At 37.5% G+C, this 72089-nt stretch overlaps 3 protein-coding genes across 4 annotated transcripts; 1 reads left to right on the top strand and 2 right to left on the bottom strand.

Moving 5' to 3' along the window:
- Nucleotides 1-17353: 17353 nt before the first annotated feature.
- LOC145764412 (uncharacterized) lies at nucleotides 17354-20633 on the top strand. Its single transcript, XM_082576027.1, has one exon. It carries the CDS (start codon nucleotides 17354-17356, stop codon nucleotides 18647-18649), a length of 1296 nt encoding a protein of 431 aa, XP_082432153.1. The 3' UTR covers nucleotides 18650-20633.
- Nucleotides 20634-27929: 7296 nt separating this feature from the next.
- On the bottom strand, nucleotides 27930-36151 carry LOC145764410 (cytochrome P450 10-like). The gene is made up of 11 exons (XM_082576026.1): nucleotides 36058-36151; nucleotides 35558-35737; nucleotides 34776-34945; nucleotides 34227-34352; nucleotides 33736-33811; nucleotides 32571-32701; nucleotides 31961-32100; nucleotides 31431-31593; nucleotides 30991-31117; nucleotides 30034-30160; nucleotides 27930-29344 (listed from the first exon to the last, which is right to left on the bottom strand). Exons 1-11 carry the CDS (start codon nucleotides 36149-36151, stop codon nucleotides 29146-29148), a joined length of 1533 nt encoding a protein of 510 aa, XP_082432152.1. The 3' UTR covers nucleotides 27930-29145.
- Nucleotides 36152-50481: 14330 nt separating this feature from the next.
- On the bottom strand, nucleotides 50482-71845 carry LOC145765469 (nuclear receptor subfamily 1 group D member 2-like). 2 transcript variants are annotated; one of them, XM_082577296.1, is made up of 11 exons: nucleotides 71762-71845; nucleotides 69678-69772; nucleotides 66566-66710; nucleotides 66379-66448; nucleotides 64944-66243; nucleotides 61779-61862; nucleotides 55611-55757; nucleotides 54935-55034; nucleotides 53881-53991; nucleotides 53352-53666; nucleotides 50482-51413 (listed from the first exon to the last, which is right to left on the bottom strand). In XM_082577296.1, exons 1-10 carry the CDS (start codon nucleotides 71829-71831, stop codon nucleotides 53365-53367), a joined length of 2424 nt encoding a protein of 807 aa, XP_082433422.1. In that variant the 5' UTR covers nucleotides 71832-71845; the 3' UTR covers nucleotides 50482-51413; nucleotides 53352-53364. The 2 variants fall into 2 exon arrangements, with proteins under 2 accessions (XP_082433422.1, XP_082433421.1); XM_082577295.1 differs by having other exon boundaries at nucleotides 50482-53666.
- Between the last annotated feature and the right edge of the window lie 244 nt (nucleotides 71846-72089).

Here is a 72089-nt window from a genome sequence, read left to right as displayed (position 1 = left end):
CAAGGCAAAGACAGTGTCGGCGGCCTTCCACCTAAACAACAAGGAAGCAAAACGTGAGATCAACATTACCACCGATGACGAACACCTCCCCTACTGCGCCGAACCCACCTACCTCGGCGTAACCCTGGACAGGTCACTCACGTACCGACGACACCTGGAGTCACTGCGCAAAAAAACTATCTGCGCGCGTTGCACTTTTGAGGCGGCTGGCGGGTTCCGGCTGGGGAGCTGATGCGAAAACCCTTCGCACAGCTACCTTGGCCCTTGTCCATTCTACCGCTGAGTACTGCGCACCAGTGTGGTGCCGCAGCTCTCACACCCGCCACATTGACACCGCCATCAATGACGCACTACGCACTGTGACTGGATGCCTGCGTCCCACTCCAACGGACTGCCTTCCCATCCTTGCAGGCATCCAACCTGCTGAGCTTCGCCGTAAAGGAGCCATGATTTCCCTTGCTCGTCGCGCACTGGACCCCGACCACCTCCTCCACAGTACATTCCAGCGCCTACCTGGAGGACAGCAGCGACTGAAATCAAGACACCCATTTGTGCCCGCCGCACGACAGCTTCTGAACAACGTTGAAGATCTTGGAATAAGTGCGGCACACTGGACGAACTACACATGGAACATGGAGTGGCAAAACAACACCTCCCGACTCCGTGATTTCCTACCCGACGTCGATCCCCACCCTCCGGGAATGTCCCTCGCAAGACTTGCGTGGGTCCGGCTTAACCGCCTACGAACCGGCGTCGGTCGCTTTCGTTCAGACATGTGCAAATGGGGCCTGGCTCCCTCACCGGGATGCGAGTGTGGCGCCACAGACCAGACAGTAGATCATGTCGTCCATGACTGCCCAATCCATCAACCACCACATGGAGCGCTTGGACTGAAGGCCCTGGATGACGAAACTGTCGAGTGGCTGATGACATCATGCCCAAACATATAGTCCAGAAGAACAGCTCATACGACGAAGAATCACTGGCTGTCTCCGCCCCACACCTACTGCTTATCTACCAACTTTGGCTGGCATTGCTCCTGCTCATGTCCGTAGGGAAGAAGCCTCTCACAAACTGGCTTTGCGTGCAAGACTCGATCCTCAACACCTTCTCCACAGTCACTCCCAAAGATATGGACCAGTCAGGCTTCAACGCCTGTCATCAACCATTTCATCGATATGCTACACCGCTTGTGGATAAGAACTTCAGCTGCATGGAGACATGGGCCCAGGAATGGAACGAGCTGCCACATATCCCTCTCCAGTTTTCAGTTATACCAGCACTCTCCATCCCTCCTGGAGCAGACCTCTCAAGAAAGGCATGGGTCACATTGAACAGGATCAGATGTGACGTTGGCTGCACTGGAGCTAATCTGTTTAGGTGGGGGTTGCACAATACGCCGATATGTGTCTGCGGAGCGGTAGAACAAACAATGCTACACATACAGTATTCCACGAATGTCCCATCTTACGGCCTCCAAGTGGAAACATCGGTACCGTATTTGACAACCGGACCCAACTACCGTATCACGGCTACACGATGAGGCATTGCCAATCTAAGCTACTACAAGTCAAACGAGAGAAGAAGAAGAAGCAGGCAAACATTGCAAAAACAGTATAGACTGCTGAAATTGTTTATACAGATTTTTTGCGTCTTGGGTCGCGAGATGTTCACCAAACTCATATTTGGGTCGCGCTCAAAAAAGTTTGGGAAGCACTGCGTGGTTCTAATACACAATTGCGAAAAGCAAAAATTTGCAATGTGTGGTAAACTGACAACCACAAACACTGGCGATTCACGTAAAACTACGGTAGTTTGACGTTGGATATAGCAATTGTGGTAGGCGAATTGACTTTTTGTTTGTGACCCTTATAAAACTAGGCTCATCTGAGTGGAAGCAAATTTATGGATTGATTTCTGGGCAAAAGATTTTAGCACCACTTATTAAATACAACACAATCAACAGAGTCCAAAAAGATAATCTTGTTTTCGTTTCAAAATCGTATTTAATTTTGTTAGCTTTTTACTAGATAAATGTTACGAAGAATGTTGAAAATTTGCGATGTAAGCTATTTCAACAATCACAATAGCTGTAGAGTTTTGGTGGTTAACGTTGAATATGACTAATGAATGTTGCAAATTTTCAACAATTAGTTTGGGTATGAAACACGAAAAACTTAAGTAAGCTAAACCGACGGTAAAAAGAATTTTGCTACATGTAGTAGCAGTTATGAAACCATATGCACCCGTTTTACTAAATCCAGATTTACGAATCAAGTTCAAAGACTTAGCAACGTACACACATGCATCAAAGTCCCAAGAAATGTTCTTACTTTCGCTCCGACAGCTTACTTTTGTTGTTGGTTTCTTTTGTAGGTTAATGTACTCCAATCCGAGTTTGAAACGTGCTGGCTCGAAGTTGAGTTCTCATAGACTTTCCATGACTGCGTCTTTCGATGTTAAAGTACAATATATCTTTCTTTTAGCACTACTGCATATATTAACATTCAGCTAAAGAAACTCCAATCTGTCGATTTCAAATTCAATTCAATCAATGAAAATCTTTACGATCGGCCTTTCACTGCAGGCACTGGCGACAGCGAAAAAACACGTGCGTCGCAACCCGCAATGTAGGCTACAGTTTTGCCTTCATCAAATTGTAGCCTACTGTGCCAATATCGGATTGCCCTTACACAGACTGTACAGTTTTGCCTTTACCAAACTATAGGCCTACTGTGCCAATACCGGATTGCCCTTACACAAACTGAACAGTTTTGCCTTTACCACACAGTAGCCTACTGTGCCAATACCGGAATGCCCATACACAAACTGTAGCTACAGTGTACAGTGTTGCCTTTACTAAACTGGACTGTGCCAATATCGGCTGTACTGTGCCAACACCTTACCAAACTGTAGCCTACTGTGCCAACACCGGATTGCCATTATAAACTGTACAGGTTTGCCTTTACCACACAGTAGCCTACTGTGCCAATACCGGATTACCCTTACACAAACTGTACACTTTTGCTGTTACACAAACTGTGCTGTGCCAGTACCGGATTGCCATTACACAAACTGTAGGGGAGACCGGGGCTAAAAGTAACAGGGGTAAGTTGTAACACTATCATTTTCTCCCCAACTAAACAGAAAAATGTATTTCTCTATTGCGCCCTCTATCAAGTGTATTGTAGCTAAGTTACAGAGAAACCCTCGTTTCAATATCTCTCCGTACAGTTGAGTTATAACGAAAAGCATTTTTTGCCTACTGAAAGTAAAATTTTAGAAAAATAAAGTTGTAGTTACTACGACAAGAAAAAGTAAGCTGGAGGGCTGGTCTTTTTTTTTGATATAACCATTTACTTAGGTATTTAAAAAGTTAAAGGCAGGGATATCTAGAACAACGGGATTGCTGACTTTGCAAATTTCGATAAAGTGATGGACACTAGAAGGGTCAGCGCTGTTAACGCCCAAAAATAAAAAAGGCGAAAGCGTGTGTCAATTACGCTGTTTAGAAGTCGCCTTTTCTAGATATCCCTGCTGTGAAGTTAAAATAAGGTCTTGAAAGTGGGCACTCCTAGGCATCTTCCCTAGCAACGCCCATAGCAACAACTAATGGCTGGCCTTGTTTATAACTTAAGATCATCATTTTAAAGCAAACTTTTGCTGTTAGTCATCCAAGACTATTGAGTATTAAACACAGCTTTAGTTTTCATATTTAATTGATTATTGCATCACTTTTGGGCAAGTTTTAGTCATCAAAAATAGGAAATAAAAAAAACATGAAAAGAAGTAAGAAAATTCAATTTCGTGGTATTGTTAAACAAAAAAAGTTGGATAAGGTTGGTTGTAAGTCTAACAATGGTGGTAGACTTGATAAACTGTTACTGTAACACAAGTGTAACCTTTCCTATAGCACCAGAAAGCCATCCAACAACAGAAGATCAAAGCCCTTTTTGCCAACCTTCTACTTCAGCAAAAAAAATTAGGAAAACAAGACAGTGGCAAAATCTCTGCATATTCAGAACTCTGGCAAATACTCGACAAGTTTTGATTTGACAAATCAAAAAAAAGAAGCTTTGACACATCCAAGGCCAGGAGAAAAACATTAAAAGCACTTAAGAAAAAATTGCAAACCCAAGCAGAGTCAAAAAAAGGGTCTACTTATGATAAAGGAGGCTTTAAGGTATTGAAAATGTTTATTGTTGTTTTTCGTAAAATGTGATTTTTGACCAAGTAGCCTACCAAATTTTAATCCCAAATATCTCTTTCATTTATTTGCATCCCTGGCCAATCGCTTTCAAATTTTTAACACTATCAGACAGAGTAAAGCAAAGCCTCTGGTCAAAGAATTTTGGAAATTTTGTCCATGATGCTGTCGGCACCCATTTGTTTCATGTCCGAGGATCAAAAATTTTTGAAAAAATGCAATAATTCGAATAACTTTTTATTTTTTCAAAACATCTTCATTTCCTTCCGTAGAGCTTCAGTCTTGATACTTATAAACATTCTGTTCAAATTTGATTCAAATCCAGTAAGTGGTATTAAAAATATTTGTGTTTAAAATTTGTGTATTTTTCACCACTTGGTGGCGGTTTGGGGAAAAACGGCCACATTTTCAAAATTTTTTTTGCTTTTTTTAAATTATTTCATCTTCAAGCATCATTTTAAAAACAAGAAATGGGTTGTATGTTGAGAAATCCATATTTTAGTCTGTGCAGTAATGATGCAGTAACCCTCCTATTGTCCACTTCAAAACAGAGTCAGCAATCCCGTTGTTCTAGATATCCCTGGTTAAAGGTGACCAAAAATATGTGGCATTTTATTGATGAAATATCGAACAGTTTATGGCTTACTGCTATTGGGGAAAGATGTAACAAGAGCTGTGTTATGTTCTTTGGCAGTAAATGAGCTAGATTACTTGGTAACTTTTACAATTATGCGTAATTATAAAAGAAAAAGTGAACGTGGGAAGATTTCACCTGCATCACTGGAAATGAGTCTTATTATCGAAAAATTGCCAAAGATTACAACATATGCCATGTGACTTTGTACAGACTGGTTAAGAAAGTTAAAGGTAATTTTAACTAGCCTACCTAAGATAGCTTACTGATTGTAAGAAAAAACATTGAACATCTGTAGGCATATGTCTTTCGAGCGTATTCGAACAGTTGTAGACCGGGAGAAAACTGGGTCAGGTGTGAAAAGTGCCATGGTTGGTCGCATTCTCAATGTACCGAGGGATTGCCAAAGTATTATTGTCACCTTTGTGAGGAGTAAAGGAAAAATGTGAATTTTTGAAATGCCTATTATATTGAGTGCAGTTTTGCTTCAGTGTGTAGGCCTACCTTCTGGTGAACATTTTCTGACCTTGAGGAGTGAATAAACCTTTCTTGAGCAAAAGTGAATGTTCAGTAAAGTGTTTGCTATTTATTAGCAGCAAAAATATTCTGTTACAACTTGCCTCTGCCTGTATTACAACTTGCCCCAGATCCGGGGCAAGTTGTAACGCTCGATTGAAGTTTTTTTAGGCCAATTTTCTCAAAATCCTTAATACATACCACAGGGCTTTAGGTGGAATATTATGCGTAAATAGTCTACCTATACAACTAATCTCCAAAAAATTCGCTCAGACTTGTTTTTACAGACATATAATTAATAATTCACAAAATGTTACAACTAGCCCCGGTCTCCCCTACACTTTTACCGTTACACAAACTGTACTGTGCTAGTAGGCTACCAGATTGCCATTATACACAAACTGTACAGTTTTGCCTTTACACAAACTGTACTGTGCCAATACCGGATTGCCCTTACACAAACTGTACAGTTTTGCCTTTACCACACAGTAGCCTACTGTGCCAATACCGGATTGCCCTTACACAAACTGTACAGTTTTGCCTTTATCACACAGTAGCCTACTGTGCCAATACCGGATTGCCCATACACAAACTGTACAGTTTTGCCTTTACCAAACTGTAGGCTACTGTGCCAATACCGGATTGCCTTTACACAAACTGTACAGTTTTGCTTTTACCAAACTGTACTGTGCCGGATTGCCCTTACACAAACTGTACAGTTTTGCCATTACCAAACTGTGCTGTGCCAATACCGGATTGCCTTTACACAAACTGTACAGTTTTGCCATTACCGAACTGTAGCCTACTGTGCCAATACCGGATTGCCCTTACATAAACTGTACAGTTTTGCCATTACCAAACTGTACTGTGCCGGTACCGGATTGCCCTTGCACAAACTGTACAGTTTTGCCATTACCAAACTATACTGTGCCAATACCGAATTGCCCTTACACAAACTGTACAGTTTTGCAATTAACAAACTGTAGCCTATACTGTGTCAGTAGGCTACCGGATTGCCCTTACACAAACTGTACAGTTTTGCCATTACCAAACTGTACTGTGCCAATACCGGATTGCCCTTACACAAACTGTACAGTTTTGCCATTACCAAACTGTACTGTGCCAATACCGGTTTTCTCTTACACAAGCTGTACAGTTTGTCAAAGCCTGTATCGGCCCGATACAGGCTTTGTATCTGACAAACTGTACCATTTTGCCGATACAATACTGTACGTTGCCGGTATTGGCCCGATACAGTGCAAACGTTACCGATACACCCGATACACGCCGATACAAATACAGTATTGACCCAATACTGTGATGTTTGCTGGGTTTCAGCAGTAGCCTATGTATTTATGTGAAGCAAGGTTTTCCACTTTGGTGCAGATGAAATGCTAAATTGAAAGGCTCGGAACCATCTTGAATTGGAGAATGGTTCGCGTTGTGCGCTATCTTCAACTCCTCCATAAATTCATATGTTGGTAAACAATGTTCAGGAGCAAGCCTCTCACTAATGATCAGTTAAATAAATAATCTGCTTTGAAATATGTTCTGCTATTTTTTGTTTATAAACCTATTTTGTAGTTTTTTTCTCATATAGAATTTTTACGCAATGAAAAATGGGCCACGAAAGAAAAAAAGGTTGAGAACCACTGGCTAAGCCAATACGAAATACATGGCCCAATCCACCTACCCCACCCCAGGTATGCCAATGTAGCAATTGTAGCATAGTGTTCTGTAAGCTTATTATAGTGAGAAAGAAATGAATAAAGTCTAAACTAAAACCATAGGCTACGGGGATATCAAAAGACATCTGGGATATCAATGGCTAGTGGCGTTGCCAGTGGGGTTTGGGGGTTACAACCCCCCTTTGGCACGCGTGTGACGTCACGATATTGAGAATGATGCTTTCAGTCTCTTTATGCTTGGAAATGATGGTTTCAGTCTAAAAAAAAACTTGCCTAATTTTAAACAAAACTGCAAAGAGCGAGTTTTGCCAATAGCCTACCAAATATTCAAACATCTCAGCCAGGAATTAGCAACAAGAAAACATAGTGTTACCGCCGCTGCTCGCCTACTTAATTTTAGTGGATAGTCTGGTAGATCAGTCGTCAACCTATACCTAATTATTCCTGACTTGACACCCACACTGTCTAAAATACCACACTCAGTTAAATCACCAAAGGAGATGGGTAACACAGTATAATTGTGGCTCAAGCCTATGATGTAAACACTTAAAGGAATAACAATGACCAACTTAATTCGAGTGATGAGGTTGATGAAAGGATTACCAATTATTGAAACAACCACTGTCTAGTAATTAAGAGACAGCAAAAATACGTCCTAACTCTAGCGATGTCAGTATCTAAAAGACAGTTCCAAAGCGACCGCGAGATGACGTCACGAGATTAATTGATCGACAATCGATAAAGAATTTAACAGTTGCAAGAACGCTCAGATATGAAGGGGATCCGTAACACATAGAGACTTAGCTTTAGTTCCGAAAAATGCTGAAGAAAACATGATCTTATCCTTTTGCTATGCCACCTGACAGTACCATTTTACAGGAATATTTATACCCACATTTTTGTTGAAAATGCTCTCAGAATGCACCAAATTCAAAGTAATTTTTCAATATTTTCTGGGGGAGGCCCCCCAGACGCCCCGCCGCTGGGTGTCGTCTTAGGCGAAAACGCTGTCGGGCTTCGCCCGCCGGTCGTCAAAACCCCCCCTCTTTCAAAATTCCTGGCTACGCTAAGCTACTGTCAATACCGGTACCCTCCCCCCCCCCTTGAGAAAATCCTGCGTACGCCACTGTATGCATTCGTTGATAATAACAACTTTTCAAGCTCTCATTCGTATAACAGTTTGGAACCCGATGTAACTTTTCTTTCGATCCCCGCTTTCGATCAATAGATTTATGCAATAATGCGAACAGACTGTTACTATCAGTCTTTGTATTTGGTACATTACGACTCAGCTCTTCGGAGTTGAGTATCTGCTTTGTTTCTAGTATCTGTTTGATTGTAATATGTATCTTGAGTCTGATGTAAATAAACAAATAAAAATAAAATAATTGTAATTGATCCAACTCTGGTGTGAACCCCGGTTACCCCGATCTGAATTACGATCATGTAAACCACAACCAATCGTTGTGGTTGTGGCTGATGGTAAGTCCATTTATATTATTTTAATTGAAAACACTGGTGGCGCGGGAAAAAGGAAGTAAAACAAAAAAATAACAAAGAATGACTATCACTAAACCAACAAGTTTGAAAGAAATTAAGAATAGAGGGTAAGGATATTCTGTTCTGTGTGCCAGTGTTGTCAGATTGGGCGATTTATCTGCAATTGGGCTACTTTTAGTTGGGCTTGGCGCCAAAAAATGTTGGTTTGCGACTTGCGCTTTTTTGGGCTACTTTCAGTCTCTTATTTGGCGCGAGACGGCACTTAAATTTGGCAGAATTTTAAGTTGTTTGGCAGTGAATTTTGAGTTGGTAGAATCCGACAAGCCTTTGAAAATGTTGGTAAAGTGTCGGTTTATTACGGAAAAAATAACGTTATTTTTTTTTGATTTGGCATGAGAATTGATTTTACCTCTGACCATTAGCAGGTTTGACTGTTGTTACAGCAATGCTGTATTCATTTTCATCCGGGAAAATGGAAGGACTGAGTGGCGAAATTGAACTTGTATCGAATATCGGAAATTATAGTTATGATCTTGGTTTTGTACCATAATTTTTAAAGCTTGTATTAGTGTCTAAGCTATAAATTAAAGTGGGAAAAATTGAATGTCAGTGGAGAAATTTACTGAATGTAAACTGGTCTTCCTTGTATGATGAAAAAACAATGTTAGATTGTGCTCTTCAATGGCAAGGCAGGCAAGTGCTCTTCAATGCTTGTGATTTCTACTTACTGGCACATTGTCTTGCAGAAACAGATTTTCGTTTTATTTGATACTTGTCATAAGTCATTGTTACAATTGTTAGGTTTACAATGGGATTTATTAATCAATAAAATACGATCTTTCCATTGCCTCCCTCAAAAATCTTTTTTGAAAAATTTTAAACTGCTCATAATATCGCTATAAATTATGCCAGCTATAAAATACTTGGAAATAAAATTATCTTGATGATTTATAGCTCCACCTCCTAAATGAATATCTATTTTCAAATTTTATTAAAAAAATGCAATTTTCGAAACTTTTTGAGTTTTATTGAAAAAGTGCACCTAGTAAAGTAGCAGTTTTAACGTTCTGCAAATTTACACGTTTACATGATTCTATTCGAGGAAAGCTACACCCCCTGCTAATTCCCAATAATGAAAGCAACCTTTTTTAATTAGTCAAGATTTTGCATTTTGAATTATTTTCCGATTTCAATGGGAGTGTACTGTCATCTACTTCTTGCTTTAATTTCTACTATGTTATCTACTTCATGCAGTAATAATGTAATAGTGCGTGACAAATTGTGAGGCGGGAATTTATTGGTCTTACATAGGAGTTGCTTGTTACATCATAGAAAAAATTACGAAAAGTTGTCCTGTAAAAGTTTGAGGAGGGAATTTATTGGTCTGACATAAGTTAGGAGTTGCTTGTTACATCATAGAAAAAATTACAAAAAGTCGTCCAGTAAAAGTTTTCCCCAACATTCCAGTTTTATTCAGCTTAAAGATGCCACCGAAAAAGTGTTCAACTGTCGCAACTGTTTGATCTATTTGCAAGCAATGAAACAAGATCATTAATGCTTCCAAACGTGGTCTGCATTGTGAAAATATACTTATCGTTGCCTTCCACCACCTGCGAGGCGAAGTGATCGTTTAGTAGTGCACTCAGGCGCATAAAAACCTACTTTTGATCTACCATGACGCAACAGCGATAGAACCACATCCTAATTTTAAATATTTATCAAGCTGAAGCTTAACGGTTACAACTTGACCAGTTGATTAACAGTTGGATTGACAGAGCTGCCGTTCGCAAAAATACTTTTGCCAAATGTTAAGTGTCAGAGCGACAACGTAACAATAAAATTCACGACATACTTTCTGTGCTTTGTTGTAAAGTTGCTTTGTAAATAATCGAGCTACAAATCAGGTGTGAAAAGACAATTGCATTTACGAAACACGCTTAGTAAAAAACAAAAACATGCAGTTTGAAAGTTTTTAGGTTGCCATATTGTGCTATCCGCCACCCCGTGCAAAAATAAAAGTTGGCGCCTATGATCAGAATCACACTACGGTACTTTGCTAAACCACCATTATTTGACTAAACGATGTAGGTCAGATCAAACGGATGCAACCTAGTTCGTACCATGAACAGTTCGTACCGTCAGTTCGTACCTTGAAAAAATCGAGAAAAAAAAACAAAAAAAGCCGAAGTCGCTGATCGCAGTTTTCGCAATCGCTTTAAAATTTTCCCCCTGAAAAGATCGAGAGAAAAAATAGCTCAAAACCGAAGTCCGTTGATCGCAGTATCCGCAAACATTTTTCCGCAGTTTCCGCTAACCCTAACCATAAAGTAATCTATGCTCTAACCCTAACCCTCGCTGATCACAGTTTCCACAAAAATTTTTCCGCAGTTTCCGTTACCCCTTACCCTAATTTCTAACCATAGAGTAATCTATGCTCTAACCCTCGCTGATCGCACTTTCCGCAAACATTTTTCTGCAGTTTCCACTTTTACCCTAACCATAGAGTAATCTATGCTCTAACCCTCGCTGATCGCAGTTTCCGCAAACATTTTTCCGCAGTTTCCGCTTACCCTAACTCTAACCATAGAGTAATCTATGCCCTAACCCTCGCTGATTGCAGTTTCAGCAAACATTTTTCCGCAGTTTCCGCTAACTTTTACCCTAACCATAGAGTGATCTACGCTCTAACCCTCGCTGATCACAGTTTCCGCAAACATTTTTCCGCAGTTTCCGCTTACCCTAACTCTAACCATAGAGTAATCTATGCTCTAACCCTAACCCTCGCTGATCGCAGTTTCCACAAACATTTTCCCGTAGTTTCGCAATTTCCGCTAACCACAGTTTCCGCTAACCCTCGAGTTTGTTTCAAATTGTTTGGGGAAACTCCGATCAGCGACTTTGGCTTTGTGCTATTAAAATGCGATCAGCGACTTCGGCTTTTTTTAATTTTTTCTCTCGATCTTTTCAGGGTACGAACTGACTGTACGAATGGTTCAAGGTACGAACTAGGTTGCACCCAGATCAAACAATGAGAGCTGTTTATATATAATAAGCAAAGAATACCCTAATGTGTCTCTTTGTCAGTGATGCACCTGCTATATAAAAACTAAATATATTCTTCCTTAACTTTGTTGTTTTTGCACAGCTTGTTTTAACATAGGTCTTTACTTTAGGTAGTTTGTAGCCTAGTGATGCACCGGAGGCAGGATGTTTCAGCTAGAGAATTGCTTCCTGCCTTTGGTCATATCTATTTCTGGAGCTGGTATATACTGTAAGTCCCTCTCCACCACCCTTGGCAACTCATGACAAAGAGGAATTGACCTAAACATGTGAATTGAGGTATGTGAACAATAAAGCAAAGGTAAAGTAGTTTGGGTGCAACCTAGTTCGTACCCTGAAAAGTTCAAGAGAAAAAATTCAAAAAAGCCAAAGTCGCCGTTTGGAGTTTCCGCAAACAAACAAACTGAAAAGATTGATAGAAAAAAATAGAACAAAGCCGAAGTCGCTGAAATTGCAGTTTCCGTTTTTCTGCAAACATTTTAAAATTTCCGATAATGATCCTAAGAGTTTGCCGAAGTGGCTGATCGCAGTTTCCGCAAACATTTTAAAAGGGTTAGGGTTGCCGGTTAAGAAAAGATTGAGAAAAAAAATTACAAAAAAGCCGAAGTCGCTGATCGGAGTTTCCGCAAACAAACAAACTGAAAAGATCGAGAGAAAAAAATAAAACACAGCCTAAGTCGCTGATCGCAGTTTCTGTTTTTCCATAAACATTTTAAAATTTCCGGTAATGATCCTAAGAGTTTGCCGAAGTCGCTGATCGCAGTTTCCGCAGACATTTTAAAATTTCCGGTAATGATCACAAAAGTTTTTGTTTGTTTGTTTGCGGAAACTGCGATCAGCGACTTCAGCTTTTTTTATGTTTTTCTCTTGATCTTTTCAAGGTACGAACTAGGTTGCATCCAAGTAGTTTCACCCTATATGTTTGGTTGAGTCCTGTCTTTGTCATGAGTTGCCAAGGGTGGTGGGGGGGACTTGTATACCAGCTGCCAGCTCCCTATTTCTTATATATATATATCATAATTAATGTTCCAACTGAATGGTTGTATAGGGCATAGGCTACCACTCTCATCAAGTGCTCTAAAAGCTATGCCTCATGAGAGCCATGACAATATTTAAGGTAGGCTTTAAAAGGATTCATTCAGGAGTAAACTTCTTGGTGGATTTCAATTTTGGCAGTGTTTTGTATCCATCCGATGTAGAATTATTTTTAAGATATTGAAGTTTTTGCATATAATTGATTTCCTTGATCCTATTTTAATCTTACATTCCCTGTAGCGGCGCAGCACCCTATGTTGCATATTATATATGCAACAAAGGGGCCGAAATCGGGGGACAAAATAGGGGGTCCACGTCTTTTAGGCGCTGACAGTTAGGCGCTGGTCTAATAGGCGCGCACACTGTGGCGTCTGGATATTTAGGTGCGGAGCACTGTGGCGCCCGTTCATTTAGGTGCTATTCCTAGTAAAGTCTGTAGATTGTATCAGCTTGGCAGGTAGGGGCGTAGGGCGATGCTTTTCACATAAAATATTATATTAAACAGGAAAATATATTGTTTTGTTAATGCGTGTGCGTTGTTGGTCATGGCTTCAGTGAGTGAAGTTGCTTAAACTGGCAATGCTTTTTCACACAAAATGTTATATTACACAGAAAAATATATGGGTGAAGCTGCTTGAACCGGAAATGCTTTTCACACAAAATGTTATATTGAACAGAAAAATATGTTATGGCTTCCGTGAGTGAAGCTGCTTAAACCGGCAATGATTTTCACATAAAATGTTATATTGAACAGAAAAATATGTTGTTTTTTTAATGCGCGTGTTCAGCATTTATTTGTTGTTAGTCCAGGTTTGCGCCGGCGAAAGCTCTATCATCATCATCATAATCCATCGTCGGTTTGTTCCCCACTAGTGGGGGTGGCCGATTGTTTCCGCGCAGCAATTGTCTTAATCCCTTTTCTCTGGCATTTCACCCTGTCCCTTGCATCTTCCTCCTTCAGTCCGACTTTTTTAAACTCATCCTTCACTTGTTGTTTCCACGTTCTTCTTGGACGACCGCGTTTCCTCTTCCCATCCACCTTTAGATAGGGGCGTGAGACCAGAGGGGGGGGTACCCAAAAAATAGTATATCCAATTTTATTTTGATAGATATACTAAATCTAGGCTGTATACCAAATTTTAGGTCAAAATATTGAAAAACCATTCATTAGGGGCAAAAAATGTGATTTTTGACCCCAGCGAGGGAATTTTTTTCATAAAAATTAATTTTGGATATAAAATCTGACACAGTTGAGGGAATCAGTTGATTTAAAAGTGTATTCCTACTCAATTTTCAGCAATGAATCTATTTTTGGTGGTTAAAATCATCTATCTCATGTAGAAAGTGGCCAAAACTTGAATTTTCTTCCAAAAATACTGAAAAAATACCCCTCGAAAAAAAAATTATTGTAAAAATTTTTCTTGCTGTGCCCCCCACATCCCAATTCCAGTATTTTAAGCCCTCGTGTGGGATGGTCAGAATAAATGCAAACATTTTGGTGCAAGAAAAAGTGAAAAAGCTCTTGAAATGGCCAAATGGTGCCATTTATGGTATTATATACATGCGAGAATTTGAAAATTTGCTTCATTACATAGTACATAATTAACTCACATAATATATATGTACACAGTATATTGAGCACAAGGATAGACTATAGTCAGTGTTGTGTCCCAGGGGTGAATGTTCTTCCCCAATGCATGTGGAAATTCAAAGGTTTGTATTTGACTCTTTCTTTGTTTGTTTATTATATTGGTGGGGGGAGATTGAGAGATTAGCAGGGGATTATATCAGGTGTTTTGAGAAGAATATTCACCTCTAATGTGTCCCAATATTTCTATGTTGCCATAATGATTGTTTATGCATATCAGAATTATGTTTATATTTACTGATATTTAGATCAGCAATTGTGCATGATATTGATACACTTAGAAGGTAGGTTTTGCTTTGTTGAATAGAGCTTCGATTTCTTTGGTATTTTTCAAACATAATTTGTTTGTTCTACCAAAGTCCCACTTTCCTGTAATAATAAGCCTTTTTCCATTTTCATTTGTAAGGATCTGTTCTACATCAACTTTGTCATCAACTGGTTTTTCTGCATGTACCCAGTAAACATTCTTTTCAGAGTCCTTTCTTACAAGATGTTCAATACTATAATCTTTGGCTGAAAGCATCTCCTTGAAGTATCCAATATACCAAACTACAGTATCTCGTTCCACCATAATGTAGCGCAAAGTTCATTGGCCTCAAAAAGAGAAATAGGAGCAGGTTGGTTCGAGATTATTGCCAATGCGTCTTCATTGGTAGGCAATGCTACATGAGCAGATGATATTGCTGTGCCATAGGAACCGCCTAACAGTATGCATAAGTTTTCCACCTTTTCTTCAATTGAGATTCTACTTTGGCGGTATAATTCTGGATTAGATGTGCTCGTTCATGAGGATGAGTGTGAATAAAGAATGCTAGTGCAGTGCATACAATTGATTTAGTATTGTCTGGATGTTGTTGGAGCACAGCTAACAACTCATCTTTGGTTGTGCATGGACCATTCCAGCTCTTGCATGAAGTGAGAAAAAACAAAAGCACACTGATCACATCACAAAACTTCTCACTTCCTGCAAGAGCTGGAATGGTCCATGCACAACCAAAGATGAGTTGTTGGCTGTGCTCCAACAACATCCAGACAATACTAAGACTAACAACAAATAAAACAATAATAAATCAATAAAACAACAATATATTTTTCTGTTCAATGTAACATTTTGTGTGAAAAGCATTGCCGGTTTTAGCAGCTTCACTCACTGAAGCCATGATGTAATTTTCTGGCAAGCTGCCTAGCTGATACAATCTACAGACTTTACTAGGAATAGCACCTAAATGACCGGGCGCCACAGTGCTCCGCACCTAAATATCCAGACGCCACAGTGTGCGCGCCTATTAGACCAGCGCCTAACTGTCAGCGCCTAAAAGACTTGCTCCCAAAATAGGTTGCATATATGCAACAAAGGTTTGTAGGAAGTTAGCTACATGCCTTTGGATAGTAGAATGAAGATTTGTGAAGAAGATAAAGCAAAAATACTTGTAATTGACCCTTTAGGCCAGGGGTGTCCAAACTTTTTCTCAGGCTAGTGGGATTTGATAATGCGAAAGTGCCCGCAGGCTAACAGCTTCTGACAATCTTGTTTTGCGTAAAAGAAGATACATATGATATATACCAATATTGTATTATTTAATGTCATTTTCATACAACAAAGCAATATGCACTTTATGCAGGTTTAAGTATTTTCTTGTATATATATATAAATACATATCACAGGATATGATAAGTTGGGCTGTAGAAGTTATCTGCTTTTCCAACAGAAATTAACACATCCAGCAACTTTTTCTTTAGGCTATAGCTCAATGTTGTAGATTTGTAACATGCAGGCCTCGAAATTTGTACTTTTTTCCGGCGGTCAAGCATGTCCTACCGGACTGGCCCTTTCAGCGGACATTTAATATCTCAACCGGACATATTTTTTGCTTGCAAATAAATCAGTGCGTTAATGACAGTTTTTCTTATCCAAATTTCCTTGTTACAAAAGCAACTCCGATCATTTATTCCATGGTTTTCGCGTTATAGAATCATTGTACCAAGCGATTACTGCCGGCGCGGGGTCGTAAATCTCCATGTCAGGACTGTCCAGACAAATGCGCATTAGTGACTCGATAGTGTTAGCCCTCAATAGTGTTAGTGTTAACTAACTAACACAATAGTGTTAGTCTAACACCCTCCCTTATGTGCAGAAATTCTATTTCTATCAGTATCAGCGTGAATAAGGTCGCCACATTTGCCTAAGCACGTGCGGAACCCAGCTGAGACTTGCTTCTCTGTGACGTTTCTTTTTAACAAACGATCAATGTAATGCAATAATCCTCATTGTTAAAATTAGAATACATATCCTGCCGAAAAGTTCAGACAACTTTATTTCAAGGCAACATTGCAAGGCATTGAAATGATGTAAAAATGGCTACTTTTGCCATCAGCTCGTTAACCACGTCACTCTAATGTGATCTTTAACGCAATTGCCTGTACTATTATTGTTTCAGCTCCGTATTTGTTCGCGTTAAGCAAACAATTGTAACAATTCAAATTTAAAATATATTTTTGCTGCATTAGCTCTATTTTTGTCAAGAATTTTGCGGCGGTCATTCATGACCGACCAATGAGTCGGCTTCGGCAGACATTCGAGGTCATTCCGGAGGTCATGACCGCCGGAATTTCGAGGCCTGAACATGTACTGCTAAATATCCTGTGTTGGTTATACTATTTTGATAAAACATTTTAAAAATTTGTTTTTTTTGCTTTGGTGCTATAGGGTTGACCAATGTTACAAGCAACATGTGTATTGTAGCCTATGCTTTCATTACTGCAGTACCACAAAAGTATTAAATTTATGCAAGATCACACACACCTCTGGCCGAGAGTCGGAGTTGAAAAAAGAGGCTATAGTTTGGCCGGAGCCGAAGGTCGTTCCATCACTAGACTAGTTTGTAGTAAATTATCTTGTTAACAGGATGTTATTTTTATTATAGTCTATTCAATGAGTCCAATAGTTTTTGTAAGTTGACTAATTTATCTTGTAATTTTATTTCAATTTTTTTATATACACAGTTTACCATCTTTGAAATTGTAACACTGAATGAAAAGTGGTTAGAAATTTTGAGACTGGAATGATGGGAAGATACAAAAAAAGCAAGAAGAAAAGGGTTCTTGTAAAAGCTGATGAACAGCCTGATGACAACTTTCCACCAGTTGCTTCTGTGGATAGCACTTCAAATGTTTCATTGAAACCTGTTTTTATTCCGTCTCCCATAAACTTCGATAACACAAACAAAGTTTGCTCCATACATAAGATTCCCAGTTTTAAAAAAGTGTTTTTATCATCAACTTTGTGTGATGGAAAAACATCAGTGGAATCATCTTTTATGACCACTGCAAAGCTGAACCTTTGCTCTGACTCAATTTCAGCAGATAATATTGGGCTGTCCCCTATTTCTGCTTTGTGTCCAAATATCTTAAAACACAAAAGAAAAGAGAAAATAAATGATTTGTTGGCTGGTTCACCAGTCAAAACTTTAACATTTTCCCCATCCAGATTTCTCAACACAAAAAGTGATGCCAAACAGTTAAAAGGTGATTCTGTGATAAGTAAAGACCTATCCTTTTCAAGCTGCTCATTTGATACAGAAGACAGTGGAATTGGAGGGTCAGATATTGATGCAACTACCCCTGGTTCTCCTTTACCAGTAGCATCAACTTTCTGCAAACAGTCAAGTCAAAAATCTTGTAATAGCTATACCTGTAACAGCCTGCTTTCATCACCAGAAGTAGATCATTCCTATAAAAGAACTTATCCGATGCAATCTACACCAAAAGCCAGTAAAGTAGTGGATTTTATCAAAACACCAGTCATAAAGAAGTTTTTAAGTGAGTCAGCTCCCCGCACTCCAACGCCTATTAAATGCCCTAGTCACACTGCTGTAAATAAAGGAAGCGCCAGTTCAGACAAATTTGCACATGTAGCTGTCAATTCAACAGTTTCTGATGATGAATTTTGTTTTAAGCGTCCATCACCAATCACATCTCGACGCCGCTGGAGAGATTCTTTTAAAAAATCATTGTCTGGAAAGACAGCAAGAAAAGCTTTAATTTTAGATCATGATCATACCTTTAAAAGAAGTTTGTTTGAAAGTCAAAACAATTTTGACGCTTCAAATCGAAGTATTTGTTCAAATAGCTTTGATCACAGTAGTTTAATAGATAATACAGCTTTGGTTGAAAGGCGTAAAATTCCTCTCTGTGGAAAATCTAAATATCTTACAAGAAAAGCAACTGCTGTAGAACAATCAAAAGGATTTGACAAACGATGGGTTTCGATAGCATGTGGCCACTCAGTCGATCAAAAAGCAATGACAGAAGCAGCTAAGCGTTGCTTGCAACAACATTTGAACAGAAAAAATGTATCTTAGCACTCTTCTAAAAGCCAAAAATTGGTGATTTTTGTTATTATTTATTACTTCATAGTAACGTTTTGCAAAAAAATGGGAACATATTCTTTTTTTACGTTACTTTAAGTTTCAAAGTTATCTTAAGTAGTTTAATGGCAGCACAGCTTTATTTTGTGAATGTCCTAAGTTGGCTTATCTCCTGTATTTTTAAGAGTGAACGACTGAACGTGTTATGTTGAGGTGACCAGCTTTAAATATCTTATTTAGTGCATGATCAATTATTAGATAGACAAACAAAACAAAGTAACCTTAGCGGGTTTAACATGTATTACACAGAGATATAATATAATTTAAAAAATCTACTCAAAAGTTTTCGACACATACGTGTGTCCTCGTCAGGAATTATTGAATGAGGACACACTTACGTGTCAAAAACGTTTGAGTTGATTTTTTTTAATTATGTTATATCTTTGTGTAGTGTGTAATACAACATGTTAAACCCGCTAAGGTTACTTTGTTTTATTTGTCTATGGTTCAACAAAGCAAACTCTCTAGCAAAGCTTTATAATTATCAGATAATGTCATTAACTACATGGGCGAATACTTTTTAAAGCGTCTGTACAAGTGTACAACTCTCAAAAGATGCGGTATTTTCTGCGATTTGTATGTTATTGTATATTCTTTGTTATGCATTGTAACTTACAAACTTTTGTATGTAAATTCATTACTGACTTTACATTGCTATTTCATTCAGTAAAATTATTTTCTATATTCTGCAAAAATTTATCAACTACCCTACTGTTTTTACACAGCAAGATATCATGCTGTAAAAGTTAGGCTACCCAGTTTATTTTTATTTTAGACAACGAATAACGTTTCTCTGTGTTTTCACACTTAAGTTCATTCCTTTCGCCTTTTAAGAATAATACCATTGTTTCACAACAATAATACCATTGTTTCACAACTTGTGGGCTATGCAATGTACATCTAGATACAATGTCTTTTTGTGTTTGTTTTCTCTCTTTTTACATAAGATTCACCTGTTTTGCTGTGGATGTTTAGTTGTGGCCAGAGATGTACGTATGCGCCGCAAATTCTACGCCGCATACTTGCGGCGTAGACTTTTCGTTTGCGCTAACGCTTGCGGCCACATTTTTTTGGATAGTTTGCGCTTGAGGCTGCGCCGTAAAGTTTTCGCGGTTTTTAGCGCACAGCGTCAACGCATACTTTTTAATGTCTTAGTTGTTTGCAATTTTTTTTGTCAAACTGCGAAATGTTAACGTCTTGCAATCGCCCATTGTTCTAGTGTTGTGTCACAGTGTCATCTATTGTTCAGTCAGCTGGAGTTTGTTTGTATATCGCACTACTGCCTTTGACGCTAGAGTCCTACGTGGAGACTGAAGTCTTGCAGAAAAAAAGAACGAATTAGTTAAAACAACTTAGGCCTACTGAGAAATTAGTGAATTACGGGTCAGAACAGGAATGTAATGTATGCAAGCAAGTAGGTAGGTTGGTAATGTCGCTCCATGTAAAATGTAAACAATGACTTGGCTTCGTAGTGTGAAGTATTTTTAGTCAAGCAGTGTTGAAGGCGTTTGTAAGCAATTGTGAGCACTTTAATTTATATTAGTTAAGTCTTGCATTTTGGGGCAAATCAGAAACTTCTCAGGCAATGAGCAGTGCAGCCTATTGTAGCGATCCATTATTTCAACATATAAGTTTTCCTGCCTTTTACTAAAGTTTCTGTAATTTTCCATGCAACTGCTCCCAAAGAAAATAGAAAAAAGGGCGCACACAATAAAATGGTTTGTTCGTCCTTTGACGAGAGTTCTATCAAATCGGACCAGCTCAAGCAGAGCTCAGTTAGACCAGTTCAGCTCTCAGAAAAACATTAAATTGATTGTTTAATAAAAATGTAATAACTCGTGATAATGTTTCACTATCCTGTAATTTCATTATTCTGTACTGTTTAAATTCAAATTGTGTTATAGACCTACAACATTATACGAACACCTTCTGATAACTTAAAATTATAATTCGAATAACAATTGTGTGGAAATTAGATAATGGAGTCAGATAGCCAAACTAGCTAAATTAGATAAATAGAAATTTCATCAGGCAGTTAGACAGCCTTCATCTTAATTCAACTTATAAACAAACCATCCTTACACTTAAATAATCTAAATAAAATATTACCACATTTTTATAAGTTACGCTAAATAAAATGTTACCACATTGGTTACCCCGCACGTAAGTAGGTTTTTAAAAATACAGTAAAAGTAAGTTTAACAAGATAACCAAAATATGGAGACTCTGGTAAGTACATTATGCTACAAAACTTTTATTTCTACGTCAATAATAAAAAAAAACACGAGCTCACAATTATTTTGTAAAAACATGTCACCTTTTATGATTTCACGCGTCGATTTTTTAACAATTTTTCTGTAGCTTATTATAACCTACTTTTTAAAGCACCATGCCAGCAATTTATTGCTCGTCAAATGTAACTGATTGTTGTTGTACGATCAATGGCTGTAACGAAGCTAATTGTTCAGCGGCAGACAACCCATATAGACTGCCGATGTCTACTTTTTTTATGCCGAAGCGCCACTCGCCAAATGTAATGTTTTTAAACGTTGCTCAGATAAACAAGTTGCCTTTGCAGGGAAACATAATCATGTAATTTTTTGTACAATATAATCGCAGGGTCAAATGTTACTTAAATACTTAGCTCATTTTAATATACTTTTTTTGCAACTAGCATAGAGATTACGAGGTTCGAGCCTCAATCTCACTTTTTATACAGACGTACACGTGCAGGCACAGCTCTGCAAAGCGTTATGGTGTCGCTTCCAAGCAACCATCCGTGAGTTTGTGCGTCTTTTTACTCCAACAAGGAGATCTCCGAATAGGAGAAATCATTGTGAAGACTTTACTTCACAACTTTGCCACCCTTATGTTCTCAGCTGAAGCACTCAGTTAGTATAACTCTGTGGCGCAAAGACAGGGGAAATCATGCGAAGCCGCCCAAAGAGGTTGTAGTCTTCGTGTGCCCCAATTTTTTTTAATATTACTAGGAGCTAACATGATTTAAGAAACGTTGTTTCTGTTTTTTGTTTATTGCACTACTGAATGCACAGGTTTTTTTTTACCCTGTAATGGAACTTTTGTGTAAGCTTGCTTGGCATTTGGACATATATTTTCTTTTGTCTCTTGAGAAGACAGAATCGCTGTCACGTGTTCTGGTGCTGAGATCGACAAAACAGCACTATCCATCACACTTAAAACTTTTACTCAGCAAAACAATCCATTGATGATGCCAGTCTCCCTCGACTCAACTGACACTATATAATTTCTTCCCTTTGTAATTTTGTATCGAAATATGGCTGATCAACGTTGGATAACCGTTTTGTAGCAAATCCCATTGAATTGGCTTCCCGACTTGCACACCATTTTTACAGTTTGTCTCCAACACAGACTAGACAACAACCCACTTCCATGCCCTACGTTGACCCCCTGTTGGCGACTGTCCACAAAGTTTTAATTAAATCCGAACAAAGACGCCCTTTAGATCTAAGATACGATGGTCCATATCAAGTGATTGAACGTCGTTCTAATCACTTCCTAATCCAACGCGGAGATAAAACAGACACAGTCTCAATTCATTGTCTTAAACCGTTTGTTGAACAGCCCATCAAGAAAGTACCACCACAAGTGACGTCACACGCTGTGAAAACCGACAATGATGAACTTTCCCACTCAGGAAATGCAACTGGTCAACAAAACGATCCATCAATAACATCATCTGCCCAGCAGTCGACCGGCGGTGATGTCCATCAAGGAGTAGATTTTCTTCCTTTTGTGTCAAAATCTGGGCGCTCAGTCAACCGCCCGCAACGTTTAATTACCATTGTGTAATATTTCTTCCGGTAATATGATTCAAACTGCCTGGCAGCTTATGCGGTTAAAGCTGCAAATATTTACTTGTACGTTGTATTTTAATATTGTAATTACGTAACTTTATATTGTATTTTTTGTGGCTTTTTAACAGCGCCAAGCTGTTGTGCTAAGACGAATGGTCTTAAGGATTGTCCACTCCAACATTCGTCCATTTGTTTATTTTACAGTCTGCAGTAATCGCAGAATTAGGTTATTTTTGTTTGTTCTAAATACATGTGTTGGTTTAATCAGCCATGCAGTTCTTTGCAGGAAAGTTACAGCTTTTTCCAGTATAGCCATCTCGTGTACTTTGAAATGAGGTGCACCTCAGCCACTTCGGCAGTTCTTCGATGTCTGTCTATGTAAGATGGCCTACCTGCGTTTCAAAAGTTCTTGCCTCCACTGCAGGTTATATAACTTCGTTGCAGGAAAAATGCAAATATTGCATTAATACGAAATCGTTGTCTTTTTCTCCACTGTCTGCATCTTTTCCAATGCAGATCCAGTGGTTGTCTATTTCAACCTTTCTCTCTTTATAGGTTGTCTGCTAAGCGTTTTTGTTTATTGTGTATGGTTGAATATGACTGCGAGTGGCATGCAAATGCGCGCATCTAACGGTTGGCATGGCATGTTACTAACCTATGTTGGGCAAGCATGCATATTGCATATGCCCACGAAACATTACTCTTCATACTGCATGAAACTGAAGCATGGTTTTGACTCATCATGTACTGTATCTTTTTTTTATTTCTGTGTTTTGTTTGCAGTTGCTGAACGACTGTTCAAACTTATGCACATTTACGATTTTGTGAATGGTATTTAGACCTGTCGATGCCTATGTTCTTTTGTTTTAATTAGTTTTGTTCGCCTTTCAAATCGTATCTTTACATTTTGTACAGGTCGACTTATAAACCAAGTCGCTCAATATTTTAAAGTTGAACTTGTAATCAATTTGCTTTGCCTTTTTCAGAAATCTTACATCACATTCATGCACACCAGAAGGACGTGATTATGCGTACTGCCGCCTGAAACAAAAAAATGCTCCAGAGCCACCTGCACTCGACTCTCTAGCGCCTCTCAAGGAATACAAAAAGCCAAATGCCAACAATTAAATGCTACGACTACGTCAATGATCTCCAACTGCGATGATCTCTAGCAAGCAAAAAGCAAGACAAGGCTACATTTGTATCAACTCAATCGGCATGGTCTGCTTTTCAACAAAAAGAGCCAGACAAACAATGAATGCCTGCTACGGTTTTCAACGGCGCTTACAAAACAATTAATGTTTCTACGAGGTGGACTCTTCAACACAGCACAAACTCAGACATTCCTTTGCGGAAGGCGGTGGAACCACGCAGAATCACTTCGCGACACGATTTCACAAACACAACACCACATTATTATCATACACACTAAACATACTTATTTCATACTATGTCTGTTAAAATTGTGTTAACGTTTTAACTCCTTAAATTTGAGCTAAACTTGGTACCCTTGGTTCCAATTTAGCCCAAATTTGGGGGGGCCTCTGTAGCGATCCATTATTTCAACATATAAGTTTTCCTGCCTTTTACTAAAGTTTCTGTAATTTTCCATGCAACTGCTCCCAAAGAAAATAGAAAAAAGGGCGCACACAATAAAATGGTTTGTTCGTCCTTTGACGAGAGTTCTATCAAATCGGACCAGCTCAAGCAGAGCTCAGTTAGACCAGTTCAGCTCTCAGAAAAACATTAAATTGATTGTTTAATAAAAATGTAATAACTCGTGATAATGTTTCACTATCCTGTAATTTCATTATTCTGTACTGTTTAAATTCAAATTGTGTTATAGACCTACAACATTATACGAACACCTTCTGATAACTTAAAATTATAATTCGAATAACAATTGTGTGGAAATTAGATAATGGAGTCAGATAGCCAAACTAGCTAAATTAGATAAATAGAAATTTCATCAGGCAGTTAGACAGCCTTCATCTTAATTCAACTTATAAACAAACCATCCTTACACTTAAATAATCTAAATAAAATATTACCACATTTTTATAAGTTACGCTAAATAAAATGTTACCACACTATGTATCTAAACAAACTCAAATATTTGGTCTCCGACCGTGATTGCTTGCATGATGTTGTACTCTGTATGTTGTATGTAGTACATTACTTTGCCGGTTATTCTTGTAGGCTATGTAGCGTAGTAATGTGTAGGCCTACATACAGTAGGCTATCAAGCTAAGGTAATTTTTACTTGACAATTTATACATTCTGTTGCGTAAGTATGTAATTACAGTATATATGTTTTGTAACTTGATGAGCAGTTTAGCAAAACATGCATCCAGGGGCCAATTGTAAGAGGCTTTTCAGTAGCCTACTGCTAATAACACTAGTAGGCTAATGCTAAGTAGGCCTATCCCTGAATGCTAATAACAAAGAGTTGTGCAGTTCAGAATCTAAACTTGCTTGTGTCTGGCAGTTTTGTCTTCCATTAACCCACTTTTTAAAAATCTTATCAGAAAAAAAGCATAGAGCTTACTGAGAGAATTATGGCATTAAAAGCAACCTCAGTCTTATTCAAACGGAATCATTTCAAAAATAGTGTTTTTTATAATGGGTTTTTAGGGAGCGACAGTTAGTATAATACTAGAATTTTCTTGATAGGCACTCGCCACATATCAAAGTTGTTAAAAAAAAACTCTGAGGCTGAGAGCCACTGCAACCAGACGGAGGAAGCCAGCGACAACGAACCCCGTGGGCTACTCCATGCTCTTTATGAGGACACTGGCGAAGACAGCATAGACGAGCTTGTAAAAGCGTACTTGGAAGAAAGGCCACACAAAGGACCATTACCCGTGGGCGCTTTTCCAACGAAAGATTTTCAAAATACTTTTTTTCACTACAACACGCCAATACCTTCTTCCAGTGCTGCAGTTGAAAGAATGTTTTCAATGGGCAAAGACATATTGGAACCAAAATGTCAGATGAACACTTTCAGATGCTTGTGTTTCTTTGTGGAAATTCAAAATAAAACTTGTTTGTTTCGAGTGGTTTATACCGTGTGAATGTCTGGTATCTAGCAAACAAAATGAGTTTGCGCTGACGCCGCCAACTTTTTTTACAAGTTGCGTTGTCGCATGCGGCGTAGCCTATAGTTTTTCGAACGTTTGCGCTGACGGCGTCAATATTTTTTGTATGCGCGTACATCACTGGTTGTGGCAGATACGTTTTCATTTGGCATTGCTCTTTCTATGCATGACTTGAATTTTACTGTAGCCATCTGAAATGATGAAACATACTTTACAAGTTACAACTCATTTAAAATTTGAACTACTGCCATTTTGAGAATTTAAATTTTGTTTTACACTGTCGTTAATAATAATTGTAATTTACAGCACAAGTATAATGGCTTTGTGACTTATAGTTGAGAGAGAGTAAGACATATACATGTAGTTAATTAGTTAGTAAGAACATAGGTCTATTAATGGCCCTGGTTTAAATGCTTCGTTATGAGATTACAGGTAGGCTATTTAGGCTATCTCCAGGCTTGATGCAATTTAAGGCTGTTCAATTATCATACAACTCCATGTCTTGGTTTTTTCACTCCCCCAATATAAAGACAAACTCTCTACCAAAGCTCCATGCAACTCAATTTCACGGATTCGACGTGGCAGTGTCATAATATTTGACCAGGCCTATAAACTGCATCAAACGTTCTATGAATATTCAACTCAATCAACTGCACTGGAATGTACCCATAGCGATCGGTATATACAGCACAGGCATTGACAACGTGCGAGCTGAAGGCCAATGCAATTTCGATTTTGAACTTTAACCGTACCTATTACTGGCGTAGACCCTATGTTCTCGCCCTCTGCTAATTCAGCAATTTCACATAGAAGCAGTGACGCTAGAATCCTGAGATTTCTTGACTTTTACTTTTTTTTTCTTGCCCCAACTTTTAATCCCGATTATGTTGGTATCGGATAATTGTGAAGTTCACAATAAACCTTTTGTCACAGCCAGTTATGAAATGCAAGAAAATTGCTGATATTCAATAGCTTGCTTGACAGTTTACTATTAGCGTGCGGTTTCATTCTGTGTTAGTCGGCGGCGCTAAAATTCCATTCTGTACCCAGGCAGCAAAATCCGTCATTTTTACATTGATTTCCTAATCCATTCCCAATCTATCATGATAAATTTCAGTCTTATGCCGCTCTTGTGAGCATGTTTGTGTTTGCGACTGACCCCGATTCATATCATTTATCGGCATTTTGAAATTGACATTCAGCCAGCTCAAATGATACCCTAAATTTCACGGTTGAGCCACCCATTGTTCACGGTTGATCCCCTATTATTTCACTTCCAAAAGATATCCCAAAAGAGAGCTCAATCTGCAGCAAACACAATAAACTTTTCTCTTGAACTTCTTGCAAATAAACCCATAATATTAACCAGTGGCGTTGCTATCGAGAAAATTATAAGGGGGAGTGCTAAAAAAATTACCCTCAAACTGGCGCATTACAGAAAGAATTACTTTTATAGAAGTTTAAGAGGGGCAGTGGACTGCCCTCCGGCTACGCCACCAGTTCTACGCATCAATTACGGTACAAAAAAATTAGGGCAGTACGTAAGGACTTTCGGCTCATAAACTACAGTCCTTATGATAAACACATGGCTCAACCGTGAACATTGTAAGTGGCTCAACTGTTAACATCGCCGCCATTTGCGAAATTCATAAAAATTTTCCAAGAACCAACTGGTTAATCAAGCAACGAGAACTACTAAAACAAACAGTAAGTTACCCTTACCTATCCCAGGACTTCGATTAAGACAACGATGAAACATCGTAAGAAAAAATAACACAATTCTTATTTCTCTCAAAACTACTTTTACTATACGGTACCATTTTACATTCAACTGCTTCACAATTTTTCTGCTTGTAGAAAATCCCTAAAACTACATGTGCTGATGGACTTTAAGTTTTTCCATATTTTTGTTATAAAACGGTTGACTAATCATGCACGACGTTGCGATAAAACCGGATGGATCAACCGTTACCCGGCTCAACTAACCAAACCTTTCCCTAAGGGTTTTGACCAACGGTATACTTTTTCCCGTTGTTATTTGATATAAGCCGACGAGTAATTAGCAATAAGAGAGACGTAGACCTGATGGTCTCGGCCAGTAACGCCAAAAGGAAGCAGTAACAGATACGGTTAAGCTAAATTTACTTTATATCCCTTTGGTAGAGCAGTAGTGATCTTTGTAGGAATAGGATGATTCTTATTTTTGTTGCTTTTCCCAATGAACTTTTATCCGTGAAACGGCGCTACAGAGTAATTAATGACAACAAGCACGGAGGCAACGGTGTATTATTTCATGAACAGTAGGCTACATTTACATAACATCAGCTGGGCAGACGATTTGACAAGTGCAACAAGCAAGGAAAATACTTTGAAGAATAAGATTTAACGATATTTTGCGAACAGCGTACAACAAACACAATATTTTGATCTTTGTACATTACAGAGATGATAAAATGCATCAAACGATGTTTCCAAAAAATAACACTCACGAATAAGCGGAAACAGAAGTAGGCCAATGGCTCCAACGAGTAAGTGAAGTTATTTACAGGACTAAACACAATATTTGATATACATAAACAAGGGTTATCCTTCTAAAATGTGGATAAACTACCGTACGTATTTTTATAACGCCAAAGCGACCACAGAACATGATGGGCCTTCAAAGTACGTCAAGTGAAGCCACTCTCCTGACAACAAAGGAGATGTTTTCATTAACCTACTTGATCTTGGCATTAGCTGTAGCCTATAAGTTTTTTTTATATATGGATTTAGTATATTTTTCAATACGTTTAGTGAAGTTGCTATCAGTTATGAAAGCCTTTTTCCCTTTGGCTGTCTTGGTTGAATGAGATTTTGTAACCCGTACATTTGACATAGAAAGCTATCAGCCTACTTTGCGTGGTCATCGTTGTAGGCTAGACACAAAAAAGTAGACCTGTACGCTGCTATACATTACGATAAATTATTTTGATAGGCTGTTCAGCACGTGAACCAAATCAACGCAGTTAAATGTCTTACGAATAATCTTATGAAAACACAAATGTTGAAAAGTAGCAGAAAAATTTGTAATTTGCATAATAATCAAGATAAATACTTGAAATCCTACACAAGTATTTTGATAAAACTACATTTTGCAACGTTTTTAAACTTTGTTTATTACAACTTAACTGTGTTGTGAGCAGTAAAACATAAATATTTTAATAGCACGTTACTGCACTGTTATTAGCGTAGTTCAAAATAGCATTTCTTCATAGGCACAGCAGTAGCTTCTTGTCGCTTAACCTTAAAAAATGCGAGATTTTTTATCTGAAACATTTAAATGCTCTCTCTTTTCCTTCTTATTCTTGTTGGCTATATTTGTTGATGGACAATTGTCAAGAAAATATCTCCAAGTAGCAGCAGCCTAGACCTGTTCTCCTGTAGACCATCAATTTCCCTTTTGAAATTTGTTTGGATTCGCCCATTCTTTCACCCATGTTGGCCAACAGCCAGCTTCTCACAAAGGCACGAATTTAAACTGGGGCTTTTCAGAAGGGAACGATACAAGACGAAACTTTACTTTGATCGGCTTGTGATGATATTCAAGGCGATACTTTTCAAGGATGGTACAAACAAGTAGCTGCAATTCTTGTGTGGCAAATTTTCTACCTGGACACATTCGAGCTCCCAATCCGAATGGACCCGACATAACAAACCTGTAAATACAATATTGCATCATTGTTGCATCTACTTATAACTATAAACTGTTTTGTTTTCAAAAAAAATTTACGTGGTGGAAATTTGAACCATTCCGTTATCTATGGCAACTCAAGACTAATAAAATAACAGTGTCCGATACATCAAAACCAAGAGAAACAAATTTGACTTCTGTGATGTTGCCATGAGGTTTTTCGCTGATGTAGGGTAAGGAAACTTCGGTTAAGCAAGTTAATGCCATGATTTCTTGGTCATCGTCCTTTCAAGACAAAAAAAATAAGATTACCAGTCAGATAATGAAGGGAAAGGTTGCAATATGTTGTGGACCAAGGTTTAAGATCCATTTATGCATCAACAGTTGGACAATATTCACACCGAACATACAAAACTGTCTTCAGCATACAAAAACGTCACACCAAAAATGTCGCTTGTTTGTTTCCTTTTACCATTCACACCAGGAATACAAATTCTGAATATAAGGAACTGTGTCCCGAAAGCTGGTGCAATTCTTAGTCTACTTACCATATTACCACAGAGAACTCGCAGCATCCGGCTAAACAGGTCTTTAATATCTAGATTGTGAAGTAGCCTAAGCAACGATCATGCTGCTAAAAGCGAAACTCAATCTACAGTATTATTTAAAATACTGCAGTTTATGCTGGTAGAGTCATATGCAAATATAGGTTACCTCGTGTCTTGTCTTTCCTTCATAGATTGATAACTGGTCCACCTTTCTGGTAAGAATGTGTCTGGGTTGTGAAAATATTCAGGATTACGACTGTTCACCATGTTAGACGTGTTCAAGATATGGGTGCCTGTTTAAAAAATATATTTAAATTGCAAGTTTTTTCATGTGCCTTTTATTTGCATGAGCTGAATGTGCTATAGCGAAATCGGTTCTAAATAAAGTATTTTAAAAGGTTGGATTGTTATTCTAATGCCAGCATTCCATGAATGGTTGGTTGGTTTGGTTTTGGTTTTTGAATCTTTATCCTCGGACTGACAAAGCCTTGATAAGTTATTCCTGGTAGTTTCGCGTACTTGTAGAGGTTTTTGACCCAGGTCCGGTTACCGAGATTGGCAGAGTGAAGTTTTCCGATTGTTGAAGTGTTGTTGCCGGGGAATTATTCCATCCTTTAGATGCCGCTGAATGGAGAGCAGTCCTTAGAATGCAAAATAGCAGTGCCTAGTTCTCGCTACATTGTTACTATAACTTTGAATTTTACTCAATCTGATAAAAAAAATAAGTCTAGGTTATTTGTGAATGCATCTTTTCACACTTTAAGAACGGTGTAGGCTATAACATTATTAGTTGTTGGTAACATCTCGTTGTCATCTTTACAACATTGGTAGGTGAGATTTTCCTGCACCCACATTGTCAGTCCGATAAGGGTAAAAAAAGCTTTCTTTACAAGTCATTTAACGTTGTTGCTACCCTTACCCAATGTGGAGCTTACTAATGCATACGGTATTGATTATTCAGTCGACAATTTTGCTCACTAATCCACCTTTTGTGGTAAATTTCTTTCAAAGTTTCCTGTTTAACTTACAGTAGGCTACACAGGTCAATTGGTGTTGTGAAAGTTTTCCATGCCTGAGGCGTCTGTTTATAAAGTAACAGAAACATCTGTATAGGAATTCTTACCAGCTGGTATTGTATATCCAGATAGAACGATATCCTTCGAATATCTTCTTGACATACTGCTGACGAATGGGAACATTCGTTGTGTCTCGCGTATGCATGCGTGGAGATATTTCATTCGATGGAGTGACTAAATGCACCAGATAACCGCATAAGAAAAGGTTATAATCTCTGATGTAGCCTAATCTTGCTTTATTGAAATAAAGTTTCTGATACAGATATTTGAAAGTCGTGCATAGCCTACTATTAAACCGACGCTTCTGAGAGAAAGCAAGACACTCAGAACATTAAAATGTGTTAAAATTTATACGGCTGTTATACGTTATGTTTGGACCAAAGAAATTTTGATGACCTTCTCTGCAACAGCAATAAATCAACATGAAAATGTTTTTGTTTGACTTCAATTTAGCCTATTTAAGAGTTAACTTTAGTCTAACAAATACCTTTCCAGTTAATCCTTCCGCTTTCACAACTGAAAGCACTTCTTTCCTAAGCTTTTCTTGCTTTTCTGGATTTGTTGCAAGTGCGTACATGAGAAAGGCTGCACTGTTCGAAGTGGTGTCGATGCCGGCGATGAGGAACTCAGTCATTAACATCAACTTTTCGCTATAAAAGTTTAAAGTTTAAGTTAGTTGTTTTTGAAAACTTTACATAATTTTCTTTTAGTTGATAAGCTTATTAATTTCTTTATATAGAATTCGTGTACACGATATGTGCAGTTGTGCATGAGTCGGTTGAACTCAGTCTTATTGGTGAATTGAGACTGTATTCTGATATATTTTGTGCGTGAAATGCACACGAGGCAGTGATAGCAAACACTGCAGTAAGGGAATCATCTGAAGCACACAAACGCAAAAGTGCAATGAAAAGCTGCTGGCTTTAATAGCAGCTTTTATTATGTTGTTGGAAAATGCATATAAGCGTCGGCTACTAATGTTTTATTTTATCAAATGCCTTGAGACAGTCCTCTAACCTGTGCGTCAAATTACTGCTGTGTAGAATGCTTTCAAGATTGGAAAGACGTCCCTTTTTTTTGTAATTTATTTCTTCCATTATGCGTTTCATATGGTTCTTAATGGCACACACTTGCCCATAATGAGATTCTCGAAGATTCTGCAAACCACGAATGAAAAATGAAAGATACAAGTCACATAATCAGTCACATGTCACATGACCAAGTTCGTGGACCTTTCTTGATTGTTTGATTGAATCTTTATCCTGAGACTGGGAAAGCTTTTAGCAGAGCTTAATCTTGGCAGTTTTGCATATTTGCAGAGGCTTTGAATCACTGACGAAGGCTCGGTCACCGAGATAGACAGAGTGGAGTTTCCGATTGTTGAAGTCTTGTTGCCGGGAAAGTATTCCATCCATTAGATGCCGCTGAAGGGAGAGTAATCCTTAACGTGCGTTGCTCAAGCGCACACCCCGAAAGTCGAACCTGCGCCGCTTGATCTTGAAGGTTCTTAGTTCCAGAAAAAAATTTTCTGCAATGAAACTATTTTTGGGGGGGGGTTCTGTAGGCTACTGCCTTCTGACATACTTGAAAATAGATTTGTAAAAACTACCTACCCTACACTTTTTACCTTCATATCTTTTGTTTCCATATATTTCCACGTTGGCAATCCGTATAGAAGTCTTCCCATACATTCAAACATTGTGCGGTTATAATCGATCATTTTTTGAAGGTCTGGATTTGGAGAGTCATTGAATGCTCCTATGCGACAAACTTGTATTACTGTGCTTGCTCAACAAAATTTGTTCATAAAGCAAAAGCGTTTGTGACTTAAGGATTATTTGCTTGTTGACTTGAATCAGCTGTTTCTATGTCATTAAAGTCATTTTCATGCTCGAAGTGATAAAGTTTAGAATTGACTTGGAATGCACAATAGCCTGTTTTTATTTGTTTTGTAAATTTAATCTGCTAAAGCAATGATGCAAGCCAAAACACAAAAGAAACAAAAACCATGAAATTATTACGCTGAATTATCAGGAAGCGTATAGAGTGAACTATCTGAAGTAGGCTATATTCATTCCAAATAAAGATTGCAGTTGTCAGCCTGTGACTATCAACCGTTTTACGTCTTTAAAGTGCAGTCAAATCGGTGCTGCAATACTAAGATCAAATTATGAGGCAAGCGAGTCCATTTGTTACGTTAGCCTAATACAGTGGCGTAGCCAGGGGGGGTGGAGGGGTTACAACTCCCTCCACTTTGGCACGCGTGTGACGTCACGATATTGAGAATGATGCTTTCAGTCTCAATGTCTCTAAAAAAAAGTTTGTCTAATTTTAAACGAAACTGTATTAAAAGAGCGAGTTTTGCCAATACCAAACATTCAAATATCTCAGCCAGGAATTAGCAACAAGAAAACATAGAGACTTAGCTTTATTTTCGAAAAATGCCCAAGAAAACATAATATCTTATCCTTTTGCTATGCCACCGGACAGCACCATTTTACAGGAATATTTATATCCACATTTTTGTTGAAAATGCTCTCAGAATGCACCAAAGTCAAAGCAGTTTTTCAAAATTTTCTGGGGGAAGCCCCCACACTCCCGCCGCTGGGTGTCGTCTTTGGCAAAGACGCTGTCGGGCTTCGCCCGCCGCCCGTCAAAACCCCCCCTTTTCAAAATTCCTGGCTACGCCACTGGCCTAATACTTCGACTTTTAACATCATATTAATGATGATTATCGCAAATAGACACAAACTTATGAATAAATACCATAGCTAATTGTAAGTAACCGGTACCTAATCTGGTGTCCAGAGCAAATACCCCCGTTCCCTCGCATGCCCATTTGTTCAAGGCAAGATCGAACTCCGAAAACTGAAAGACAAAGGTAGATTAGTCTGCTGCCTGTACAGAATCTAATTACGGTGTTGGAAAGCCCTTTTTTTCTTTTATCTGCACGAATAATGGTTTTCTTCTCCATAGTATGCTTGTTTCAAACTTGAATTCTTCATGTGTATTGATTATCACTTGTTAGCTGTCAGTTTAACTGCTTTGAGTATGTTCTCGGTTGTGAGATAAAATATTTTATACATTAGGTTTGCTTTAGTGAGCTTTCAGGAATTATTTGTTTGAATCAAATTAATAAGACCAACAAGTATGATCTTGGTCTTGTCTTACAACAGATTATGTCGGTTTTATAGTTCAGAAGAGGTTTGTTTGTGATAGGTCAAGATTAGTTTGCAGTTTTCTCTTTCCCGTTTTGCTGAGGAGAATCCAAACTAATTTTTACCTCGTTGTTTTTGTCCAGGTGCTTTTCAAGGTATTTTAGAAAATCTTTTGCTACTTTATGATGTCTTTGAGTAAATCTCCATACCACATGGTTCCTCAAAAAATGTTTGTTGATTATTTGCCGGATCTACAAAAACAAACAAATGAAAAATTTAAAGTAACACCACACTCACAACCTTTCAAAATTTGTCGTCATATCAACTGTAAATTGTTTTGACTTCGGTAGGCCTTCTCTTGACTTTAGTAATAATTCGGCTACAAATTATATGCAACTTAAATACTAGTGTTTCTGTTTTATTCAAAAATACTTCACAGTTTTCCTCACAAACTTGACTACAATTTCAAACTTCACTAAAGCGACTATACATTATTACGTTGCATTCACATTGTTATGTTTGTGCTCGGTAGTGCCTTTCTAATTAATCTTTGTAGGTTAATGCAAGTAAGCTGATCACTACTTCGTAAAAAGCAATGGGCAGTTCAAGAGTTTGACCTTAATATCTAAAGAATCGCTTCTCTCGTGCATTGCGTGCAGGTTATTTTTACTTACTCTATACCACTCTGCTCCGTTTGTGTTCGTTAACCCGCAATGTTCTCCAATCTGTGCTCGAACGTTTGCTAGAGGCCCCAAGGGGTCGCGATGGGGACATGATCCCTCATTTCGAAACATAACTTCCGTGTCATGGGGGGCCGACGAATAGACGATATATTCAGTGACTCCTATAATAAAATATATATTTTAGCACAAGTAATAAAATAGAAGCAGATGACTCACTACTTGTATTATACGGTGAAAAAGTAAGTATAGCCTATTACAGTTAGCCTACTTTGTGCACAAGAATACTACCACACGATAGAACATACAAAGTAAAGTAAATCCAATAAGCTGGATAACTTGTATAATAATTCATTGACAAAGCTTTCGCCGCCGTAAATCCGCTTGTTTAGTATCTTATTCAAATAGAAAATAGTTTTGGCACATAGCTGCATTTTCACAGGTGTCTGACTTCTTTCAAAGACAATTCACAAGGTAAAGCAACTAAGAATATGTAACACATAGTTAAAGTTAACAATAACATATTCGCAAATACATAAGCTTTATCTACATTTTATGAATAGAATTTGGATGTACTTCTTGTAGTGACTTTTTGTCATGTAGGAGAAGCCGTTATGATAAACTTGATAAGATTACAAAGATTAGGCTTCAAAAGTTACATTTTTTTACAATTATTGGCAACTTTTGCAGCAGTTACATTGAAGTGGACTCAATAAAGTTCATGAGTGGGGCTTCCAGAAAATATTCATCAAATGAAGATTAATGCAACATCACACCTGGTAATACGTTTTCTTTATATAATGGTCCCAGCTGCTGGTGTCTCTTGACCCAATGTTCTCCCAAGTATGATGCGTCAAATTTCTTCAATGAAGTGTAATCCAAAGCTGTTCCCAGTAAAGGAAAGTGTTTTGGCTGAGGTATGTCTTCAAATCTGGCCGAAGATTTTTTATGTGCATCTGGTGGTGAATAAGAAAATTAAAAGATAAGCCGCTGAGCTTAAAATTATTTTTTTGTGTGCTAGAAATTTTCAATTTTTAGGTTGTTGTATTTTCAACAACAAAGCTATCGGACTAAGAACGTTCATTCATACAAACTTGTATCACTCAGTGTTTTCAGTGTTGCGACTTCATTTATTTTACAAACTGCTTCACAGTGGAAATAGAAACAAAATGGATAAATGGAACCCTTCGCTTTAGGAAAATGGCACCGAAATGGCGTTTGTTTTGCTGCAGTAACTTACAACCTTTGCTTTATAAAAAGCTTGATTGTGACTCACGTTCAATAACTTGTGCTGTGGACGGTATGCCTTCCTCCAAGTTTGGTAAGGCTAGGGTGCTTGCGTATCTACTCAGCAGTCTATTCAACTTCATGTTTTATTGCTGGAAAAAGTCACAGTCACTAGATTTAAATTTTGAAGTTGTCGCTGAAAAACATATGTTTTAATGATAGCAACTTTTGCCTCATTAAAGAAATAGATTTGAGCTTTCCATTTTTAAATGTTTCAATAACTGCCATTTTGTTTGCTGTAAAAGTACACTACTTAACCTTATTATGGCCTCGTAAACATAAATTTGGCAGATTTCTTTTCCTTTTTCGATTTTTCTTTTTTTACATCTGTTTGAATAAGGACCTTCTGATGATCCTCCTTTTGGGGTGAAACAGGCTGTAAGAGGTGTTAGAGAGTAATAACTATATTTGATGTAAATTTGGCAGATGTAAGTCTTTTACAATATTTATTTCACAACTTAAAGCACGTGATGGACAGGTAAATTGACTGATTAGTTTCTATTCTAGTTCTATTCTTTGTATGTTTTTACCGCGCGTAGTTTTTTTATTATAAAAATTCACTTTTTCTTTCTTATCTGTTACTGCACTAGCATACTAACACGTCTTGGCTGCATCCCTCAAATGGGTGCTATTGCATGTCGCCTGGCCAGGTTGTGTTAAAAGACGATGGTTCTTTTTCGAACCCTGGTATTTGTTGTTGGTTTTCGAGGTATTGCAGAGCTTTTGCGTCTTTTCTATCTACGTTGATATCATTTGTTGCGTCATTGTTAGCACTTTGATGTCACTATTTGTCAGCTTAACGTCAGCAAAGTTTTGTCTGCTCTAAGCGTACATAGTATTCGTAGCTTCGTGGGGATTTATATCTCTATTTTTACAGAAGAACTTTTTTAGATGTAGGTTTAGCTTTGCTTTATAATTATACCATGCACGTATTCTAAAGCCATCAATAAGGTTAGTTGCACATAAAGCACAAAAATTGATGTTTTGCTAAAGACTTTGTTTTGAACGCATAATGTCCTCGAGAAATGCGAAATGTCAAAATCACCCGAACTTTTACTTTGGTCTATTTGAAGTAAGAGTTAACGGCTCGGCTAAATATACATAAACACCTCGATAGGTGTTAAGCTGGACACGTAAACGTGTGGTTTCTACTAAAAAAAAGTGGAACCCGGGTGACGACCACTCTAATAACGAGACCACTCCGTTATCACGACTACTTCAGAGCGGTCTTAAATATTCTTCATGTTAATAGGCTACTTTGCGTTTTGGTTCAATAGCGCGGCCACCTCTATTTCCAGACCGCGACCACGAAATAGTTGATTTACAACTTCACTTCGTCAATCTCGGTTATAGGGTCGCGTCATGAGTCACTTATGAATGAGGTGTCAACAAAAACAATGCAGGCAGACTGAGAACGTCATTATAGTCATAAACTGTATTTATTAAGTCATCGCAATGTTATTGTTTTATCATAAAGTGTCATAATGCATCAATAATTACCATTTCAATGACGTTACTTAAGGAGACGTACAGTAACGGCGAATCGGTGTACAACTGAGAGCGCCTGTTGTAGCGGCACATGATCCTCCAAAAATCTCATTCAACGTCACAGGTTATACTTATTTGATTGAGGAAATCTTTTTCTTCGGACTGAGAAAGCTTCTTAAGAGCTTGTTCCTGGCAGTTTCGCATACTTGTAGAGACTTTAAACCAGAAATTTTGTTTACTGCACGATATTTTCCTGCATTTTGTAGGCCCATCAGTTATCACGCCCACTTTAAAATTGAAGTTCGAGGGCTCTTGCTTCTTATTGTACGCATGGGCCTATTTTTTGACTGTTTTGAAGTTTTCCCATCTACACCTCAGGGGCGTATCCTCAATGGAAGCAAGGGAAGCATTGCTTCCCCTGCCAAAATTGAAAAAAGAGAAGATGATATTTTTAAGTAAAACGATTTCGTAATTTCTTTACCTGAATACGAATTAGAACAGTTTCTAACTCACGTCCCCGTATGATTTCAGCTCGGTTTTAATTTTAAAAAAGTTGGAAGCTAACGGATGCAAAGATTGTATCGCTTCCCTTGCTCTCGTTTTTGCTATAAGGAGAAACAAGCGAGAGAAAAAGGAAAAAAAGCAGCGCAAAGTTTGCGAGATATGTGTCTCTTTTAACAAATCGATGGAAGCAATATTTAAATTGCTTCCAGAGTTGCCAGATTGGACGAATTCCTCGAATTAGGCTTTTTTTTAAATTAACTCTTCAAAATGCATAATCAATATTTCTCAAACATCGTAACCTTACCAGATAAAACCATATTCACCATTGTTCAAAACATGTTCTATGCTTGTTTATACTCGTAATGTGGCCGATTAAAACTCATCCGCTACAGTCTTTTTATATTTGCTATTTTTTGGGCTACTTTTAGAATTATTTTTGCTACAGTTTATTAAAATACGCTACAAGTCATAAAATATATGTAGCCTACATTTTATAATTTTTAATAGAAGCAGGTAAATAGGCCTATATCCATTTGGCCTTTTTGTCTAATGTTTTCCTTGTTTTGGCCTTTTTTGTATTATTTTGGCTTTAAGACCTTTTCATAGTCTGGCAATTCTGATCTGTTGGATATTGTGTCAGTGGGCTAGGACGCTAGGTAATGAGAAAATCTAAGGCGCTGTTATGGTTATAATATCGGCCTAGTAAGCAAAAGTTTAAGCCAAATGTTGGCTTTACACTGTCATCTTGGCTGGGTAGACTTTGGCATAAAACATGATATGTGAGGTCTAGGCTAGAATTGACTTGACTGAAATGAATTCTGGCTTAAGCTACTTCAGCAGTAGGTACCGTAGCTGTAGCTGAGTTTTTGGTGTTCTCTAATTTTAGCAGCATATTTTGCCCGTTTGTGTGTAAGAGCTACCTTTAATAAGTTAATAGCTGTTTATCTGCTAATAAATTTCATACAAATATTACCCTAAAAGTGTTTCTAGAAAGCATTATAATCGATTATTTGAGTGTAATTTTGCAAAAAATTTCCGGGGGGCATGCCCCCGGACCCCCCTAGAATACACGTGCCTTCGGCACGCTCTAACCCCCCACGAGTTATATTGCTTCCCTTGCTCAACCAACCAGGATACGCCACTGCTACACCTCCTATTAGGAGACCATTACTAATTTAGATTTATTGTCATCGTTGTAAATATGCTGGCATTTTTATCTTTGCGTTGTTTGTAAGACTAAGAATCGATTTCGGTGTGTTTCAATTCCAGCACGACTGTCTTTTAATGCCTTGCTTTGCCTTGCTAAATTGCCAGTTCTTTTTTTATTAAATAGGATTAAGGAACAGCAGAATAATTATTATCACTATCGCTAAGCAAACGCTTGCTGTTAATTCATTTTATGAAATAATTCGTTTTATGTTTTCATCGATTACATACAACTGTTTTCCTTAGTTTTTGTTCACAATCATTCTGTAGCCTATCTCACTTGCACCGAACAACCTTGCTTTATATACATATAGTTTTTGTAGAAATTGTTTGTTTATTTCTTTGTGTAAAATTTTGTTTCGTTTGTTTCAGGTAATCAGTATAAATCACCAACAATACACAATTACACATTGTTCAAATTATTGTTATTTTTCTACTTTCGTTATGACGTTTTTAAGCAGCATGAGTCATCAAGCTTCCTTCAAAGAGCCTTTTTTTTCGAAAAATATACACAAATTGCAAAAACACGGACAGTTCGAAAATATTTTTCTGTTACTTTTTAAAGCATTTTTGGCAGTAAAAACAAGTGAGGAAGCGGTTGCCATAACAGATTACATTTCTGGAAATTTTTCTTCACCATTGATCAGGAAACTTACAGTAAAGTCAGCTTACGCGGCCACAAGTATGATGATATCATCATAATGATATTTATCATCCAGACAATGGTGCTTGTGACGTGAACTAAACGTTTGTCACATTAAGTCGACATAATGCTGCAGATTTTTGTCTTATTTAGTCATCAGGTGCGGTGCTTCTTCCTGTGCATAACAGGAAAACATCTGAACAGGAAAATATGTTTCCGTTTGATTTTAACAGAAGTTGAAAATATTTATTGGAAATCCAACCTTTTGACGAATTTCATACAACCTCTTGAAAGTAGATTACTGCATTCAACATTTGGTTTCCACCATTATGACGTAAGAGCATTCATTTTGTTTATCTTCTTCAACAGATTGATCAAATTTGATTAGCTGTGATCTCCCTTATGAACTGCCTTCATTTTGTTCTGTCTTTTGTTTTTATTATTGCTTCCGGCAGGCTTTTTATTCCTGTAACTTGCTTGATATTGTCAAAATATTTCATTTTTTGTCGTCCTTTTGTTCGTTTGCCTTGCACCATCCCAGTCGACATTGAATTTTCCAACGAGTTGCTTCTTGCTATGTGTCGTTTATACAAAAATGTTGAAGACATTTGAAAACATAAAATTTTCTCGTAAATTAGTGTAGTTTATTCATGAGGGGTCTTTCATGCAATGATGAAAAAGACATGGATTAAAATATGTCACTACTGCTTGGAAAAAAAGCTCATCTTTCTAAGATGCTTATCAATGAGTTATTGCATTTTGGTTTCAAAGTTCTTTCAAAGCATTTATTGGTTGCCGAGTCTTCGTTCTCCTTTTCATACGCATGTCAAAAATAACAAATTGCCGAAAGGAAGTAGGCCTGTAAAGCAAGCTGTAAAGCAAACGTCCAGTGGCGTAGCTAGGGGGGGGGCGAGGGGGGCGGCACTTTCAGACTACGATTTTTGATTTTGATTATAATCTGATAAAAAACGCATTTCATTTTCACATGCTTTTTCTTGAAGGGGCGGCAAAATTTGAATCCGCCCCGGGCGGCACATTCCCTAGCATTCCCTAGCTACGCCACTGCAAACGTCTTATGCAGATGAATGCTGGAATGACGGTGCAGCTGTGGTGCACGTCGGTGTACAGTAGCCTATTGCTAGCAGCGGCGGTGATGTGGTTGATTACACGGTCGTGTCATCCATCGTAGTGCTGCATGTCCCTTAAGGTCTCTCGCATAGTAGCATCCGCGAGATACATATAGGCTAGTAAGTAAGGTATGCACACGGTAGTAGGCCCATAATACGATAAAAAGCACAAAAAATGGTTGAAACGACTAGGCGGCATGGTGTAAGCTTACAGCTGATAGGGTGTGTAACTATAATGGTACACAAGAACATACTGAGAGAAAACCGGTAGGCGTAAGGTGGCTGGTATGGAGGCTAAAATAAGCGATTTGCCGCTGAACAATTCGCTTTATTAAATTCCAATGAGCGAACAACAAAAATCAGTTACGTTTGACAAGCAATAAATTTATGGCATTGCGCTTAAAAAGTACAGTAGCCTAAGTTACACAAAATTGTTGTCAAATTAACGTGTGAAATGTTATGAAGTATCATGTTTTCAAAGGATATTTATGAGTTTATTTAAAAAAAGGGGGGCGATTACTTTAAACCCGTATCAACGTAAAGCCAATCGGGGATCCGCGTAAAGCAGATACAAAAGCATCAAAAATTTAAGAAAAATGTGAACACTATAATATAAACGACAACCTTTGTCGTTTATATTATAGTGTTCACATTTTTCTTATATTTATGAGTACTTGCATTTTTTACTTTAGAAATAAGAAATTTGTAGCAAAGCCAACTTACCAGATTTTTTATACTACTTGCTACTTTGCCACTTATGCTACTTTGGGGAGAATCTTTCTAAACTTGCTTGTTTGAGTATCACCAGAATGAGGCGCAAATTATTAATTAACCTTTTATTTATTTTCAACCAACTTACGTTCGGAGGTCACCAATGTGCTAGTAGGCAAACATTTCTTTTACATGTTTGTTGATGGTTTTATAAGGTAATTAATTATATTAAGACTGTCTGTCTATCTGATAAAATTCTATTTAATTTGACTCAACTAAACCTTATTTACTCAATTGTTGTTTATATCATACTGTCGAGTTAATTAGAAGTTAATCATATTTTTGTTTGGACGAGCCCCCAGTGTAGAGTTTTTAATACTGATTGTTTTTTGCTTATTGAGAGACTTCGAGTCTTTAGCTACAAAAGGGCAATTTAGGGTTTTTGTCTAGCGGTATGAATGCCAAAAAAAATCAAACGAGTTAAATGTATTTTTTGTTAATCAAAATTACAAGCTCTTATTCGAGAAATTGAGAAATAATTATCCTGTCCAACTCTAACCACTTTAGTTTATTGCGACGGGTGTCAGAAAAGCGACATTCTCCCGTCGTGAATTTTATCTTGTTCTAGAGTCGTTCGGTTTGTTCTCTTTTGAAAGTCTGTCTGAAAAGTCCTTTGCAATTCAAATGGAAGTTTTTTTGGTTTGTATATGTTATGAGCATTTTTCAACTCCCCGCTTATTTCATAATGTGGTGCCTTTTTTATCAGTAATATGGTGAGAGTTATGAAAGCCAAACGGTTACACAGTTATATCGCTTCAGAAATAGGGATGTGGTGAGCTAAATTCCGTGAGAGTGGCATTTGTTAACAGGAACCGTGACCTAAATTCCCTGAGAGCAGAATTTAGGTTTTGAATTTGCAGAGTTGAAATGCATTTGCAAATTGCAATTCTTATAGGTTTTGGTCATAATTTAAATTTGTTAGTTAGAAACATGGTACATGTTATACGTCTACAATATTGGCAATACCGTAAGTATAACCACTTCCACTTGAAATTCGTTTCGAAACTTCAGCAGGCTTTTCGCTCTTTCGTCTGTTGAAGTGCATAATTCTGTGTGTAATTAGTCACGTAAGAATGCGCTGTATTTCATATTGTACCATGAAATTACTTTTAGACACTGTGAAAAGTCTAAAAAATTGTAATGGCAAGGTCATGCCCACGTGTTGGTCTACTATTTGTAAGTTAGTGGTGGCAATCGCTTGCTTGTAGAACAAGATCAAAATGTGCATCATCCTCATTGGTGACCCCCCCCCCACTCATTGGAGTGGTTGGAATGACTAGGACGAGTTGAAAGTTATTGTTGAAATGACTATGACGATTTTAGTCCACTGTCCAAAAATCACCTCTCCTAATTCTAAAAGTGGATAGAGCCCCTGGGGATCACCTTTGTCTTTAGAATGCTCTGAGCACGTGGCTGTTAAAACAAAAAAAAATAGAATCTGCATTTTCATGCTTCAAAAAAGATGACCCATTTCTGACGTCATTTGACACTCCTACTTCCTTTGTGCTATCTGATAAACCTGCGCGTCGTCGGATTAATTTCCGTTCGTTTAGCATTGAAATCAGCTGCAGAAGGCAATCATACGATCAACACGTGATCATAGTGAAACGTCATGTCATTTTGTAAGCGTGGATAGTATTTTGAAGTTCTCAAAGCTGCCAGTTCATTTTTAACCTTTGTTTGTACCACGTTACCCCGTTGCCTTACAAGTGGTGGTAAGGATACAAAACGTTTTATTTTGAAGGCTGATGGTAAAACAGACAACACTAAAGATTCTCAAAGTCTTTGTAAGTGCAGCAGAACTTGATTACAATCGTGTTTTATGGTGTTAACATTAGGGCTACCATACGTCCTCTTTTAAGAGGATTTGTCCTCTTTTTTTAAGAAAAATGAACTGTCCTCCGAGGACACTAAAAAATGCTCAAATGTCCTCTTTTTTTGACAGTTTGGGTTTTCATGCTTATATTTTCAACGGGATTATATTGCTTGATGACGTTTCAGCGACGGCTTGTAGGCTATTTGTTTTCTAAATATTTTGTATAGTATAGGCTACCAATGTAACATGCTGATTTATAAATTCTACAAGACATTGGCGCATTTTATGGAACTGTTGTTGAACGCTCATTGCCGGGTTCACTGTAAGACAGGGGTGTGCAACCTTTATTACAGAAGGGCCAGATATTAATATCTGGGTGAAACCTCGGCCGCACGTTTATTTAACATATGCTTTCTAGTAGTTGCAGGCACAAAAACTTAGTTTTTCTGTTATTCGTGTTATTCTTATGGCATTATTAGGGGACCTTATCTCTTTGAAGAAATAATAAGTTAAGATGCATAAATTTCTGAAGAAAACTGCTATTCAAATTTATTGTCACACTGACTTTAAACGAGTTCACTGAGAAATTGCAGCTGGATTCTTTTCCGGACGACTTCTTCTGTTTTAGAAAAAAATTGTTCGCACAAATACGTTGAGCCAAAAAGAGCCATTTTTGAAGCCATGAATTTTTTCAAATATGGAATGTCATCTTGGTTGAGAAGTTTTCGGTAAGAATCGCCAAGATTCATTTTTAAATACTTTGCTTTCAAATCCGTTTTTTCTTGAAGATCAATCAGTTCGTTGGATATCAGCTGGTGCTTTGTCAATGTTTGTGTTGAATGGCGAAGAGAATAAGACTTGAAGTCCGTGAAACGAGCCAAAAAATCATACAATAATATTTCAAATTGGTCCGCAAGTTGAGTTTTCTCCTCAGGATGCATTCCATAGTCTCTCAAAGTTGGAAAGTGGAAAAGATTTCCTGTCTGTATATGGGATTTCCAAAGTCGTAATTTGTTTATAAAGCCTTTTATGTGACCATACATTTGATTTGCATACACTGATTTTTTTTCGCTGCAGTCTTGTATTGAGATCATTCAGGTGCGTAGTTATGTCAACCAAGAAAGCTAGATCGCATATCCACTTTTTGTCTTCCATTTCAGCTATTGGGTACCCGTTTCAAAAAATTCACGACTTCTTTCCACAGTTTGTAAAATCGTCGCAACATGCATCCCTTTCTTAACCAACGCAACTCGAAAAAGTACAGTAGCCTACATCTTTATGTGTCGTGTTGAGACCATGCAGAAACTTTTGAAACTGACGATGGTTGAGCTCTCGTGCTCGAATGAAATTACTGCCTTAACCGCGGGCTCAAGACGTGTTTGAACTTCAAGGATTTTGCGCACAATTTTCGCTGGTGAATAGTAGAATGAAAAATAGCTATGTCATCATCGATTTTTCTCTCCTTCAAGGCAGACTTCAAGGGACCTATGAATCCAATGCCAGTTCCGGACATGGATCAAGCAACATCAGTTACGATTCCGCATAAGCTGGACAAGTCCAGTTCTAGCTTCCCAAAAGCATCAATTATTTCAGTAAAGATGTCAGCACCAGTTGTCGTACCCTTCATTGACTGTAGTGACAGAAGCTCTTCCGTTTCGTTTAAGTCTTTGAGCACTCCTTTTTACATATATGGCCATCTGTGTTGTGTCCTTCTGGTCCGTACTTTCATCGATCGCAAAACTCCATGAAACAAAGTTCTTCACCTTATCCCTGAAAGCGTCACTGATATCACAAGCAAGATCATCGATACGCCTCGCTATCGTCCACCGTGACAGACTTATTTTCTCGAACTCACTCTTCATTTTAGGGCACATTTCTTCTGCGACATCGATAAGACACTGCTTCACAAAATTACCGTCAGAATACGGTTTTATAGTTTGAGCTGTTCCCGGTGCAATTCTGTGCCTCTGATCTACTGACATTCCAAATAATTAAATACAATCGGATTAGCGGTGGCTGGTGGGAGATTTCTAAAATGGTTAACAGAAGGTGTGAAATGTAATCTGCAATAATCCGCTCTAATGAATTGTTCGCAAGTAGACTACCAGACTAAACTAAATTATAAACACGTTTCGCGGGCCGCACACAATTCAAAATTGGCACATCTTCGCGGGCCGCACAAATTTTCTTCGCGGTCACATTTGGCCCGCGGGCCGCACGTTGCACACCCCTGCTGTAAGATATTAAACGACATTTTTCAAGGCCATGATCACACTTTCACAAAAAATTATTCTTTTACCTACATACGTTTCATATTGATACAAAGCTTGTAGACATTGTTGATTACCAACTCAGTTTGGTTCGTTTGTTACTTGAAACAAATGTCTATAAGTGCAAAGTGTATAACACCTAACCTCCAGCAAAAGAAATCGTGGCATGGATAGGCCTACATATTTGCAAGGAAAGGGTCAGATTTTTTAGTTCACGCCGTTTTTAGCATCTTAACGGTTATGTACAGCCTACTGTTTCAATCATACAGTATTTCTTGCAAGTAATTTAACAATTTCGTTAAGGCTGACCATTCCTTGTTGAAAAAAGTTAAGGCTTGGCTACCTAGAGATCGTGCCTGATTTGTCACATTTTGCAGGTTTTTGCGATCATGGCCGTCTGACTGAAACTGTCTAAAAATTAGGTATTTTTTTCATTTTTTGCTGACTCTTAATAATATAGCCTAAAACCATTTGTTGTCTTAAGGAAGCACTAAAAATGAGAAAAAATAAGTTAAACATTCAGTCAATCTGTTTTCTTGTTTTTTTTCGGTAACTGTTGCTGCGTAGGCTTACTGTAATGATCTAAAATAATGTAAACGTTTCTTCAAGCGTAAAATTCTACTTGTTAGCGAAACATGTCCTCTTTTTAGGCGATAAAAACATGGTAGGCCTAGTTAACATGAATGTTGATACATGAATGGATACATGAATGGTGTTACATGAATGCTCCGCAATTCTGACGCTTTCGTCAAATCGTCGTATTTCACTGGTGCTGTTGGCAGTTTATTTGTTAACAATTCTCCTCAACAGCATTATCTGCTAACTGGGATATTGTGTTTATTAGCCTATTGTTTGTTTTTGTTTTACTTTTGTAGCCTATTGTTTGTTTTTGTTTTACTTTTTGCATGTTTCGTAACAATTATGGACCTATTGGTCTGATGCAAATAAATAATGAAATAATAAATGGCATCTGAAAGATCCTTCGAAAAAGTGTCACTACAAGTACAGCATATGTCATTATAACAGAATTCTACTGTGTTACAAGTTAGACCAAGAGATGAATAACGCAGTGACAACTTACCTTTCTAAAGATATTATTAACTTGAAGCTGTAAAGTTACAACAAAATCTTTGCGACTGTTAAGACCAATCTATTAATTTCAGTGGTTCAGAACCTTTCTTTTTCGTTATAACGACAAACAACTAACCCCCTTCTCGAATGGCTAACAAGTAACAAGCACCTGTAATCTAGAATGCGGGGCTAAAGCTCGGTAATATTTAGTTTTATTGAGTGGAAATTTCTCAAGAATAACAGCAAGTCAGCAACAGTTAAGCGCCATGGACATAAAAATCCTACAATACCATTAGTAGGCTACACGCTACAGGGGTTCTCAACCGGGACTAAGTTTCATCTATGAAGGGCGTAACTTACCAAAAAAAAAAATAGTCCGACCACATAAAAATTAATAAAATGTTGATTTGAAAAAGCTGATGGGCATAAATTTAGAAGACAGTCAGCAACAGGTAAAATTTTTGAGAAACTGCGCGTTTAGCAGAAATAGGGCGTCGGCCTCCTAAACCTAAACAGATGCCACTTTGACCCACGTACGAAAGTTTGCGCTGTGCAATTTATTTGAAACAAGACTGCGCGTCAAGAATATTTTAGTTTAGCCTTTACAGTATGACCTATTGTTGCATACGCAAAAAGTATAATAAACTTTTTATGAACCTTGACACAACATTATGACAACTCAAACGGTCATGTCATCGCTCCGAAATATCTCGATATCCCAGGTTATTGTATCACCCGATAGAGAATAGACCAATAGAGAAACGACCCACCCTATTACTTAGTCTTGCGTCCTTTTCACGTCTTCATCAACCGCTTTGCAGTCTGTGTATCGTGATTGGAACGCTCTGAGCGACATGCCTTCAATCAAACTACAGCTTTTGAGCAGCAGCCTTCATGGTGCGTGACTTCTTCACCCTTCTGACTTCAAACATCAGTAGAATAGCACAGTATTCTAGTGTTGTTGCAGTGGCGTAGCCAAGAGGGGGGTTTTGGGGGTTACAACCCCCCCTTTAGCACGCACAAAACGTCATGATATTGAGAATGATGCTTTCAGTCTCTATGTCTCTAAAACAAAGTTTGCCTAATTTTAAACGAAACTGCATTAAAAGAGCGAGTTTTGCCAATACCAAACATTCAAATAACTCAGCCAGGAATTAGCAACAAGTAAACATAGAAACTTAGCTTTATTTCCGAAAAATGCTGAAGAAAACATGATCTTATCCGTTTGCCATGCCACCGGACAGCACCATTTTACAGGAATATTTATACACACATTTTTGTTGAAAATACTCTCAGAATGCACCAAATTCAAAGTAATTTTTCAAAATTTTCTGGGGGAGGCTCCCCAGACCCCCGCCGCTGGGTGTAACCTTTGGGTACCGCCGTCTTTGGGTGCCGCCGTCAAACCCCCCTCCCCCCCCCCTTTCACAATTCCTGGCTACGCTACTGTGTTGTTGGTATTGCTAGTGTCTGGCTCCAAGGTTGCCAGCTTTTAGTTCTGGAGTTGTTAGTTGGTGATCTCATTTAGTAGCCGGTTGGAAGCGGTTATGGATTAATTTCAACGTAGGATTGGTCCATCTCTGCTCGTTTTCTGTTTAATATTCCGTTTGATATTATTCTTGCTGTGCTGTCTTTCGCCTTCACATCTGGACTCAAAATAAATCAAAACGTGGAGCATTCCAAACTGTGTGTCCTGGTCACCCCTTGCTACCATCGTCCCCAGGGGTGTTGTCGTCGTGCCGACGGCTAAACAAGAGCGGGCGTCTTAACATACGACACGCTACGTCCGCTGCAGACTACAAACAATATACCAAGTAGTCTGAAATTGCTTGGCTAACTTATCCTGGACTTACAGTGATACTTTAAAATAGAGGTTCTCAATTTTTTTATCCCATCAACCAACGTGCCACAGGTTCAATACGATCACCACTCACCAAGTACCAGAAAGTTCTAGAATAATTTATTTCAATGAAGCGTATTGTGAAATCTATGGCTATTATTCTTTAATGAACTCTTCTGTCGGATCCAAGCTTGCGCCCCGTAGTTGAAGATTTAATGAACGGGAAAGCAGGAAAGCCGATTTTCGTGTCCACCTTCAAGCATGCCTTGCCAAAGACACAGTCATATGTTCTTGAGTGGTGTCGAACTGACGTTCTTTCGAACGTCAGACCAGAGCTCTCAACACTTGCCTTTGCGGTTTATCTATAGGGGGGGCACATTTTCAAGTCACATTCTTACTCGAGTCCAAGACCTTTCCTACATTTGGGTTCAATGCTGGTCATGGTAAACGAATCTTGCTTATACTCCTGCTATGGTTAAACTTGAAGGCCGTCGTATGAACTTTCAGACCAACTATGGAACTTGTTCGACCACACTAAAAGATTAAAATTCGGTTACTGTATAAAGTATGTAAAGTTTACACAGAAGATAAAGTCAAAGGAATGAGAAAACGTACAGCAGACAAGCAATTTAACGACACTTGGCGAAATAGCCCAAAAATCACCACCCAAAGCACATAGGTAATCTTTGTTGATGCGCAGACTGTTGCATGCAAAGATGGCGACTGATGATGATGGAACTCTAAGGTTGTCATGTGGTCACTTTGCAGCTTTCCTTTATTATTTTCTTGCGCGATGGCAGTGAAACGTTAGTTCATTGATTTTTTTTTGTGAACTACAATTTTATTACCTACTGTGTCTTTTTACTGCTGCTTTTGTTACTGTTTGTACAACAAAATACCACGGCCAGCTTTGCCTACTCTTGAAAACCAACTGTAGGAAAATAGATTTGCCAGCTCGGGAAAAATACATAAGTTAGAGATTGACAGAGTAAAGTTTCGGATGGTGGTTGAAGTGTTGTTGTTTGTAAGTTATTTCATATCGAGAGCTGTCCTTGAAACGCATTATTTAAAGACTCTCCTCAGGAGGTTTCTTCAGTTTTGAAGTTGGTTACTTATCCAACTGAGCTACCTGAGGCGGATTAAATCTGAAGTAAATCTGATCAGTCTGAAACAAGATAAAACATATTTAAGTTTTTATTGATGAGCAGACGCCGCGAGTGCTAAGGGTCTTTGTGAATGAAGTAAACGATCCAAAAATTGAAAACTAGCATTGCAATCATTGTAGCCTTCTCAAACATTTTGTGTTAGAATCTTGTTTAGGAGGCAGCAATTCAAGCAGCATCCCCCAATTGCTGCAACCAGCGCACTGTATCAGTGTTAAGGTCTATGAGGTAAACATATCCTGTAGGTCGAAACATGTTGTTTTAATGCCTTAAAAATTGGACTGATTACGACTTCTATGCCTGATTCAGGCAAGACCATTGAATAAGAAAGGGAAGTCTGCTTTTTGCTAATATATTTCACTCAGAGAATTTAACTAAGAGTCGAGTTACGGGTTCACTGATAAAAAATGGTGACCTGCTTACAACTCTGCGTTGGAGCGTTTGCTGACTAGTCAGAGATTCGAACTGAGGTCTCTCTTTAGAAACAAGAATCACTTTAACAGTTGCAGTACATTTTTCTTGTTTAATAACTCGCAACAAACGAACCGCATCAAAAAATCTACAGCAGGGCTACCAAACTTAAGCAATATGATGAGTTTTCTGCCGTGTTTGCAGTTTATAAACCGACCACAATCTAAACTTCGTAGTTATTCAGTAAAAAGTCATCGTTAGGTCACTATACGTAAAATATAAAGTCAAAATTTAAAGTTTTTAGGTCACAAAATTCATTGCCCTGGTTCTTACTTTACATCAGAAAAGGTTAAACACAATTCTTCACAACAATTCTGGTTACGTTGGTTAAAGAAAACGGAATGCTCACATTCTTGACATCATTTAAGAAATACAACAAGACGGAGAGCATGTGACAAGCATTGTTAATGCAGTGACGAACTATAAGGATGAAACTTTTACATCTTTGAGATTAAAACGTAAACAAAGCAAAAACAACATTAAATGCAAAACACAAACATTGGAACTTTAGCCGTGGTTCAACATGCCTCTACTCAAAGAAGAACTCACATAATAATACTCTGGGTATCAACAACAGATACCTTGCGATTCTGTTGGATTGTGTTCTTTTTGAAACACGATCTTGGTCTTTTGTCACGTCGTGACTGCCTAGAGATACCGCCAGATTTGTTGGGTTCTGCAGACTTTTCTAGATTTTACCGACTTTTGTGTCAAAATGTAACAAACCAAGTGGCACCTCCAAGCAGCCATAATCACGATCTTGGCCTTTTGTTGCGTTAACAAAGTCGCAGTGTGTACATATATCTTCAACACTGGTGATGACGTGAAAGCCGTAACCTCTTTGGTTGCGACTTTCGCGTCCGCTCGATTCAAATCCATGCGAAACATCCAAGAACTAATCTTTTCACCTATTGAGTAGTCTCAATAGACACCATTGCTAACAAAGCCATTATCACGGTGACGAAAATTCTGAAACTCATAAAATATTATATTTTTTTAACTTGATTGTTATTACTTGATAAAGGTTTTAAGTACCAAGACAGTAGCAGTAAATGTATATTTGAGTTAAGTGTCTAGAGACAAATTAATCACTTGACAAAATAGTTCATTATTCACACTTTGTTATAACAATATAGTTCCATCTTCTCTCTGTTTACTCTTCAAGGAAGAGCATTTTATCGACATAATGACTTACGAAACACTGAGTTGCTATTTTGAAATTTTAGGAAGATCTGGAAATCCACATCAAGTGTTTCACACGCTTCAACGATTATGAAAATTAGATAGGTTACAGATTGCTAAAAGAGTCTATGTTGCTTCCTGTTATTTCAATGTTTCATGGTTGATTAATATAATGAGAACGATGCAGTTCTAAACACAAACTTGGGTGCAAATTATGTTTTTCTTACCAGCACTATGTGACTGGAGGGTTGGTTGATGAAATTTACAAATCATGAATCACTTGATGTTGTGTAAGCTAGATGCATTACTACATTAATTTAACGTCAAAAATGTGCATTGCTTAAGAAAGCAAAATGCATCATAGTACAGTGGTGTTTTATGCTATGACTTATAGAATGCTCAATTTTTTAGACTTGGTCAATAGTAAAAACATATAACCCCATCATATGAAGATAGAGCAGCAAATGTAGTCTGTGGGTTGAAATCGAACAACATTGCGGTGATGTGACCTGGGCAGAATCACATATTTTTCTTCATTTGCCAGACCTGGGCCCTTATGCATATGCTTGCTTCAACTATTTGAGCTATTTTACTATATTGGATTTTTTTGGTGGCGCAGGCTATGGTTTTTGTGATTATTGTTGTTTGAAAACGTAAGCGTTGGGTTTTTTGTAATGTGCACGTTTTTTTTTGTTCATTTTTTATAGGATGTAAGTTGGTTAAACTTGACTTTTTCATTGCGTATAACTCAAAATACTTCAATGTGTACTGGACTTATGTAAAATAATGAGGAACGTCTATACCGACTATTGCATTCGGAACTATGTTTTTTCAAATCATCAATACTGTAAATATCCCGCGCTCGTAACGATTACTGCAAGTACATGAGTTTTTACTGTAAGCAGAAAAAGTCGTAAAAATACGAAAACGATACACTGCCAAAAGCAAGCATTTTTTTAAAACGGGATATTGAGCTTGAGATTAATGCAATTTGCAAAAACAAAAACTATGTTAGCTCCATGGAACTTACGTTTCTCAAGCAGTGTTGCTAAAATATTGTGTTTTGGGAATGTCTTTTTTAAGGGTTTTCAACCGGTTAAATTTATCCCCTGAAGTTAAATTACGTCCATTAAGTGGGTAAATTCAGTGAAGAAAAGACAGGCTATAAGACAAAGCCCTAAAAAATCTGATATGAAAGGTATAAATTTACTTTAAGAATTCAAACAAAATCGAAACAAGAATGAAGATTGAAAACCTTCATTTTAGTTGCTGGTAAGATAATTATGAAGTTTGTTTGCGTAGGGGAAATCTAGTGTGACCTAAACCTGACATCACAAGTAGTGCTATTTTATCAAAACTTGAAATGAAGCAAATAACAATACCAAGCAATTAAACGCGTAAAGCATATGTAAAAGAACACCATGCATGAATGAAGCTGCAAATGCGTTCAAAAATCATGCAAGAAATAAAATACTCCAGGTGCAGTTAAATGGTTAGGCAAAATTCCGTAGCACAAAAATTTTCTTATGCCGTTTTGCATTTGGGAGCAATTTTCGTCATTTTGCAAAACTCGGGCTTTACGGTTAGCGCTCGTTGGTGTAGCTGAAGCCTTCTTACAAGGGAGGGGGGAGGGCATAAGAAAATGAGCCCACTAATGCAAATGCTTTCTCTTCGACGTAGCACACAACAAGCAATTATGTGAGCTGCCGAGCTTGACAAAAGGTGATTCACCTCTTCTGTTTGTTCACACAACCTCCACCTTACGTTCAGCAAACAGTAACGGTGCCACAAAGGGAGTCTTTTTGCTGTTTAAGTCTGAGCTGTTAGCAGTGTCATCTTCACTGTCGCTTTGACAAGAAGCCACGTTTTCATTTGCCAATGACACGTGATTGGAGTAAGTCTCGTTGAGGCTTCGGAGTTCAGCTAGTTTTGTCAACAGCTTAGGAAGCGACGCTGAAGGGCAGAGCTGGTTGAACCAGCAGAGGGCAGTCAAGAGTTGTTCATTGAGACGTTCAACAGCCGGTTTGTCTTTCAAGTGTTGTCGATCTGAGTAAAAACGTGCTTCATTTAGACCATCCGACTCAACTTATCAACAAATTGATCTTATTTATTGGGAAATTGCGAGGTAAGTCGATGACTGCATCGAAAACTTCAGACTCAAAAACAACACAAACAGATTGCTAAGTTAAGAACTTTGCTCATACAAAACAAGAGCAGTAAACAACTTGGCGCTTCCAAACAAAAGGAAAGCATATATTACCTGGGGCGCATAGCAACAAGGCAGAATATATAGCAAGATGGGTTTCGTTCAAGTTGAAGCTAGAAAAAGTCTTGCTGAAGTCAAACACGGCATTAATAAAATCGTCCATACCTAAACACAATGAAGTTATTGATTAAAGTAAATCAGTCCGGCTCGGAAACTTGTATAGTTTATTGATAAAGCTTTCGCCACCGTAAGGCGACTTCTTCAGTATCTTATTCAAATAATGTTTAATCGTTCGGTTGCATGCTAAACGAAGGGTATAACTTTTCATCCTCAATAACATCGAGAAACCAGAACTGAGGTTGAGAGACATCAGCATGGATTTCTTCAATTAAAAGTTTTATTATGGAAGAAGCTTTGTCAAGTTTGTCGACAAGGCGTATTAGATTGAGGTGAACTGTGGGAAATCTTCTATTAATTTGACTTCACAAAATTGAGTATTTGTTAGTAACTAACAGCTTCTGTTGAACGATGAACGATTATTGTGGAATAACACACAAACAAAATAGCATTAGCTTATCATTTTGTTAAGTTATTCTAAAACTTTGGTATCGTGGACGAATCCCATTAACCCAAATAACCTTGTAAATTGGACCTACTTCGTCTTTTAATTGAATGTCAGTTCATATGTACTTTGTTCAAATTTATAGGTCGAAAGAAAAGGGGAAATCTATAGAAAGTAACCTGTTCAGAAGAGTTGAATGGAATAGTGATGCAATGCCAATTAACAAGATCTAGGTCATAAACAAGAAATTTCTTGTTTTTGGATATTTGGATACTTGGAATATTTGGGATACAAGTTTTTACTTTAAGATATACATTTCCAAAACTTTTTATATCATTATTTTAATGAAAACACGTGATAAAGTGTGAATTGAACAATTAGTGACGTAATTCTTGAATGTACCTACTCATGCTGTTGCGCGATGTCAACAGCTTTCCGTTCGGTGAAAGCCAGAAAACTAATAATTTCCAAAACTTAAGAAACATGTTTCCCTGAATATAAAAACCTTTAAGTCATTTATAAAAGATAAACAGGCAACCAGTCTACCTTTGCCGTATAATTGTTGTCTGGTCATCTGATTATCTGCGTCAACGTTAAGCGTATCTGTCCTTCTGACGTATTGTGACGCGAGGCGGACGAGAAATACCTAAACAAAAAAGCGATAAACAACACGAAGTGTGAAAAATAATTCCATTATGACCTTTTATCGAGGGATTTGCACTCGTGAGCATATGTTCAACAAAATGAAAGAGTAAACATGATCTAAAATGTAGAAATTAATTTTATGGTCCAGCAAACCTATACAAAGTTGTTATGGAACGTACCTATAGTAACCATACGATGAATTTTTGATTTTTGGGCTTTGATTTATGTGATTCAGTCTGAACAACCGTTTCAGCCATTTTGCAGAAAGCTATTCGATCATCAAGCCAAATTATTTAACCAAAAATAGAATATTTCTATTCTGCCAGTTTAGTTACGAGTCTTATAGATTAAGTTACCAGAGCAGGTGACATTTTTTCCAAATTGTAGCAAATGTTTTGATGCATGGTGTATAGGCTAATATTTTGACTACAGAAGTGGCCGTAGTAACAGGGTGGTCTTGTTACTTGGGAGTGGTCGTCAATTCGGGGTTTCACTATATAAGATTTTGTTCTTGTAAGTTTAAAAAAACAAACAAACAAAATTTCAAGAGCAGTTTCATAGTTTTCGGTATCCTTACCTCAACAAAACCAGCTTTTAGCAGAAGAACTTGGTCTTGTTGACACAGCTTATTAAAACCAGGGATGTGTTGGGCAAAATTAACAATTTCCCGAATTGCTGCAGACCACTTCTCACCAAAATCTTGCAAATTGTTGTCACCAGAACCCTAAAATAAAATAAAACACTTTAACATTGATTGTTTTATAAGCTATAAAAGACTGTAGATTTAAGACTTTAAGACTCCGTGTAGATTTAGAGACAAAGGGGCTGCAAGAGAGGTGGCTGCTAGTTTAGTTTGTCACCTACAAGATAAAATATTTACATAAAAAGAATAAATAAATATTATTAATACTAAATACTATTAATAATAAGCTGCGAAAGACTATCCTACATTACAGATATTGAGTCAAGTGCACATAAAAAAAATTAAAAATAAATACTATTACAACAAAAAGTGCTCAATGCCAAGCAAAAAGCCAAGCAGAGCGAATTACATCAAATATAGTTATTCCTTTCTAAAACCTCTACAGCTTGTTTCACCCTTAAGGGGGATCATTAGAAGGTCCTTATTTAAATATAATAAGCAAATAGATTCTATTTGATAATATATTCTAGTCCGCAAAGTCACCGTTCCTACATCGAATCAACATCGAGCGACATTTAAGCGATGCAAAAATGAACGTTTTGTTTGCTTGGAAGGGGGCATTGTGAAAATTTCAAAAGCCTAAGCGGAGACATTGCATTCCATGTAACTCCTCGTGAAGCATGATTGTGGACTGCACTTTGAACCAGTACAAACCAGAAGGCTTATCTTGAGAATTATAAGTTTTAGAGGTAATTGGGGGTATGGTGGGGCAGTATTCTAAAAAATATTTCCAATTAGATTCCATATTCTAAACAACGGTATTGACAGTGTGCACGACCAAAATATCAATGACTTCATATTGCATTACTTAAAGTCACGAATCCAAGGTCTCCCAAAAAGAAAATACGATTAATTAGATTCTAATATTTTTCTTGAGGAATTTCAATAAGTTATTGATGAACACGTTGAGACAAGAAGCCTGATTTATCTTTGAATGGGCTGCAATCTATTTCCCGACGTTGCCAGTCATGTCGTGTACATTTGTGGCAGTTGAAATACTCCATCACTTTTCCGTCCTGTGGCTTGACAGTTTAAGGCTAACTACTATCGGCTGGTTTGGCAATGGACCAAAAATGAGGCTGCTTGCGTAGTATCTTTGTTACTTGACGTTAAAATTGGATAATTTTAGTTTATTTCATTGGACAATCACTTTGGTTGAAATTTACGAACTTTGTTGTTCAGCAATTTGCAAAGATTCGGTTTTGCAGCATACAACCAAGTTAATAATTTTTAGTCAATGACGTTTTGCAAATGATACCAGTTGCTATGATTGCTGCCGGGAAAAATTTGTAAGCAGAATAAGTCGTAAAAAATACGAAAACTATTTACTGTCAAAAACAAGCATTTTCTAAAGCGGAATACAGTATTGTGCTTGCGATTAATTCAATTTAAAACAATTTCAACTTTATGGAATTATCATTTCCCAAACAGTATAGCTAAAATATCGTGTTTAGGGAATGTCTTTTTCAAAGGTTTTCAACCGGTTAAATTTACCCCAGATGATAAATTACGTCCATCAATTGGGTAAATTCAGTGAAGAAAATACAGGCTATAAGATAAGGTCCAAAAATCTGATATGAACGATGTAAATTTACTTTTAGAAATTCAGAAAGTTTGAAACGAGAGTAAAAGATGGAAAACCTTCGCTTCAGTTGCTGAAACGAAACAAGACGAAAAATCGTGTCAAAACGAATAACTTTTGTGATGAAAGCTTTTTAGGCCATTTGCAAATCGATTTGTTTTGAATTGAAAGAATGAGACGAAATAAAAAATTAGTCACAATATTTTTTTTATGTATCAAGAGGGTCAATTTATTAAAAAATAACCGACAGATCAACTGATGAACGCTCCAAGTCTGAACTGAAAACTTCGATACAGGTAAATTGATTCTTTAGTTGTCTTAGATCAATGTGTGGTGAATTAGAGTAAAAAATCGACAACTTCGTATCTACGAGAAAGTGAATATACCAACTAATCCAATACTGAACTGATGAACCTAAGATTCTACACGAATGCAATGTAGACTATATGCAACTTCATGAAATTCAGGTCGTACGAAGTTTATGGCGCATCGAACGCTGAAAACGTGCTGATTACAACTGTTCAGGTTAACAGAATGAAACAGCAGTTGCTAAAATATTTCGTAAGATTTCGAAAGGCCGAAAAAATGTTCATGACATCAGTCTTATGAAAATTGAACGTGTTTAGGCAAAGCCTAGGTCATATGCTCACCGGTTGCGCATTTTAAAAACCGGATGTAATTTAAATTTCTTCCCAGAGCCGACTAAACTTAATCACGCATCAATCTTTACAAGCTAAACCCCATCACCGCCTGAGCAACTAAACGGTCAGTGTCCTTGCCTCTGCTTCCAGTGGCTCTTAGTCTTGGCCCATCTCCAGGTAAAATCATATTAAAGACTTACAGGTTATGTGTGAGTATATTATGTTGATGTCAGTTGTGGCTTGTCTCACGTAAAACAGTGAGATAATATTAATATACAATTTTGGTAGAGAAGTGACTTTCTTTAACCACTGTAAAATGGTAATTGTAAAATCAGTTATTTTCGTTACTTGAGAAGGGCTAACTTGAGTATGGCCGAAAACGTTCGTAATTTATAGTTTATGTTCACTCTAATTGTATGATGTTAAATGCCGTGTGGTTGCTTGGTTTTATCTGTCTATAATATTAATAGTTTTATATATTGTCGCTCTACAACTGTTATGATCTTTTAGCGACAGGGCCCATCTTCAATGTTTTATATCATATCTGGTTTACGTTTATAACGTCATCACATCATTACCCGACTTATCCTCACTGCGCCATGCAAGAAAGAACACAATCGGTACCATTTTTAAAGTCCTCGGTTTGACCCGGCCTGGAATCGAGCGCAGGCCTACCAGGGCTTGAGCCGAAGACGATAACCAATCGGCCACTGAGATGGTTAAACCAGCAAGAATAAGTCGGAGTCATAACACGATTACGTTGTAAATATGACACAAAGTAGGAAAAATTGTTTTGCGTATCCAGGCTTTCGCCAGGTGGTTGAAGATTTAGATTAAGTGGACAGAAAGGCAAGGAAGCCAATCTTCGTGTCCACCTTCAGGCATGCCTTTAAGTGTCCTGCCAAAGATACAGCCGCGTCCGAAGAACAACATCATAACCAACAAAGATAGATCTACAGCACTACTACTATTACCGTAGCATTAATAACCTTATTCCAAACGACAAAAAAACACACAAACAGGAATCTCAGAAATTCTTCACTGGTGTTGACAATTGACATGTTCGCAAAATTAAGAAGGGTGAGCTCTGGATAAAACCCAGCAGATGACATCTTTATGCATTTGAAAATATATAAATCAATAGAGACCAAAGCGTCTTTGCACGTTTAATAATTAAAATAGAGTCATAAAAGTATGTTTGTGTTCAAGAGGGATTTCAAAATTTCTATTGGATTAATCATAAAACTACTCCATTATGAAAGTATCCTTGTTTAAAACACCAAGATTCACCGTATTATAATGATTCTTTCTCACACGATTGATATTTCATTATATCCAGCAATATTAACTTTGCTTGCATTGGCCTTTGGTCTTACTAAACGAATGAACGTGACAAAACTTAGTCAAGCACTTAAAATATCTGTTAAGCTGCTGCTTTGATATGTCTCATGCATAGTCATTTTATATTGGATGTCCGTCAGATCAAAATGGCGATTTTACCGCAAATCTTACATTGATGAGTTGAGTAGGTTTCGCGGTTTATCTTCTGTCCTGTTTTGTTGTCTGCTGTGAGATGTAGTGGTGAAAACACCTGTATGATGGCACAAACAGCGTTTGTTCAATGCCCACTGGAAGTATACACGCCTGCGTCATGGTGGCGCTTAATGACGCCATGAAAAGTTGATCTGAGGATGGTTTTTTGTTATGCGGTCCACTGAATTCAATTTTACCTGTTGTTCTCACTTCCTATTACAATTCTTCCTGTTGTCTTGGTGTTTACTAAATTAAATTCTTCTTGTTGTGCAATGCATGTGATAAAATTGTGTCTTATTTCGGCATGACGTGGCGGGACATAGGCCATTAAAGGACAAAGCACATGTCTTTTCCAAGCAGAAAAATTCACGGTCTACAGACGTAAAGTGTAAAAGGGCTTGTCTTTCTGTATGGGATTGCTACCATGTTTTATTATACTCTGCTACGGGAATACATTTAATTTTGCAATTTTTTTTTTATATCAGTGGTTCTCAATCGCTTTCCTTGTTGGGGCCATTTTGAAATTACCAACTAGTTTTCGCACAACCTTCCTAGAATGATTGAAAAGTACGAACCATCTTCAATCCAAAATGTGAGAAGTCCGGTAACTAAGCTATGGCTTCTCACGCCATTTTATATTTAATTTGAATGAATCAGTATGCACGTACCCCCTAGAACACGTCTCTTGCAAATATTTGTTATCTATAATGAGTTTGTGTTCAAATCCGTTGTCCTTTGCTAATTCTGATATTGTTATGGCTTTACTTGTTGTCGTCGTGTCACTGATGGGTGTAAAAACAACTTTTTAGCAATTTTCCCAAGAAAGAACACAACCTGTCCTACTTTGAAAGTAACTGAAACAATTGAAACAATTTCCTAACGATATTCTGGTTCATGGCCGGATTTAGCTGATAGGGGCCCGGGGGACTTTTAGATCAAGGTGCCCCCCCGCGCAAAAAATTTTTTCGCGCCTACGGCGCGAAAGACTGCCTCTACGCCTGAAGTAGCATTAATCCAGCACAGTACAGTATTTTGCACAAAACTTCAAAGACTGGAAGAAAAAAAATAATAATAACATAAAATCACATTTTTCCACGTTGGGGAGCCCTTCAAAAGTCGGGGGGCCCGGGGTACCTGCACCCTCTGCCTCCCCCTAAATCCGGGCCTGTTCTGGTATATTACATAGGTTACTATTCTACCACAAGACTTGGAACATAATAACCCGCTTCATCTTCGATGATTCGTCGGTCAGCACCACTGACTTTGTTGAGGGACTAAAGGTGCTGCGACCGTGCCATATTTTAAACTGATTGTTCAGTTTTGATATCAAGCATGTTTTATAACGTCTGCGTTTTTGTCGCTTCTACTTTTCGTAAACCTCTGTTTTGTTTGGCATATATTGTTTTTGTTGTAATGATTTCAGAGACACAATAAGTCAAAACTCGCTACAAAGATCATTAATAGAAGGAAAGATAAACGGTAAAAGAAACAAAGGCAGAATAAACAAAGAAACAACAAAAGAAACAAAGGTAAAAGAAACAAAGAAACAAATGATAGCCATCATCATCAGGAAGGAACATAATAATGATGATGTTTTGATGATTAGAAAAAAAGCCAACTAAACTGAAACAGGTAACGGTATTGACATATTTAATATTTATCAATCTATTTCTGCGGTGTGCCAATTTGCTGGGTTAACAAGGTCAAACAAGGTAGGTTTTACTTGTTTCAGCCGCTTGAAAATACAATCTCACTGACTGACAAAACGGCTGAAATCAAGCTGGCGAGTGTTTTCACCATCTTGAGGTATGGCAGCCTAATCTTTAGTCATCAAGGGAAGGCAAGACAGTTTATAATAGGATGCTTGGTGAACAGTCTTTTTATGTTCTGAAAGTTTTTTTCCAACCCGACCTGGAATCGAACACGACCACTCAAAGCAATGATGAAAAAACAACCTCTTGGTCGTTCTGTTGTTTGTCTCTGTCAAGGCGTTGTCGTATCAACTAAGGACTTGTATTGTGGTCAATTAACTTTTTCCACGCTTTCCCTTCCACGTGTTTGTGGAAAGCGAAAATGACGCAATTCCTAAACTAAGCTGAACCTTCAGGCTCTTTTGCACTTTTCAAATGAACAGAAGAAAGATCCCGCATTTTACGTTTTTCACTTTATCGGAAAGATGAGAGTCGCTTTATTGAAAAAACTATACGTTTTTGTAACGTGTAATGATCAAATCCACTGCTTTAAGTTGGTTTGGTTGGGTGTAAACGGTCCTTAATTCATACTCACATGACATTGACTCGAAGAAAGGAATAAAGCGTATTTGCTGATGTGGCACGTCCTCCGATGGGCGGCAAGTATTTGCTGAACAAACTACAACAAAGCCAAAGTACAATTAATTTGTTGAAAGCAAAAGACAATTGATGGATCAGCATTTTACTTGCTATACTGTAAAAAAATTCAAACAAAATTTTAAAGCTATTTAGTTAAACTTTATTTAATTGTAAAATTACAAAATTCGCAAGTGAAAAAGGTGCAGGTTATTAATTCTTCGTCGATAACGCGTTCAACAAGAAAAAGAAATAGAGCCACCGGCTGCAATTACTGACCAACGAAAAAAACGTGGTGAAGCCTACGTGATAACGTGCATAAACAGAACGTGGTTATGTTGCCTACATATTAAGGCAAGTAGCACGGATACAAACGTAAAACTTAAAAAGTTTGTGCATTTTGTGTATTATAAGACTATATAGTTGAGTGAACATAAATTAAAAAGTCTTTAAAAATGTGGAAAAACCGTTTGTGTCTATCAATTGTGCAATTTTGTACAAATTTCTTTTTTCATCCTAGACCGGACAAAGTAACAAAATATCCCTTTTGATCTTTCATGTTACGAATGTGATTTTCAATTGGTAGAAAAGGTTTTCTTTCACACTGCACAGTTTCTGTGTAGGTTCTCACCAAAAACTATTCTAACTCAGAGCAGTGTGCCATGAATTGGAAACATGTTTCGTTTTGATCTTGATGTGTCACAAACGTGTTTAGAATGGCTGTAAATATGTCTATTCAATCGCCGTCTCCGCTTGCAGCAGATTGCGCATCAACATGGGTTATATGCTTCCATGAGTCAGGGTTTTTAGCTAGCTTTTTAGTAAATGTGTACTTTAGGGAAAATTGCACTTCTACACAAAGTGCATACACTAGAAACTCAAACACTACCAGCGAAAAAAACTACGTTTGTAAAACATTGAGTACACAACGATACTGCTAGTGAAAGCAAACTAATATATTCTTGCGGTTTCATATTCATGCCTTAACCTAATTATTCTTTGCCAAATGATACGCTACGGAAAAAAAGCATGCCATCACTATCACCCAAGAGAGAATAATTTGCCAGATAAAGGTTTCGCTCTTTTCATCATTCTAACGTTTGATTATATCATAATAATGTCATGCTTGAAAGAGGGTGGTCGTCTGGCAGTGCAATCAAACGGCTTAGTTTTGACACTTCACGATGCTATAAATATGTTTGAGGTTACACGGTAAATAGGATAATTAATGAAATCTGGAAGAAATTCGTGCAAAAAGTTTGCTGATTTCTTGCTGCAGTACTAAGAACTCCCTTGCAACACACAAGCCGATGTTGGTATACTAGCCGCACTTACGTGGCGAATGGCGATGAAATACTTTTAAACGTTTCAGTGCTATGTGTCTGATGCAATGTGTCTACATTGCAACTTTTGAAATATTAATTTGGTTTCCTTGGGCAATTTTTTGTAGAAGCAGATTTATTTGTCGAAACGTGCGGATTTTACATTCACATCCCACGCAGAACCAACAAATTCTACTTCAGATTGATTTGGACATTTCTTTGAAAAATAAAATGTTGAACAATAAGAAACTTTTGTATTGAGGAGCAAACAAAAAGATTTCAAAAAGTCTTAATGCCAACCGCATCCTTCAGCAGACGTTTAATTTTTATTATCCGGATATTGGGCACATTCGGACCGTTATCAGGTAAACCGAATAATAAAAATTAATTTTATAAAACAGCTGCGTTTCAGAAAATTTATAGAATGAGTGGTCGATCTTAAAATTATCGAAAAGTAACAGAATTTTGCTATTGATGTTTACAGATATATGAAAACCATCACACTATTTTCAACATACACAGCTTCTGAAACGTGCCACCATATTAGCATTGGGCTCATCTTTTAAGTGGTCATATGCCAATACCTAAATATGTTTGCAGACATCAAAATCTTCTCAAGTGTATAAAGACTACATGTTTACTTGTTTAGTCTCACCATTATCGTGTACAGCGCCTATGAGCATAATTGCACTATGAATGTAGCGATTAAGAATGAGATCAATAGGTTTTGTTCTCTTCCAAAACAAGTCTGTAATGATACTACTTTTGCATATGGGAGTTATAGTATGGCGTAGTCTTCATTATTACATTGTCAAGTAATTCTTTGTATATCGTAAAAGTTCATTTATTTCTACTAAAGAGGTGGTATTGTAAAAAGTTAGTCCGCTGGAGGGGCCAAATCTTGCCTCATTTGTGGACACAGATAGTTTGTTCAAGCAGTTCTTATTAAATATTTTTGGAACTTTATTCAATTTTGGGTTCATCTGGCACCTTACATTCAATCGCCATCTTCGCTTGCAGCAGATTGGGCATCAACATGGGTTATCTGTTTCCATGAGTAACGGCTTTTAGTTGAGTTCGGTCTATGTCTGTATGTTGTCATGTCATCGTCTTTGTAGTCTGTCTCTTTTTGTCTTTCCGTTAACTTTACCTTCCATGCAGGTTTTGCTGACTCCGTATTTTGATCTTTTAGTATGGCCGAAAAGTTTTAGAATTTTTGATTTTATTTTTACTGTAATTAGGTTCAGCTTCGTTATAGTCAATAAGTCTTCTATTTTCATGTGGTCAAGTAGCCTTTTGTTGGTCATGCTTCTCATGATGTGATTTGGGAAGGTGGTGAGTTTTGTCATTGTTGTGGAGGTCTAATTTACGCATTCTAGACTCTGGCACATTCTGTTATTTAAAATCTCTGCTAGTGTGGTTTGTCGAATTTTTGTAGTTTATATGAGACTTGTAAAGTTCGTTTTCAATCAATATACATATTGTATTTTTCAAAGCCTCTGTCGGACTTATAAACTAGTTTTGAAACAGTGTGAAGTTTCTGGTTGACGCCAAGTTTGCATGAGGTTTAATATTCAGATTAAAAATAATAAATTGACCCTACAAGTGCAAACTGATAGGTGAAGTTTCGTTTAATGCGATGTCTCTAATTTAATTCACAAGTAGCGTTAACACACGAAGATAATAAAACACAGCCCTATTGATTTATCATCTTTCCTTTCTTAGGGTGCGGCTTACGCATATTAGAGCATTGTTCAATCTTGCGTGCCTAATTCTTTGATAAAACTAAACATGCTACTTGCCTTGTTTTCCGCCAAATCTGACGTCAGAGATCCTGCAGACGACAGGTTCGAATCCCCTTCTAGTTCATTGTTAATTTCGTCACAACCACTATCTGGCGAAGACGAAGACGTCACGCGACTTCCTAGGTTCTGGAGGGGAGATTTGTAGGCGTTAGGAAAGACGAAATCCTTTGCATTTCTTCCATTTGTAGATAAGGCATTTGAAGGGGGAGTAAGAGGCGCCGCCATCTGGCAGAAGGACAAGAGTTGTTGTGCGGGAAGCATCTGTTTTGGCATGGAAAGAAACAGCTGTGGATAAGCACCTGAGATAGAAGTAAGGGTGGCCGGATCAAAGACATACTGGTGTGGATAAGAAAACAAGGGATTCTTAAGCTTAAAGCGGTCGGCACCGGCCCATAATCTAAGAGAGCCCTCATTTGGAGATGGTGTTTCAACGGCCATTTTTCTCTTCTCTTCTGTTTTCTGTTGGTTAAAGCTGCTGGTAGAAATGATGGATGAAGGAGGTGCCTTGCTTTGCTGCTGTATGCCAGAACTTGTGGGTGACACTGAGGTATTCAAAAGCGGAACTGGTTGTCGTTGTTCTGACTTCAGTTCTATCCTTTGCTGATTAAGGTTGGCAGAGTACAACAAGCTGGGAAAAGCATATGGAGAACAAGAATATCCATACGGATGATAGCCATTTTTGTTTGGGCTTGAGTCAGACACAGACCTGTAAACTCTGTTTGATGGTTTCATTCGCTTTGGGACAGGCTCTCTGTCAGATGGTGAAGATGAAAATCTTCGTTGGAAAGACAGTTCACGATCGCTTTGTTGGTCCAAAGGCGATGATGAACTAAACATAGCACGGCGCTTGCTTGATGTGTTTTTTACGAACTCTTTTGTTGCGTAAGAATTGTTCTCGAAGTAACGCTGCGTCGAAGATACCGAATTCACTGGAATGAGTGCTGGGGGGGACCCAATTCTTGAAGGAGAAAGATTTAGTGGAAATACTTCGTCTGAAGACACAACCTTTCGTCTTGCCAAGCAGTTTTTTTCCGGTACAGACTCCGGTCTATATCCATCTCCAAATGGCTTGATTAAGCGATTCTGACCAGAGACATTGATTGAATCCATAGCATGACCTGCTTCACGAGACTCAGAATAGCGCTGGTGACGTTTCTCCCCCTTTTCATTTCTCCTCTCTTGCCCAAATTTTGTAGCTATTTCATCTTGTACTGAACTGATTCTTCCAGTGCCGCTCTGGTCCTCGTCAGAAGAATGATCTTCCATGTTGTGAGATGTGCTGCTTTCTCCTGCATTGCTGTAAAAGAATTTAAATCAGAAGATTTGGTAAATAGAAGCTGGACTTGGATTCAATTTCTGACAACTGTGATCCTACTTGTTTTCACATAAATTTATGACAACTTTAATCTTATTTGTTTTTCGGGCAACTTACCTTTTCAATGCCATCATTTCGGCCATCAGTCTTGCTTTTATTTTCTTAGGGATTCTTCCATATTTGACAGCTGAAAAAATTCATGTCTCAAACAACTGTATTAAGTTTATTGTAAAAATGTGATTTAACTAGCCGTTTTTAATCAGGATTACTGTTTCAACGAAATACAACAGTTAAACTTTTTTACCGTCTTTAGACATTCCAACATCTATGCACTTCCGAAATCTGCATGTTTGACATCTGTTTCTGTTGTTCTTGGTAATGTGACATGCGTTGTCAAGCACACAAGCTCTGTATCTTATTTGCTGGTGAATGGTTCTTCGGAAAAAGCCCTGAAAAATCATTTTGTGAATATCCTTTAAAAAGGAAAGGCCTATTAACATAATTTTTCACTACCTTAAGATTAGGCCGAGATATGGAATGGCTACGGTCTCAGCCGGCCTACTTTGAATAATTTTAAATAGTTTACACACACTATTCGTAAAAAAATAAAAAATCTAATTGATACTGAATAAGTCATGGAGAAGTTTCCATATCAATTTATCAACGACGTTTCGACATTATATCCTTGCTTTGAGAAAAAATATTTTGTATAATCAAATTTACCATCAATATGCTATCTCCGAGCCAAAGTTTACCATCCAAAATTTACCATCCGGGCCAAAGTTTTCCTCTCATTTTTTTCCACTAATTGCTTTTCTTTTTGTTTCTCCGATACCCGGAGATAATATGCCAGGCTTGGCATGTAAAATCATGTGTCACTTTTTGCAAACAAATCTCGCTTTGGCGTCAGTACTTTAATGCACTGTTTTGCTAAGTTGGCATTTTTATTCTGATATATTTTAGGGTAATGCTAAGTCCTTCTATTTTTAATAGTACTCCTAATCTTTATTTAAAAATTTTAAAACTTCTAGCTTCTGGTGGAAGGTTCGAGAAAAGATAGGATTGATCCCTTTACAAATACCTACCCAGTCAGCAAATCTCAGTCGCTTTGCTGATTTGCTGCCTGGGTAGTTATTAATGAAATTCTTTAACGTTATGAAACGTTTTTGAGAAGAGAAATCAATTACACACGAGTCAGGTGTTTAACATCGATAGAAAAACTTGTGAATTTAGACTTCTATAAAAAAGTCCAAGACCAAGTAGAACACTCGGCTTGCCCAGAGCGGCTAGGTTAGATTTCAATTGTAACACACAAGCCCTTTGCGAGTATGATTTATCCGTATTATGTTTTACTTCAGGCAGCAAAAGTTGCCTTAGTACATCGCTTCATCATCGCTTAACGTTGCACTTATAGTAGCTATAGTAGCAGGCACCACGTCGGCAGACGTTAAATCAATGTAAAAATGGCGAATTTTGCTATCTGAGAGCATGGATCCACTCATTACCCGTAAACATATTTTGTACAATGGTCTTTTTATCACTTGAACAAAACATTCAACTTAATTTTGTGGAACTACACTCCTTGTCAGGAATATGTTTCTTGACATTTTAATGACAAAAATGTCATGTTAAAACCAGGACACAGCTGGCTACTGGTTTTAGGTTTTAAAGTAAAGCGATAATAGCCGTTTCCTCTTTAAAAATATGTTACTCATTAATATAAAAGATTATTACACTATGATTAAAGGGTTAAATTAATGAAGATCGTGACAAAAAGCCAAACCGCCATTTAATAGTCAGTCTTGTGGTACCCCATTGTTTCCGCTATCTCTCGTATTATATTGATGCTACTGGCAAGCTAGTCAAAAAATTAGCACTGCACCCTAGTAACCTTTTACCTACTGGATTGAAATGACATGGCAACGTGCAGTGATCACTCATGGTCAATATCAGAAATAGCGAACAGAACAAAAACAACAAACTTCTATATGAAATGCATCGAATTTTTGTTAGTTAAAAACGTTTAACCCGCTTATGCAGATCAGTTGTAGGCTTATTTTCTTTAAATGTTTCGAATATATATCGTGACTTCGTTTTTGATAGACATCACATAAGTATCTTCTACTTAATTACATCAGCAGGTTTTGTGTCCGATGTAACGTCAATATAGTGGACTTTTGCGTTACAATAACTAATAAATACACAAATAATATGAGTGTATTTGAACGAATGACCATTTCTTGAAAAAAACGTGAAGTTTTTACCAGGTTACTACACAAAACCACAAAAGATTAAATTGTTTTTCTACAGGAGACACGAGATAATTACTGCATTGTACAATGGTCACTTGTTGATCAGTTCGAAAAATTTTTTTCGCGTAAATACCCAGTTTCTAATCGCCATGAAACAATTCACATGATGTAAACTAGCATACGAACCCAAATGCTCGAAAGTCACAAATACCATAAATTTTAAAAGTGGTTGATTTGGTTTCCGTATGATCGCCGTTCAAAAATTGCCTTTACTCTATATGTTACCTCCCTGAGCAGAGGTAAACCGCATTTCACTATCAGCTTATTAGGTGGCTTTTGAACCCGGTTTTCATAGTTTTAATCAAGCATCTGTGTGTATTCAACGCCTTTGTCGCATCAGGTATGGTTGAAGATTAAGGTAAAAAAGTTAATCTTTGTATTAACCTTCAAAGGTTGGATCCACCAATAGTAGATCATTGATAAATTAAGCAAATCGACCGATTAAACGTTTAGTTCGTGGACTGTTTTCCTCTTGTGCATCATGTACCAAGCATAATCCGCTGTTTAGAATCGCCGATTACTGATCCACAGATGAACTTTGTCCAAACTGATTCTCGATTAACTAATCAAACGTTTGGCTTAATCGGTCGCTCAAAAGATCCCGTGTTGATGCACCTAACCATAAGTTTTTTAACATCGTGCATAGGTGTCGTCGAACCTTCGCCTCTTTGAACCAGAGTTGCCAGTTCCGCGATTTTCCGCGGAATTTGGCAAGTCTTTGTTTTGGAATCGCAGAAAAATTTTAGCAGTTGCGATTTTTTTTCTTTTAGTTTCGTTCCATTTTCACCAAAATGTTTTTAATTTTGACTATACTTCGCGAATTTTATAATTTAGGCCCAATTTTCATCACTTGTGACGATTGAACAGCTTTTCAGTACCAATTGGGTTGGAACTTTGAAAACATCTGGCAACCTTGCTTTGAACGTCATAGAAACGCTATCTTCTCCCCAGTGACGCAGCCAAGCTTAACTTAATAATATTTGAAGAAAAAATAAGTTTACAAACATCACCTTTTATGCAAGACTGAATGCTGATAAGCTACTAACCCAAAACTGGGGTTAATCCTACATGGCGTTGTAAGTCTTTACTTTACATTTGACTTACTTTACAGCCTTCGCAAGAATATACTCCATAGTGCAGGCCCGATGCTTTATCGCCGCATACTTTGCAAAGAAGTTGCAATTCGTTCATTGTAGTCACTGCAACGCATTGTAGGATAAGATAATTCTAGTCGTCGTAATCGTAAGATGCATTGATTAATTACCAACAGCTTTAAATCGATTACTGTATTATGAAGTAAAAATACAATATCACATACAGCTGTTACTTTGCAAAATTTCTAGTATAGTCCCAGTATAAAGCCAGGTAATTTTCTTAGAACGAAACCCTTTTGCTGCCCGACGTGTTAAGAAAATATCCCTATTTATGAATTTCCAGTTTAAGCATATCATGTGGTCATTTATCCTTTGGGATGTGTTGTGGTCAATGATGATGATATGCCAAATTAGTGTGCAATTATGTTTGTAATCACGTTTGTTCTTACAGATAATTAGGTGAGGGTTATAATACACGTGATAATGCAAAACTTCTTCAAATTAACTGTCATGACTTTTTGCAAGAAAAACATTACCTGGAAATCATATAAAGTGTTTCTAAGAGCGCTTATAAAACGATATACAAAGATAACAATGTTTAAAAATTGGACTATACACGTTTAAATTTCCCTCAGTAATAACCGGAACTTTGCACTGGCCACCCAACACAGCAAACAACTGGCACAATATTTAAAATTCTTAAATCATTGTAAAATAAAAATAATTGACATATAATATTTTCTTCGTTTGCATGAACCGTAACTTAGTTGGAGTGTCCCTCAGTAATCGTTTTCTCTTGGTAACAATGTAGTTGTTTCGATTTTAATTTTTTTTTATTAAAATTGTTTGTTAAGTTTTCTAGCACTTCTTTATCATTTCACATTACTTTGTTGCTGGCAAAAGTCATCAGCAATAGATTATGTGGGTGACAAGTTCGTTACCAACAACAGGAAAAACTAAATAAACCAAAATGGCCTGCAATTTGTAACAATAAAAAAAAATATTACAAAACAGTACTAGTAATAATTCCACGCAGACAGCAGCTTTAAACATTGTCTGTTAAGTACAATTAATTGGTATGATCCGTCAGAATTTGAAACCATACAAAATAGTTTATAACATGAAACAACAGAACCAACTCTACACAGACAGTAAATTCGTCGTAACGTCAATACGTCACCATAACGTCACGTCACCAATTAATTGGCATAATTGACCAAAATTTCAAACTACTCTTTTTCTTGTCGTTACCCTAAAAATTTGAGCATGAAAATTAAAAGCATGTTCAAGATAGAACGGTGTCAGATGATCTCACAAAATACTTAGGCTATATTTCTGAAGGAAAATATCTGCTCTTTCGAGTTCTGCTTTGCATCATTATTATAACTATTCCAATGGATAAAAATTTTACTTTTTAATTTTTTTTTACTCTCCTTAGTTTTGTTTTGCTTCAGTTGAAACAACATACAGCAAAATTTATTGAAAAAAAAAACAAAAAAAAAAACAACATACAGACACAACACAAAAAATTGAGGAAAGTCACGCAAGACTACACTGCTATCAGTTCAGTTAAATCATTTTTAGACAGCTGTGACATTAAATGTCTTGCCAAAACAAAGTCTATTCTTTCGGTAAGAGGCGAACCAGCAACCTATGGAGTGACCGTCAGTTTAACGCAGTCACTTCATCTCGCAGCTAACTTTTAAAAAAAAAGTTAGATGTGAAAGGGTGCATCATGTTCCCAAACAATTTATAATTTAAAATTATTAGTTAAGATTATTATTCTATTTCTGGGGTCAAATCATTTTTAATTAAAATATCTAACATCATTGCTTTCGTTTGCAACGATTGGAGAGATTAAAGTAACTAAAAAATTAGCAATGCTTTTCACACAGTACTAGCGATTTTGGGTTTTAGTAATGCTTTAAGTTTTTATTGCTTTGCCAGGCAAACAAATTATGTTGAAACATTAACCGGAATAAAAATACAACATAGGCAATTTCCAGGCTGGTAACAATTATTACCAACTTCAAATTGCTGTTTTCAAAGATGCAGTTGATAAACCCGAATACAAAACTCAAATGTATATCTTACTTGTTTTAAGTTTTGGTCTTCTTTCTTCAATCAAATCAACTGTGACATCATCTATCGATGACGAAGACATGACGTTGGAATGACATGCGACAATAATGAAAAGCAAAAGTTTTAAATCACGCTATGAACGACACTTGCTACGTTTTGATTGAAAAACCTAAAAAAATTATATGCTGGTTATTGAACTTAACATGATACCGCTAATGGTATAGATTTTTGTCTTTGTTTGGTATCTTGGTGATCACTGATCAGACATAAATTCGAATATGGTTAGTTCTGAATTAGCCTACCATACGCAACAACTTCCACCTTTCGTTCATCTGCAATA

Source organism: Aplidium turbinatum, chromosome 2 (assembly GCF_918807975.1).
Source record: "Aplidium turbinatum chromosome 2, kaAplTurb1.1, whole genome shotgun sequence".
Lineage (NCBI taxonomy): Eukaryota > Metazoa > Chordata > Ascidiacea > Aplousobranchia > Polyclinidae > Aplidium > Aplidium turbinatum.
Note: the sequence above shows the minus strand (reverse complement) of the source record. Positions and strands in the feature narration are given on the sequence as shown.

Excerpts from the sequence above, each read along its gene's own strand:
- LOC145765469 (XM_082577295.1), bottom strand. The coding sequence starts at position 71,831 with ATGTCTTCGTCATCGATAGATGATGTCACAGTTGATTTGATTGAAGAA. Across the intron at positions 66,244-66,378 it reads GAAATGATGGCATTGAAAAG|CAATGCAGGAGAAAGCAGCA; the intron begins GTAAGTTGCCCG and ends ATTCTTTTACAG. Across the intron at positions 53,992-54,934 it reads ACAACAATTATACGGCAAAG|GTATGGACGATTTTATTAAT; the intron begins GTAGACTGGTTG and ends CATTGTGTTTAG.
- LOC145764410 (XM_082576026.1), bottom strand. The coding sequence starts at position 36,151 with ATGAAGTTGAATAGACTGCTGAGTAGATACGCAAGCACCCTAGCCTTA. Across the intron at positions 34,946-35,557 it reads TAAAGAAAACGTATTACCAG|GAGTCACTGAATATATCGTC; the intron begins GTGTGATGTTGC and ends ATTTTATTATAG. Across the intron at positions 32,101-32,570 it reads TGGAAACAAAAGATATGAAG|AATCTTCGAGAATCTCATTA; the intron begins GTAAAAAGTGTA and ends CGTGGTTTGCAG.
- LOC145764412 (XM_082576027.1), top strand. The coding sequence starts at position 17,354 with ATGGGAAGATACAAAAAAAGCAAGAAGAAAAGGGTTCTTGTAAAAGCT.